At 43.0% G+C, this 71,113-nt stretch overlaps 2 protein-coding genes, 2 long non-coding RNA genes and 1 pseudogene across 9 annotated transcripts; 3 read left to right on the forward strand and 2 right to left on the reverse strand.

The window, feature by feature from the left end:
- The first annotated feature begins 2,483 nt into the window (after positions 1-2,483).
- LOC103723980 (helicase-like transcription factor CHR28) lies at positions 2,484-21,276 on the forward strand. 5 transcript variants are annotated; one of them, XM_039125737.3, is made up of 12 exons: positions 2,484-3,176; positions 6,528-6,606; positions 6,755-7,336; positions 7,421-8,361; positions 10,847-10,918; positions 11,017-11,094; positions 11,200-12,112; positions 14,624-14,754; positions 15,133-15,354; positions 19,295-19,909; positions 20,009-20,218; positions 20,627-21,276. In XM_039125737.3, exons 1-12 carry the CDS (start codon positions 2,994-2,996, stop codon positions 20,729-20,731), a joined length of 4,131 nt encoding a protein of 1,376 aa, XP_038981665.3. In that variant the 5' UTR covers positions 2,484-2,993; the 3' UTR covers positions 20,732-21,276. The 5 variants fall into 5 exon arrangements, with proteins under 5 accessions (XP_038981665.3, XP_088558187.2, XP_038981666.3 ...); XM_088702061.2 differs by having other exon boundaries at positions 2,656-3,176; positions 6,755-7,246; XM_039125738.3 differs by having other exon boundaries at positions 2,724-3,176; positions 6,519-6,606; positions 6,755-7,246.
- Positions 21,277-24,500: 3,224 nt separating this feature from the next.
- Positions 24,501-27,317, forward strand: LOC148715293 (uncharacterized). The gene is made up of 2 exons (XR_015967629.2): positions 24,501-26,343; positions 26,870-27,317. It is a non-coding gene; the product is annotated as an uncharacterized LOC148715293 (long non-coding RNA).
- Positions 27,318-27,584: 267 nt separating this feature from the next.
- On the forward strand, positions 27,585-31,782 carry LOC149768678 (uncharacterized). Its single transcript, XR_016395746.1, has 2 exons — positions 27,585-29,754; positions 29,834-31,782. It is a non-coding gene; the product is annotated as an uncharacterized LOC149768678 (long non-coding RNA).
- A 14,382-nt stretch (positions 31,783-46,164) lies between these two features.
- LOC103723981 (indole-3-acetic acid-amido synthetase GH3.10-like) lies at positions 46,165-50,639 on the reverse strand. Of its 2 annotated transcripts, none has more exons than XM_008815089.6 (4): positions 49,913-50,635; positions 49,434-49,535; positions 48,460-49,289; positions 46,165-46,769 (listed from the first exon to the last, which is right to left on the reverse strand). In XM_008815089.6, exons 1-4 carry the CDS (start codon positions 50,368-50,370, stop codon positions 46,234-46,236), a joined length of 1,926 nt encoding a protein of 641 aa, XP_008813311.5. In that variant the 5' UTR covers positions 50,371-50,635; the 3' UTR covers positions 46,165-46,233. The 2 variants fall into 2 exon arrangements, with proteins under 2 accessions (XP_008813311.5, XP_038981663.3); XM_039125735.3 differs by lacking the exon at positions 46,165-46,769 and adding an exon at positions 47,855-48,092 and having other exon boundaries at positions 49,913-50,639.
- A 9,999-nt stretch (positions 50,640-60,638) lies between these two features.
- Positions 60,639-61,715, reverse strand: LOC120110647 (S-linalool synthase-like; annotated as a pseudogene).
- Positions 61,716-71,113: the final 9,398 nt, after the last annotated feature.

Below are 71,113 nucleotides of genomic sequence, written 5' to 3' on the forward strand. Positions count from 1 at the left end.
TAGGACTGCGGGTAACAGAGCCAAAACTTCTCAAATCTAAAAGGAGAACGAACAATAATAAGTGTCTTGGTGCTCACCAGTAATGGACAATGGTCGAACGCAATCCTCGGCAAGTATTTGACATGATGATCTAGAAAGCATTGAACCCATCCGGCCGTAGCGCAAGCTCTGTCCAGTCTCTCCCATACTTGGGCCTGCCTCTGCTGATTATTGTACTAAGTGAACCTCGGACCTGAGTAATCCAAATCAACCAATCCATTCGAATCAAGAAAATTCCAGAACTCCTTAAATTTTCTTTTAAAAGTGAAGGGTTTTCCTCCCATCTTCTTCTGGGGATCGATAATGCAATTGAAGTTACCTGCTATTAATATTGGATGACCCTGATTAATAGTCGAGAAGCCTCCTCTCACAAGATTCTCCTAGGGTTTTAAGAGCAAGAAACCAGAGAAAAATAAATCGGAAAGAGGCGGGAGGAGAATACAAAGGAGGGAGTGGCGCTTAACGTGAATGTCTTGAAATTGGTGAGCGATGATGATTACAGGAGGGAGTTAAACGCTTCTCGGTAAAATACCTAAACAAGTACTCCCTGGTCCCCCAAGCGAGACTTTCCGCATCTAGTGTTTGAAATTGATTGCAAAACAAAGTGACGTAGGGTGTTCATGAATTTAGAACTCTATAGGCACATGAGTTTGATAGTACAGAAAAATGAATACATTTTGTTGTGCATTTACTTATAAATACGAACCAACCATGGACGCCAACAATTAAGATGATGCGGTCAGAATGCATACTAGTTTTGTATTTGATGATATCATCCGAAAACATAGTGCTTATGCACAGAGGGAAGGAAAAGATAGGCATATACTGCATCTAGGTGGAGCATGGTAAGTAAAGATATTGCCTTTCGAGCTAATTATGTTTATAAATAAGCCAATAGAACTGCAAATTAGATGGCTTATTTTATAGTTAATCATTCTGAGAGAGAGTTCTTTGAATTGATGAGAGAGAGCTGTCTAGAGCATGTTATATTTTAATTTTTTTTGATATATTTATATTAAAATTATATGAGTTATCCTTTATAGCAAAAAAAAATTATCGATGACCAATAAAAATCCAGAAAGTAAAAAATAAAATAATATTTTTTATTATTTAATATTTAATTGGACCTGAATGTGTATGTTCTTGAAAAGTGGGTGTGGTAGGAGCATGCTGGCCAAGCGCTAAGAGAGAAGGGGGAAAGCATGGTTGTCCCGGGACATTTCAAAATGGCATCGCAAGACTTTTGCCTTCCTTCTTCACTATTGGAGGCCCTCTTTGTGCGGCCAACTCCGAAAGTTTCCATTAGGCAGATACACGTTGTGGCATAATTTCCACAGTACTTTTGTCGGTTTGTGCAAAAGTAAATGGCACTAGCTTTGCAACTTAATTTAATGAGGCTCCTATGGATTAATTATTACAGCTAGAAGAGTATATTGCAATTAAAACATTAAATTGATTAAATATGCAACACATTATACTAAGGAAACTTAGTCATCATTTATTTCCTATATTCATATTAACAGATCAAGAAAGTTATTCCTTGAACAAATCTATCTGCAACTCTATTATAAAAAATATTTATCACAAATGATAATCAACAAAAGGTCCTAGCAAGTATTGCCCGACACAGCATGTTCCAACTATTGTAAAGTGTAAAATATTACATGCTACTGTATATAACATTAAAAGGTTTAAATCTAATCATGATGCCAGTGCCACAAAATCAATTTAATGGTTTACCAAAAAAACATGTGTATGCATTTTTGTGTCCATTATGACAACTTTAGCATACCCCTTTCATGTTATGCATGCACATGATGAGCATTTAAAACATAGCAAACATATAATTATGAACATGCCATTGGAATTATGTTACTTTGTCCTCCACCGCATCAACCCCCCAAGCTACCCACCGAAAGCAAAAAGCAACAACAAAAAAAAAAACATAACTTACAATAATTATTATGACATCGCTATTCTATCTTTTTGTTTATTTTTTTATTAATACTAAATCATGCATTTCATATTATTTTAGTGTGAATACATTCGCAAAAATTAGAAAACAGCAAATTCTAAAGAATCCTCGAAGCAAGCATCATATTAGAGCACTCCATTGGAGTGGTCAGCCCCACTCAATCCGCAACCTCCTATTTTTTTCTACTATGCATCAAAAATAAGTAAAAACATCATCCTATTATTATCATTACCTTTATTTTTATTTTTTTTGAAATCTAAGGATTCAAATGGGGAATGCCATTTGAATTGAGCATGCAACGGTCAGCACTTTCTTCGTAACTAAAGTCCGTAAAGTCAGTAATCACAAGAAGCTACATTTGTAACAAGGCAACGGCCACAATAAAATGCCGCTCAAATCCTCGGCTCTCTGGATTTCAGTTTCGGCGACCCTTTTTTTTTTTGGCCACCGGAATCATGGGTGCGAGAATGAGTAAAAGATGCGTGGCTTTCCGGTATAAACACGGCTCCTCCACGCCCCCGTACTCGTCCTCCGCCCCAGTCGAGATAACGACGACTTGGCTCTTGCGTCCACGCCCGCACTGGATGGAAGTCGATGGTTAATTCTACACAACATCGCACCTCCTCTGCTCTCAAGTGGCCACCCTTTCCTCTTTTGTTTTCCCACAACCTCCCCACTATTTATCCTCCGCCGAAGCCACCTCACTCCCATTCACCCACCTCATTTTCCCCTCTAACTTTCCCACCCCCTTCCATTTCAACCCCTTAATTCTCCTCTCTCTCTCTCTTCCTCTCTCCTCTTCTTGTATTCTTGACGGCCAACGAGAACCCCCTCGGACCCGTGCGGCTGCGCGGCGGACGAATTAGGGCTTGAAGGAAGGGACGGGGCTGGGGCTTCTGGACCCCCCGGTGGGGGGCGGGGCGGGGCGGAGGCCGGCGGAGTCTAGGGTTTCGCTTTCCCATGATCTTGTGCGACGCTGATGGGGGACGCGGTAGAGAATCCGATGGGCGCCTTCTTCTTCGATTCCGATGCCGTGGACGGCAGTTACTCCGATCATCTCTCCTGTACCATCGGCGAGCTGTTCGAGATCCTCGCGGAGCACCCTGGCCCATCGCACGGCTTAGACGAGGACCGCGGTACCTCCTCGAAGGGTCCTTCCTCGGTGAGTACGATCTCTCCTTGTTGATAGTCGATTTGTATGTCTCTGATTTGGAGTCCTTGGGAGTTCAATTCTGGGATTCAGTTTGAATTTTTGATCCAACTGGGGGAAACTGTTTTCTTGGTATCATCGGCTATGTTATCTCTTGCAAGAGAATCCATTTACCATCGTTCCATATTGGGGTTATCTTTATTTTCTCGAGTCTAGACCGGGATCGAGTACATGCTCAGTGTGAAGTAAAAAATAAAAAGAAAAATTCTTGCAAAGGGGTCACCTGCAAAAAGCGCGTGTGGACCTCCCTTTGGTAAGTTCATGCTCTATTCATGATATTGCCATATCTAGACTCAGGGAATTGTAAATCGGTGTTCGCTTCAATGATTTTGTTTCTAAATATCGAGAGGTTTTTTTTCCCTCGTCGAAAAGTATAACAATCTTCTTGATTGACGAACAAGAAAGGGGGTTTTCACATGACTCTTTTTTTAGGGGCTTTGACAATCCTACTTTTTCTTGTTTGATAATGGACTTTAGAAAATATCTTTTCCACTTTTATCCCTCAGAAGACTAAGCTGATGAAACCCTTGCTAGTTATCATGGTTGGATAACGGAGACAAGGCTTTAGATAGGGCTGCTTATGGGCCAACGAGTATGTTGCACATATCCTTTTTGGCATGCCATGATTGTATGACTGCTATGCAACACCTTCAGCACGTAGAAATAGATAGCTTAAGTTGTAAGCTAGTGTTTGCTACACTTTTACATCCTTTAGGGTCGGGGAATTACCTGTTTAAGCAAAGGTTGGCAAAAACTACCGGGTTCATCGAACTTTCTTATTTCTGTCTCCATAGCAGTTACATTTCTCTTGTTCAATATTAAGGGCATCTAGATGTGATTGCGTAAGCAGAGTATATTAAATCATAGAAAAGCTAAAAATACTAGTTGACACAAAGTCAGATAGTGCCGTAAATAAGTGGAAGAGGCAAGAAGGTTCTGAGAAATTGGTGATTAAGGCATACTGTAGGTTGTCTACTAGAATAGTACGTGGAAGATTGGCTCACCAAGAAGGTTTACATGTTATAAATTAAGGAAGATAATGGCGCCTCTAGAGATAAATAAGCTTCGAACACATTTAGAATTATCTAAATCAGAGTTTGAATGAGGAAATGATTGACAGTAATTTATATCCAATTAAAACCTCTTTCGTCGTGATATTCCACACATCAACTGCTGAAGCATTGCTTCAAAGACATGTAATTTGGAGCCGATGCAGTCATAGCACACAATTATGTTTCTTTTAAAGAAAATGTGAAATGTAACTATCTCTTTGATTAAATATTTTTAATTTGAAATTTTGGTTTTGTCCTTTTTCCTTTTCTATTTACACTTTTGAATTTTGAAAGTTGCGATCCTTTTAGTAATTTTTTGGTTGCTAAAAGAAGTTGAGCTTCAATAATGGAAAAAGCTTAGGTGATATTCAGAGAAAATGTGGATTTGGAACCTTCTACTCAAAGTTGCAATGTATGTAAAATCATGGTATTAATATCATACACAGTATAAATATCACAAGGTTGTCAAATTGCCTAGGTGAGGCCAGATGGTGGACTCCTTGTATGGCTTAGACGGACGCTTAGGTGGCTTGACTAATGAGGAAAGCTCTCTAAGCTTTTGTTATTCATACTTTAATCATATACGTAAATAAACATGTCTTCCTTATTCACTATTTTTTCAGGATATGTGCGATCATGAGCCTATTTTTCACACTTAAAAAGTCCAAAGATCAAAATCCACATTGAGGGTCTAGCAAGGTACAAAACATAGCCAAGCAGCTAGCACCTAGCAAGAGGTGGAAGGAGGAGGCAAACAAACTAGAGGCTAGCAAGTAGAACAAAAGGGAAAATTTAGGAAAAAAGAAGAAAAATGGCTGGATGAAGAAGAGATGTGCTGCTCATTGTAGCCATTGCTGCTACTTACGACTGTCAGCTTACCTATCAGCAGCCATTGGTTAGCCCACAGACAATGTTGGGTTGGTTTGGCAGCCTAAGCTACCATCCCTGTGTCCCGCGTGGGGTTTAAATAGAGAAAGAAAATGGAAAAAGAAATCCTTAAAGAGGTAGGACGCAAGTGGGGGCCCAGGCATCCTAGCTAAATTATGTGCCTAGGCTGTCTTTAGCAACACAGAAATATTGTAATCTTTAGTTCCAAATACCTGGAAACTCATGCTAATATCATGATTCTGTGGTACAGCAAAAATCTATGCATTGTTTTGGACCAAGAGCTAATGACTAGTTTTTACATATGGTACAAAAAAAGGGTGGTGATAGTCTTGATCCTGATTATGTGTGTTTGCGTGCAAAACTGGTTCTGGAAATTATTTGTATGATTTTGTTTCTAGTAGTACTTTGACATTGCGATTTTTCTTTTGGGGAAGTTTGTAAAATCAAATGCTGTAAGTTGTAGATTTAATATTTGAACATCCTTTGCAGTTCATATGTAGGGTTCTTTAGTTTTGCATGCTCTTCTCATCACCTTGCATTCCCAATATGATATGTAGGTATAAGTGGGTCAGTTAGGGGTTTATAACCGAAACTAGGTTTAGTATGGGAAACTGGAGCCAACCTTATCATATCAGAGGCTACAAGAAATGGTTCAAATATCAAGGTTTAACTTACAGAAGTTGGATTTTTCCTGAGATTTGATTACTTGGTTCATCTGACTTGTATTTTAGATAGGTCTTACTGGGTTAGGTCTAGACTTGAACTTGACCTGACCCACCTCTTGCCACCACCACCTCCTCTGCCTATCCATGGCAAAATTGTTTACTCTCCCCTACTCTGTTAACTCATTTTCTTGTTCAAAATCATCTGGATAACATTTCTAAATGTGCCAGTCAATATAGATCATTTCTCCTATTATGTTTTTTGTGCAGAAGCAAACGCATCGGGACTGTTGTATAGTGCATCATTTGAATATGCATGAATACGAACTCCAACATACGGAACCCATAAAATTGTAAAAATTTGCAACCAAGAACACCCTGGATTAAAATGCTATCCTAGTATTGTTGGAAGTAAACATTTTGATTCAGCAGATAAAGATTTGAGAGTAGAACCAGGGAAAGTCATCAACTTTATTTCAGTATTCTATTTTAGATAAACTTTTGTCTTTGGGAATTATGAAGTTCTAGTAACTGTTTTTTTGGGTGGGTTGCAGATACACAAGGCCTTTTCCCTAAAACAAAATTGAAATTTGAACTGTGCAATCTTTTTAGGTGTATTTTTACTATACTCTTTCTTGTTTTGGTTTGGCTTGTTTTCTTCACAAGTTTTCTCAGTTCTAAATGCTGAATAGTATCCTCAGGATACTCTAAAAGGTTTGGGTCAAGGCAAACCGTCTCCTGGCCTGCCCTATCCTGAGAAGGCCTTTCAGACTCAAGCAGGTAACTGTGTTGAATCTAACTATTCTTTCTGCCTGCGGTGGAATCTGGCATCTTTATGTTAAATTGTTATTCCTGCTAAAGGATAGGTCATATGCAACACTTAACTCCCGTTGCCACTTTCTCTCTATGTTTGACAAACGTTTTCCAGAATCCACAGCAGTTCTGGAAGACTTCAGTAGAGAACTGGGATCAGCTCAGTGGGATAATTCGAAGTGTATGGAGGCACCTGATTTTAAGCAAGAAACTGGCTCTGAGCTGCTTTTTAAGCCTGAAGGAAGCTTTAACAACTTACTTTCTAGCTGTCATCCACTGTCCGTGAATAATGAGATTAGTCATGCCATACAGCATGCTGACTCTGCCTCAGAGAACTATTGCTATTTTCCTACAAATCTTTCACCTAACCGGTTAAGTGTTTCAACTTCAGACTATAACACTAGTTTGATGGATTTAGATGAGAACTCTTTTGCTAGTTTGATGACAGGAAATTTTGACCACCAACAGTTGCAGAACAATTTATCAAATTGTAATGCCCCTTCTGGTAATGCCGAAGGAGAGGAACTACTTTACTCACCATATGCAGACTTTGGCAATGGTTTCTACTCAGATGATGACGAAGAGAAGGACTTTGAGCAAATGAGAGGTAAAATTTTGTTCCTAACGGGGGCCAAAGAGTCTGAATCTGATGCAGATAACATGCCATATCTTTATATGCTGCAAAATGGTGGAACTGGTGAAATCCTTGTTTCTCAATGAACTTCTTTTTGTGTTTGGAATATTTTGTTGTATCACCAAAATGTTTCTATTCCTATTTCAGATTCATCACGTGCAATGTTGATGGAAAAGCCTGGCTTAGGTGATGCAGTGCATAGTAATATAAATACAGTTGCTGTGCCAGATTCTTCTGTGCTGGAAGGAAGTCTCTGTCCATCATTCTCAATTTATTCGTTTATGGGTTCTGATGCAACTTTACCAGATGCGTTACATGTCGAGTTGCACACTAGTGACACAACTGGTATCATAGGCACTGGAAGAGGGAGCTGTCCACCATTATATCAAGAACAAGCAACAGGTGATGCTAAATATGGTTTAAGTCAGTTCTTTCCAGGTGAATTTTCTCAGCGATTTCCATCACATGAAAAAGAAATAATGGGGCATATAAAGGATAACATCGAAGATCAACTGTTTTCATCTCAGAATTCATGCAGAACTAGCGAGCCAAAGTTGGAACCCTCTGTCATAGAATTAGATGCATCATTGCAAGACACACTATTTGATGAGGACAATCATTTTGAGGATGTGAGTTTCAGGAGTGAATCTAGCACAGATTCTTCTCCACTACCCTCTAGCAGAAACTCAGCCTCTGATAATGTTGGTAGATCTGCTGTTGATACAACAAAGCAGTTGGTGCCTGATTCTAAGATAAATTTGCACAATAAAAAGCAAACAGCTTTCCCAAAGAATGAAAGAGAAGATCAGATGCTAGCATTTTATCACAAACAGCAGGATATTCCCCAAGAAAGTTATAATACTGTCCAAAAGAATCTCTCAAGAAGCAGCATAAGTGTGGATGATGATGCCGAAATATGTATTCTTGATGATATCAGTGATCCTGCCCATCCCCCTGTACAAGCAGTGCATGTAGAGCCTCATCCATTTTCACAGCGATCTGGATTTTCTGATCCTCATCTCCCTTGGTTTGGAGGGATGAGACTTAAGGCAGATGATGAGAGATTAACTTTCCAAATTGCATTACAGGTTTCCAAATATTCTTTTGTTTACTGATAGTGCTATCCTAAAAACTAGCCTGTGGCTTATTTTAAGATATTTAATCGACTTTATTTTAAAAGATGTTCTGTTTTCTTTCTTTTTTTTAAAAAAAATTAAATATCTAGGCACAAATTAATAACTTCATTGTTGCTTCCTTCGGAAAATTTAATCAAAATTATCTGCAAATTTTAGGTGATTTGGTATTATCAGAAATTTAACTGAGATCAAGAATATAATTCCAATTTTATTATAAAAAATATGAGGATATTGGAGGTCTTAAAACATGCTATATATGGAATAATGAAAATTTTAGAAAAGTTTTATGATGTATGTTTGTACAGATTGTGTATACTGACTTGCTTAGTTCTCTAAAGGGCAAATCAATGGATTTGTGAAGTAAAAAAACACAACTAAAGTGATGTGTAAAAATGATCGATTAATTAGAAAAAAAATGCTGGAACATGAACTTGTGTAGTAATTAAATGTCTTAGGTTTATTTTGGCTTTTTTGGTCTAAATCTGTGCACGTTTTTTTGGAAACTGATTTCATATGATGTAACTGTAAAAAAGATGAAGTAGATATTTACTTGTTTCAACCAGGCTTTTTTCAGCTTTACATGCTGAACAACCACAATATTTTTGGACAGAAAAATCATTTTTGATGGAATCTTAAAACTTTGCCGAATCTTGATTGTCCTCTTCACGGGGTCCTTATTTTTCACTTTGAATTGTCATAACCAAAAAAAATGTAGCTTTGCTCCAAGGCTTTGGATTGACTTTATGAATGTCTCCGCACCATTTATTAGTTCAATGCATGCTTTTCCAAATCCATTTTCACAACTTATTATGTCAGTTTATTGTTTTCCCGTCTTGTGTCCTGTATCTTCAACATAGAATCAATGACCTCTCCATTTTTGGGCCTTCTCAAAATTTTTTCTACACTTTCCAATACCATTTCTCTGTCTCTGTCATTTTGTCCTTAAGAGATGTAATATGAGTGCCTTTTTTCAATATGCTGATTCCTTACAGAGATCTCTAAGGTTTGCAACATATCTATCATATTTGTGCATTCTCATCCCTAAAATATTCTTTTGCTTGTGATGCATTTGTTGATCAGAAACAACCGAAAACAACTCTTCACCCAACTCTCTGTCAGATATGTCTCTTCACTTTATCCACCTAACTCTAATTCTCTCAGACCTGTTTTCATTTATCTCTTTGTTTTTACTATATTATACTCAATTTGGTTAAGTTAATTAGATTATGGTCTTCTTTTGCTGTCAATTATGAAGAGGACCTATTTTCAATTTTCAATCCTACTACAAGTGCACTTTGTATACATATGTTCATCTATTGATTTTTTGACCCTTATTCTTTGTGAATTCTATGTGCTTCAATTTGTAAATTTACTTTGCCCTCATCTCATTAATCATTAAATCATCTATTTATTAAAATTGACCAAGCTTTCCTTTTTGTAATCTTCCATTATTATTAATAGATATGTGGAAAATTGATCGAAATTTTTTGGTGTATTTCAAGGAAGACCAGAAAACCTATTTAATCGATAGGAATATGTCAGTGTAATCTGACCCTGTGCATGTGTCTTAATTTTTTGTGTTTATATTTTATTATGCTCTATAGCACAAGCTTGTGCCAAAAATGATTGATTATGTTAGTTGTATCTTCAGGAATCTTTATTATGGAACATGATATAATTTTCAGTGGCATCTCTTTTATAGTTGCTTGTTCTATGGTTATCTGGTCATTTACTTTCAAATAGCATACTATATATGAGCTGTTAATACCTTTCCCCTTGATGGCTTGATATGAAAATATCAGCCCATGGTGATACAAATTATTAATTGGACTCTCATTGAGGTTATCGTACTTGCAACAGACAATCAAGTACTTGTGGTTAATGCCATTTCTTCTTGCCAGATGACTTGGATTTTATATTTCTAGTACTTCAGGTCTCAGCTGGATCTCATTTTAATGGACTCAGAAAGAGAAGGATTTAGGAGCAATTTTTTAATTCCTACATTAAATGCTAAAATGCTCAATTTTTCAGTTACTAATGGTTGATGGAACATTCGCTTTTTCAAATTGAAGGGGAATGGATGTGGAACATACATGTGTCCTTATGACTGGAAAATGGAAAAACTTTGTTCAGTTGGTTGCTGCTGTTAGAAAAGAAATGATTAGATCAAATTTGGTGATACTTTGTTTGAGCCGTATCATCATCTTATATTTTTAAAACTGAGGGATTTTTTATTATCATCCTGCACCAATTTTCTCATTTTCCCATCTGTGCCATTTAATGGTACTTGTAATCCAGACCACTCTACTATTCTTCTTGTTTGTTGTGTTTAAGAATGCAGATTTTTATTTCTTTCTCATACCTTTGTTTTAGTCTCTACTATGGTATCTTTTGATTCATACAGTCATGATGAAACTGGAGTTTAGTTATCTGACAGGATCTTTCTCAGCCGAAATCTGAAGCTAGCCCACCTGAAGGAGTTTTAGCTGTTCCTCTCTTGAGGCACCAGGTCTGGGTTGGGTTGCTTTGTTAGTTCCATTAATTCTTAAGTTAACTTATTGGTGTTATCCTTTCCTTGTATTTGACTAAGGCAACATTCTTGGACAGCGTATAGCTTTGTCATGGATGGTTCAAAAGGAGACCACTAGTCTGCACTGCTCTGGGGGGATTCTTGCAGATGACCAGGTTTTGCTCAATAGTTTATTTTTTGGGAAGATTTGCTTCATTGTTTTGTATAATCATATTGGGGAACTTCATATAGACTTCATCGGCTTGCTGTCTATCTTACAGGGATTGGGTAAAACAATATCTGCTATAGCACTTATCTTGATGGAAAGATCTCCATCATCCAGATCTTGTTCCACAACAGATAAACAAAATGAATTTGAAGCTTTGAATCTGGATGATGATACTGGTGATGACGATGATGTCTCTGAGCATAATATTATCAAGCAGCCTCGCAGTTCAAGTTCTGTGGTGATTAGTAAGCCAGTGAAAATAGAGAACTCTGTGCTGGTGATGAAGAGCAGGCCATCAGCTGGAACTTTGATTGTTTGCCCTACAAGTGTTCTTCGACAATGGGCTGAAGAATTGCAAAACAAAGTCACCAGCAAAGCGAATTTATCATTTCTTGTATATCATGGAAGTAATCGTACAAAAGATCCCAATGAACTCACCAAGTATGATGTTGTTCTCACAACATATGCTATTGTAAGCATGGAGGTCCCAAAGCAGCCACTTGTTGATAAAGATGAGGAGGAGAAAGGAAAGCCTGACGCGTCAGCCGTGTCCACAGGTCCTACAACCAGTAAAAAGAGGAAAAGTTCTAGTTCCAATATGAAAAATCTGAAGGATGGTATCACAACGGACAGTCCGTTGCTTGAGTCTTGTGCCAGACCTCTTGCAAGAGTTGGGTGGTTCAGAGTTATACTGGATGAAGCTCAAAGCATCAAGAACCACAGAACTCAAGTTGCCGGGGCATGTTGGGGTCTGCGAGCCAAAAGAAGGTGGTGTTTGTCTGGGACGCCCATCCAGAATGCAGTGGATGATCTTTATAGCTATTTCAGATTTCTCAGATATGATCCATATGCTGTTTATAAGTCATTCTGCTCCACAATAAAGATGCCAATTAGTAAAAATCCAGCTAATGGGTACAAAAAGCTCCAAGCTGTTCTGAAGACAATAATGCTGCGCCGCACTAAAGGTGAACTCAGGAAAGCATATTTCCTGGTCTATATGGGCTGGTATTTTTCATGGATAATACATTCCTTTTGACCTTCAAATGAAATATCAAATCTTTGAGCAACTTCAATTCTATGATCTACTTAGAGCTTTCATCCCTGAATCTTAATAGCTTTATACTTATGAGGAAGAAGCTTCCTATCATCCTTCATTTCCCTGCTCCAGTCCCCACACTGTAATTGGTGGACTGGTACACGGGGCCTGCCTGTCACCCATGTGACTTTTTGTACTGCACCAATCCCTTACTGCCGCAGGGGACTGGTGCTGCAAGCAGGGAAATGAGTGGTGCTGTTAAACAGCTCAACTTATATTTCTTGCAATCTTGACTATTAGCACTTGCTCATTTATGGCCCACTTTGACGAACTCTTCTTATATCCATTTTCACATTCTTGAGAAACCATGGGATGTACCCCTTTCTAGTCTCTTCATGTTCGAATTTGAATTGGACTACTGCAGGATGTCGTGCATGGGGAAATCCTTGTAAATATCTTTATTATCAACCATACAACTTTTTATTTGTCCGCATTCATGGTGCTTTACTGTTTGATCTGAATCAAAAATGATATAATCAACTATTAAATTTCTACACAAGTCAAAAAGTGTATGAGATGAATATGCTGGTAACTTTCTTTTGTTTACCTGCTGGATGCTCACTTGCTTGGTGTAATAGTGTAAAACATTCAGGTTGACAGCTTTTGATGTGGATGATGATTAAAATATTGACGGGGAAGCCCAAAAGGGCGATTGATGAAGAGTTAGGCCTAGGAATGCATCTGGTTGCATGCGAATGACATGGCTCCTGTTCTCAATATTGCAAATTTATGCAAGTTTCTTTAATTATGGGATCATGTATTATATTGTTAAAAAGAAAAGATAACACTTTCCTTTCTCAAGCATCCTTCTATCTTTTCTTAATTTTGGTAAATCTGGTCATTGTTTAATTTTTTGTCAACTCACAAACTTCTTAGAACCAAGTGGTTTGAATTTCCAGAGTATCTCAGAGAAAGTGTGATATCCTTTCGAATCTCTGGAAGCAACTCAAAAGTTTGTCCTCCTTTTTCACAAATAATAAAATTTATTCAGTTGCTTCATGAGCCAACATGCCCTGACTAATTAATTCTGCTATATGAATGCTACCCTATTGTCGTTTTAAATCCATTTATGTTTGTTTAAAATCCCTTCCCACTACTTCCATTGAATTCTTTTCATATTCCTTCTTCTTTGCCAGCTTTAATCTTCATTTATAAACTTCACTTTGCTAGCAATACTTACTTCCAAACATAGTTATTGAAATCTATTGCTGTCTCATGCATCCAAGAATGGATGTAGCAACACACTCCCATAAACATGTATTACTCTGAGCTTCTAATAGATATAGAGTTACTCTGCTTTGGCTTCTTGTGAAGATTCCTTTTTCTAGTAAACGTCCATTAAGCCCCTCTTTGGCCTCAGGGTTTGTCTTACATTTTAAAAAGTTAACCCTAGGGATATAATATATTAGCACCAGTATTAAACTTTCTCCACTCGATATTTATTCTATCTTTCATAATTCCCCCATCTCTTCCTTACCCTAATTATGTTTTAATTTTTATTGTTTCTTCAATGCCTCGTGTTTTAATTTATACAACATAGTTATTCCTATGAATTCTTGTCACCATTTTGGTTGAGGTGTTTGTCTGTCACAAAGGTGCATCATTTTGTTTACCATGCAATAGTCCTATATGAGACATTCTTGTTTATGCCCATTTATCTATTTGCTGAGATTTCTTGTCTGTATCTTTCAATTGCATCTCCAAACGATTTTTGACCAATTTGGTTTTCATGAATTTTATTTTGGTATAAATTTTGATTTGATTGTTATACCGAAAAGCTACCTTTTGTAATCCCAATATAATACTCAACCTTGTATACTCTATCGGCCAACACTGCACTATCTGCGAATAGCATGTGCTGAAGATCAGTTCTAAGTCCTTGACTTTTTTTGAGCGTGCCACATGTTGATTTAGGTGTCTAATTGGTGCATTAGTATGACCTTCCATGTACTGCAAATTGTTGATTAGAGCTACTATATCTTTGTCATCGTTTACCAAAGTAGTGTATCAAATACATTTCGTGAAACGTGAGCGGTCATGTATATCCAAATATTTTTCATAAGAGCCTACATTTATTTAGTTCTGGTCTTTTTCTAAGGAGAAGCTCTTATATGGCTTTTTGATATCATTACAACTTAATGAATATATAGATAGCCGCCATCATACCCACAGAAAGATTAGGTGTATCTGTCCCATTTATAATATCCTTCTTGCTTCATAAAGTTGTTAACTTTCATATGAAGCTTACTCTCCATTCCTTTGTGTAAGTGGTTGAATCTTTTTTTTTTTTTATGTATTTGGTGTCAAAGGAGTATTTTTTGGATTTGCTTTTTGTTTCATATTCTGCAACTTCTTTTAACTTCAGTAAATTCTTTGATAGGCACACTTATTGATGGAAAACCAATTATTATCTTGCCTCCAAAGACGGTCAATTTAAAGAAGGTGGCTTTCTCAAAGGAGGAACGGGCCATTTATTCTGCTTTAGAAGCTGAATCTCGGGAACAATTCAAGGTGGCCAACGTTTTCTGAACATATATTGAACTGAGTTTTAATCTATGCCTGGTCATGGATGGTTACATATAATTGATCTAGGATTTGGATAGTCTTGACTACTGCTAATGTTGATTGTGCAAACAGAAAGCAAGGCTCTTGAACTCTAGGTTTATTTTATTCATATACTTTTATGCAATTTGTCATGAAGAGTTTTTATACTCTGCCTTGCGCATTTATTCTATGTCTTGGGTCAAATCTTTTATTTTCTGTGCCCAATTTCATTGTTATCAAAGTTTTGTAACTTTTAGCCTTCATGTACCAACGGTCTAGTTTATGTATAAATTTGTAATACTGAATTTGAATTTTCTCGAGACTTAAATATTTTTTGTTGCTTAGGTATATGCAGCAGCTGGGACTGTTAAGCAAAATTATGTGAATATTTTATTTATGCTCTTGCGGCTTCGGCAGGCTTGTGATCATCCTCTTTTGGTAAAAGGATATGATTTTGACTCTATCTGGAGGTCTTCTATGGAGATGGCAAAAAAACTTCCCCGAGAGAAAATAGAAAATCTCTTGAAATGTTTAGAAACTTGTTTGACAATCTGTACAATCTGCAATGTAAGTGTTAGTTAATCTCGCAAGATGCTTTTCTTTTGCTGAATGCTCTTTCCATGGTTTTTTTTAATTTTTAGTATTGATCCATGTAAGACATGCATTATTTTAAATTTCCTAATGGAAAAAGCATGTATGCATGTGCATAAATACATGCATGCGTGCGTTCTTTCTACTTATCTTTGACTTGATAATAGTTTCAAGGAAACTGTTCCATTGTTGCTTGGATTTTTTATCCAGCACAGGGATAGTACTGAACTTCAGTTATAGCTGATCAAGCTTTTTGTTAATTATTTTTTTGGTCCACTTATTTAAAACTAATCGATGAATGGAAATTTTGTGCTTGAAATGGGTGCAACTCTGGTTGAGTTATTTCAAATGTGATCTGACTCAGTTCTCCAATTCATTGCGCAGTCGAATCTATGAACTTGGACTGGGTTTAGACTAGCAAATCAAGGATATAATGAACTTCAATTGGGCTTGGGTAGCACACACCAACACAATAACAAGTTGTAAATTTTAGGTTGAGATGCCATGATTTAATTAGATTAAAAGCTTTATCATGGTCTCACACTCCCACTCTTTGTTTAGCTCTAGATATGGCTTCAGTTGGGTTAATCCAAACATCTGGCTGCACTTGGTATGTGGTTGAATTTGGCACATGAAGGACTCAAATTATATTGGAGCTTTTTGTGAATGCCAATCACATTAAGTTGGTTTTGGTTTAGGTCAAGTTGGATAACTTGATCCAACTAGGAAAAATCTCATGATGAGCTAACTAAGGGTGGCAGAATCGGTACCGACAAGCATGTTGGCTAGTGACCGGTACAGTATGGTACCGTTGCATGCCGTATCGAACCACGGCGTATTGGAACCATGGGGAGGGAGAGAGAGAGGGTCGGAGAGCAAAGGGAGGGGGGGGAGGAGAGAGAGAGGAGGGGCTCACCTGGAGGTGCGAATCGATTCGTAGAGAAGCCGGAGAGATGCCTGGAGGTGTGGGTCCACCGACCTACCACCATTGGTCGGTCTTAGGTTTGGCGGCCGTAGCTAGGGAACGATGGGGAGCAGGAGAAAGGTTGGAAGGAGATGAGCATTGACTGAGGCGAGTGGAGGCGGGAGAGAGGTGAGGTTTTGGAGGGGGGGGGAGAGGGGTCAGAGGAGGGGTTTCGAGGACCGCCAGGGGGGTGATCACGATCCGAGAGGCGATGGGGTGGCCTATTTAATCGAATAGGCTTGGGCTTCTCTTGGACCGAGAGGGGGTTTTTGGTGAGGGTTCAGCTTGTTTACTAAGCTGGCAGGGTGGAACCGCTTTGGTTCCTCGTCGGTTCGGTTCAGTACGCCCTAAATCGGGCGGTTCGATGTGGTATGGCCAACCTTGGAACTAACCTTAGTTAATATAAAATGACAAATATAAATAATCTTCTGACATCTGATAGCCTCAGCGATTCACTGTTAGTACTTTCAAAGTTTTGGAAACCTCTTTTATAGGTGTTTGGGTGAATGGTTTAAATCATTTACTCTCAAAGCTCTCAATTCATAATCTAAATCATGTAGCTCATAGATTGACTAGATTTAATCTAACTTAACCCAAACCATTATTGGGTTCAATAATAGAGTGCTGGTAAGGTGTGTATTAGGGGGATTAGCTTAGGTAGGGTTGGGTATGATATAAGTTGGTACTTCAGCTAATTTATGTGAGCCAACTTGGAGGTGCACTAGTTGTTCGTTCTAAGTGTTCATGATTCATAGAGGTTCTCTTTATATTCTTGTGTTTATATGTGTGTATGTGTGTGTGTGTGTGTGTGTGTGTATGTGTGTGTGTGTCTGGATACATGTACATATATGCGTGGCTTTGTTTTTGTGTACAAACATGGCACGCATGCGTGCGCGAGAGAGATTTTTTGCAAAGTCAAGATGTTTGAGAATACATGCTCTTACTTGGTTCCATAATGTGAGTCATGATGAGGAATATCTTTTTAATTTTATGTTAGGGTTGTATGTGTAGATAGCGAGAATGACATGCTTGTTCTCAAAGGAATTTAAAGGAAATGATGGGGAGAGAAAGCTAGTAGAAAGAACATTGAATGCAGTTGTTAAATTTCCTCCACTTGAGGTAGCATTGTATCAAGTTGAAGTCAACATGGTGAAAATGCATTCACAAGATATTTGCTCTTAGACTTGCAACAAAGTTTTTCCATCGCTATAAGTTTCTAATTCTTGATAAAGATAGTCCCTATTTAGTAGAGCTTTTGGTGGGCCCGAAAGCACTTTTTGGCTCTCCAAAAGTACTTTTGGATGGAATAGGGGTGTTTGGTAAAAAAATTGGAAAGCTGTTTTAGTTTTGCCAGAAAGCTTTCGGCAAAAAAATTGGTGGGTTGAAAACGTTTATTTGGAAAAAGTTCCAAAATGGAGCTTTTTCAGAAAAGTGCTTTTAGCACGCGTCGGAAAGTTGTTTTAGATTTATAATTTTTTTAGACCAAAATATTCACGATAAAATCATATAATTACAGAAAGTGCTCCTTTATATCATAATGCACGAAGAAAAAAATCTGCAGGAGCCCCAACAAACAAGGAATCCTAATCGGCCTGGGCTTTATCCCTTGCCACGTGATTAAGGTATTATTTTTTTTCTTTATTTATTTATCCATCATTTTGAACAAGAAAAGCTTTGGAAAGAAAAGAATTGTAAAATGTCACATTTGCAAGTATGATTGTGTGTCCATATTTTTTTCAAAAATTAGTTCCTAAAAATATTATATTAATAAAATATTAATAAATAATGATAGTAATTATAATATTTTATATCAAAATATTGTATTATACTATAAATATAATATTATATTACATTATGCCATAATACATTGATATGTTATGTTATATAATATCGAATTATGTTTTATTATTATGCTATAATATGCAATATTATATTAACTATATTAGAATAATATTATATTATATTACAATAATATTATACTATATCATATTTTTTATACATTAATACATATATTTTATTATGATCTATTGTATAATACTATGCTATGTCCTTTATGGTCATTTTGTCATACCAAAAGTACTTTCTCAGTTTGTTAGCTAAACACTTATTAAAGTTTCACAACACTTTATAAATGTAGTTACCAAATAATAAAAAGCTTTTTATAAAAGCTCCATTTTAAAAAGCTTTATTTCTAAAAGCTCTACTGCCAACAGCCTTGTTCGCTCATAAGGCGATTGGACACTTGAAAAATTTGTTGACCAGTAAAATTTTAGAAATTTTTAGGAAATACGGATCATGTGATTCTATGAATGATAGACATCAAAGCAAGTAAATTCTATATATTTGCTGAAGTTTTGCTTGAAGATGCGGGAGGAATGTAATATCCCTTGGAAAAAAAAATGACACTCTTTAGTATCTCCTAGCAATTGTTGTTTGGAACAAGGCTCGCCATACCAGTGCATATGGCCCTGTACTGGGCAATACAATATGATACTGGTGCTGAACGAAGGCTTGGTCACACCGAACTGACGTTTGTACTGGGCCTACTGACACTACACCAGCATGGTAGGGCTAAGGGGTCTGGTTTTGAGACAGTGAACCTTGGTTTTGAATGTGCTTATTTTGATATGTCTAAGACTAACAACAACATAATATTATCTTGGCCTGCTCCCCTCTCCCCACGTTCCCTTCTCTCTCTCTCACTCTGCTGATTAGAGTTTATTTTGTCATCTAAGCCTGTATGTTCTGCCTTTTGCAAGTGTTTCTTCCTTATCCAGCGATTTTGTTTCTGTGCTATTTTTTACTCGTCTCAAATTCTTTAAATTATTATCTTGTCACCACCTTTAAAAATCTGTTCTTGTTGATGTTTTGCTTGGAAGATTGATGGTCTTGGTAATGGAATGCAAATATATTCTTTGTCCATTTTTTTTTAAATGCTTCCAATATCTGCAGGATCCACCTGAAGATGCTGTTGTTACTATCTGTGGGCATGCTTTCTGCAAGCAGTGCATCTGTGAGCATCTTACGGGGGATGATAATATCTGCCCCTTGGCCCACTGCAATGTCCGACTTAATGTTGCTTCAGTATTTTCAAAAGGGACATTAAGAAGCTCTCTATGTGATCAACCTGGCGATACATGTTGCTCCAGTGATTCTGGTCCTGAATTGGTAGATGCAACTAAGCTGTGTGGGAATCGTTCACAGTCTGGTTCTTCTAAAATAAAAGCTGCTCTTGAGATTTTACAATCACTGCCGAAATCTGAGCATTCCTCCTCAAATAGTAATTTCAACAACTCTAGTCATGCAGCCACTGGTTCTGTACAAAATGCAGATAATACTGTTCCAATGAGTCTTATTGGTACAAATGATAGAAGACATTCTGACTCAATCGAAGGTTTGCTTGGTCAAATAACAGAAAAGGCCATTGTTTTCTCTCAGTGGACTAGAATGCTGGATTTGTTGGAAATTCCACTAAAAGATTCCTGTATACAGTACAGGAGACTTGATGGGACAATGTCTGTTGCTGCTAGGGAGAAAGCTGTGAAAGATTTTAACACTATCCCAGAGGTTTGCCTGTGAAATATGTCCACTTAATAGAATTTCTCTATCTGAATCTAAATTCTGATTTGTGCCATGCGCTTTTCCATCTAATTTATTACTTTACAGGTAACTGTGATGATCATGTCTTTGAAAGCGGCAAGTCTTGGACTGAACATGGTGGCAGCTTGCCATGTGCTACTCCTAGATCTATGGTGGAATCCTACAACTGAAGACCAGGCAATTGATAGAGCGCATCGAATTGGCCAGACACGTCCTGTTACCGTGTCTCGCTTAACGGTGAATGACACAGTTGAGGATCGCATCTTAGCTCTCCAGGTATCTCCTGCATGTTTCACATCTTTCTTTACCTTTTCTTTCCTATTCTGTTTTGTGGAATATGTGATGAGGCCAACCAGGTTGATGAAAATGCTTAATCACTAGCATGGAATACTGAAGGCAGTGCTCTATATTTGAGTGCAGCTAACATTGATTATCACTATCACAACCCAATCCATGTTGTCATACTAATGATACTAGCATTTTTTGGAGGTATGCCATTTGTTTTTTAGTTGTTTGTTGATATGGCTACCATTTTGAACGTACAATATTTGATCAGGCCAACAATATTTGATCAGGCCAACAGACCCAATTTCTGCAGGAATCTTCAAATATGGCCCTTAATAGCTTCTTTACTCCATTCTATTTTTATGGTGGTAATCACGTGTAAATCAATTTTTTTTCTAGGAAAAAAAGAGGGAAATGGTGGCTTCTGCATTTGGAGAAGATAAATCGGGTTCCCGCCAGACTCGTCTGACAGTAGAAGATCTGAATTATCTGTTCAATGTGTAGCCCTTCATTCTTTTCCATACAGTTTTGCTCCTTGCTGACTTATTAGGCCTTTAACAGTCAACCCTTTAGCGCTTGGAATCTGTGTGATTGGTACCGAGGTGGCATCTTAGAAGGTGCTTAGCTAATCATGGAGGGGTTTCGGCCTTAAATTTATTTGTTATATTTCTATTCAGAAGGTTTTCCAGAAGGCCATCTTATTTTCAGTTTCTCATTGGAGTTGAGGCGCTGTTGTTTGGCTGACACTGGGAATGCATCGAAGAGGAAGGGCATTCACCAGCAGCATCGGTGAATACCCGTTGTAGACTATGCACAGTTTTCCTTTTTCTTTTACTTGGTGGCTGAGAATACCATCTTGTCAGCATTTGGATTTCAGTAGGTTTACAGGAAAGGATAGAACAAAGGATGTCAAATTCAATTGAACCGGTCTTTGTTATTATTTGTAAATCTTTGAATGTGGTAACATCTGAGTATTGTTTGGTTGGCATGTTTTGTGTCATGTAAGTATCTAGAGATTTTATAATAAAGATTTTATTGTTTCTTTCGCATTTTATGTGTATCAATTGAGTCCTTTGAATTTACCTATTTGAATTTGGGTGAGGTTCTACGCTCCTCTCAAATTAGTACTTCGTATCTGTGCAATATGATGACCCTATTAAATTTTACTGTAGCATCCCAAGTCAAGTAAGTTAAATTTGGGTGAGGGACATATTTTGGGCAGTTGAGTTCTTTGGAGCTTAGCCCAAGCTCAGCCAAACCGAAGGCAGCCCCGGCAGGTGCAACCTCAACGCGCCCATCATCCTGCTGGATGGCTAGCATTTCAGCCCTTTTTATGCCCATGGAGATTCACCATTGGTCGCTATTCAAATTCAAATGCCCGTCATGTGCGCAAGCCATATCAGCCGACCGCGTGCATGGACCACTCCATTCAAGGGCGACAATCATGGGCATCATTCAAATTCAAATGCCCGCCACACGCACAAGTGCATGGACCACTCCATTTAAAGGTGATAATCATGGGCACCATTCAAATTCAAATGGCTGCCATGCGTACAAGCTACGTCATCAACCACGCACATGGACCACTCCATTCAAGGGCAACAATCATGGGCGCTCAAAATTGCAGCCTTGATGTGTGCCGGATGGAGCACTTCGGAGGGGCCAAGTGTCATCCAACAAGGACTCTTCATGAGGGCGTGATTCAAGGCTACATCATTTGAATTTATGCCCTTTCTGTTTAAATGTTTGAATTTGAATTTCGAATTAAGAGATAGAATAGGGCTAGTGAGGATATCTTTAAGCATTTATATTTCCACCTTAGAGTGTATCGGCTTTTTGGCTTGGGAGGCCTTTGTGCCTATGTATTTCAGCCTTAGATTGGTCTAAGGCTTGGGCTAGTGTGGGATAAACCAATCCTGGGCTAGTGTCGGAATAAATCAATCCCCCACTAGATTGTTCTTGTTTTATTTTGAATTGAATAATCTTTTCTCTCATTGTTCGTGCTTGTGTGTTGATTCAACTTGTACAATCATCGGGATAAGCTGCAACCAGTAATCTCGATCCTTAGACAAGGATTCCAAGGTTACCGATCTTTTTGTGCAAGCCTCGGGATAAGCTACAGTTAGTAATCCCAATCCTTGGACAAAGATCTCAAGGAGTTTCGATCAGCAAATCCATCGGCGTTGCCTAAGTTCGTTTGGGGCATCATCCAAACTCAAGAAGGACGCCAAGGTCAGCGGCCAAGGCGTGGAAAGGCTTGGTGTAGCAGCGGCCGACCGATGCGCCCCACCAATCTAGTGCTTTCGTTGAGATCTTCGAGAGAAAGATCTCTCAAGAGGTAACACCCTACCAAGAAGAAATTCAGTTTTAGATTTGCTAAGATAAGTCGGAGGCAGATCTTAGATCTATTGGTGCTTGCATTTGCAATTATTTGGATCTGCGTGGAGGAGTAGTTTGCATACTTTAGATCTGAATATTTGAAGTAGACTACTCGAAGTTGTTTAAATTTCTGCAAGTAGGTTGAGATTTAAAAATATCTGCATCATTATCAATTGCTTGTGAATGTTGGCTTGCCATTGAAATCAGTTGTATTGGGGTCCGATTGTGATTGCAAAGTGAAGGGCAGGTCAAATCTTTGACTTTGGTAAGTTCACACAGGGATAGCATAAAGGGAGGCTACTGGTAGTATCTTGTGCTATTTGACCCAACACTCTTGCTATACGAAATATTAGGAATAGCACAAAGGAAAGCTACTGGTAGTACCTTGTGCTATTTTTCCAACTACGCTGACTTAGGGAACTGGCATAGTCATCAAGGCAGGGTCGGTTCATCCTTTGGATGACGACCGCAGGAGGTGTGTGGTAGATTTGGGAGTTAGCCAAGGCAGGGTTGGCTCATCCGTTGGGTGATGACTAGGGGTGCAAATGAGTCGGGTCGGATCCTGAGCGACCCCGATCCGATTCGGTTTTTGTTCGGGTCCTAATTTTAGACCCAGCCTGACCCGGTTGAAGATCGGGTCGGGTGGGTCGGGTCCGGATCCGATCCGGGTCCGAGTCGGGTCGGGTTCGGGTCCTAATCGGGTCCCTTTTTTAATGCTTTTGGGAAAGAATTTGGGCAAATCTAATTTGGTCATATCATAATTATGAGGTGCTGGGTGACCCATGACTTGAAAGACTTGCAATTGGCCTCCAGTCGGAACAGATGACCCATGACTTACTAAGTCCGTCTACAAGCCAAATTTCATATCACACTATTTTTTATCTATATGACTGATTGGACGGAACTTGGTGTCTCCCAGCTCCCCTCTCACGAGGACAAAAAAAAATCCCAAACCTTCCAAAATCCAATTCCATTGCAGAAAACTGGCACATGAGCCATATTCTGTGCAGTGTTCCCTCACTTTCTCACTTCGAAAGTTAAAAGAAACAAAAACCAAAAAACAGAAGGAAAAAGAAAAAGCCAGCTACCGAGACACCAAAGGTATCAACAGTGTAATAGATCGAGAGAGAATCCTGACGGGCCGAGGTTCCTTTGGATTCTGTGAACCTATGCTTGTTGCTATCCTTCCACGCTTGAACCCTACTCCCCTTAGGGCTTTTCCTCCAATAGTACCACTACCCACACACACACATAAAAAAACTCTCTTTTACTCCCCCCCCCCCCTCTCTCTCTCTCTCTCTCTCTCTCTCTCTCTCTGGGTCTATTCGGGTCGGATCGGTCCGTTCGGTAACTCAGACCCGACCCAGAAAATGATTCGGATCCAATTTTAGGACCTGACTTGGACCCACGGGTCCTAAAATTTGGGTCGGGTTGGGTCTACGCGGGTCAGGTCGGGTCGGGTCGCGGGTCGACCTGATCCATTTGCAGCCTTAGTAATGACCGTAGGTCGGAAGGCTTGGTGAGCAGTGGATCTAAGTTTGAAAATTTAAATTTCAAAATCCATCAGATTAGTGGGTGTTTGAAATTTAAAATTTAAAATTTTGTTGGAGTTTGAAATTTTGCATTTATACCGGATCGGCACTTGGTGATCCAAATTTGGAAATTCCTCGGGTCGAAGGAAATTTGAATTTTGAATTTTGAAATTTGAAAATCTGTCGGGCTTTGAAAAATTCTGCAGCATAAGGGGATCCATTTGAATTTTGAAAATTCTGCATATTCTGGATTTGCGGCTGAAGATCCAGATTTTAAATCCTTCAAATCAGCGGGGGACTTGAAATTTGAAATTAAGTGGGATAGTTGGAGATTAACCTCCGCAAATCAAGGAACTGCTGGCCTTGGATTTCTACACATCATTTGTTTGAATTTTGAATTTGAATCTGTTGAGTCTATTGACTCCTAAAATTCTGCATGAGTTGGAGCCTGCGGTTATTTAAAATTCAGCACACTTGTGAGCCGGTTTGGGTTGGGTCCGGCTGGTGTTAACTTAGTGGCCTGCAAGAGGGGGCAGACCTACAACAGTCTAAAAGATCTTAATTAAGTTAGATTGGGTGGCAAATAGGGACTGATTTTAGCAAGGACAGAACCTTCTAGCAGTCTGAATTTTTCAGCAGTGCAGTTTGGAGATGGAGTACGGTGCAAGCTCCAACGCTCACCAACGAAGGTTTGACTTCATGAAGAAAAGTACAACCCGTCTGAATAGGGGAAGGGAAACTCTACCAATTTGAGGGATAATATAAGGAGAGATAGAGAAGAAAAGAGAAGAGAAGATGGAGAGTTGGTGGAGTAAAAGAGAGAGAGAGGGAGCTTAGGAGGACTCATGGTGAGAGACTCAGGTCGCACGCCTCACGGCAGGGCCAGGCAAGGGATGAGAGGAAAAAACATGAGAGAAAACACGAGGGAGAACATGAGGCGAGGAAGAATAGAAGGAAGAAGAGTGGCGTTAGAAAGATGGATAGAGGAGTTTGAGTCTGAGGAAGAGCCTTTCCATGCTCGAAGGCCTGATGGCTGAAAAGACCATATGGATAAGAGGAGGAGAGATAGAGGTTACTATGATGAGGAGACCGAGTCGTAGGAGGAGCCTCTCCATGCTCGAAGGCCTTATAGCCGAAGAGACTACATGGATAGGTGGAGGAGAGGGCGATGGCTAATGATAGTGAGGGTAATTTTAGGAGTTCACGGCTTCAGAAGAGGGGGCCAAGGAAATCCACACTTGACTTTCTAAGTTGCAACAGCAAGGACACCAAATTCTTGCAATCGCAAGCGACACAAGTGGCAAAGAAGGTATTGGACACATATGCAACCAACAGTCCATGGAGGTCGAGAAACTCTCTCGAAAAAAGCATCAAGCCACCAGCCAAGAAAACATGCCGGATGATTGCAGCAAAGAGGAGGATGCTACAATAGAATCTGCAACAACAAGCCATGAAGAAGCCCAAGAACATGGGGTGGCTGATGTAGAGGGCTTGAAATAGGAAATTACCAAGCAGAGCCGGCCCAACTCTTAGGAGACTGAGGCAGTTGCTTAAAGCCCCGGCCCAAAGAAAGGCCTCCGGTCGCTACGGACTAGAGGACCTGGGAGGGAAAGTGCTGTAGAAAAGAACTCAAGAAGACGTTCGGAGGGCTAAACCTACAAGACGTGGAAGGCTGAAAGCTAGCTCCTTGTCCTTCAGGCTTCAAGACGACGAGACGTGGGAATTGGGAAAGAAATCCCATCGCTGTAAAGCTAGTGAGCCGTAAGCCTGGTATAACCTAATAACCTATTCTATCACCTATGGCTATAAGCTGATAAAGTGTTGTCTTATCACTTTTTTACTTCATCAGCTTATCAGCACTGTTCTTGTTCTTCCTTCGCACTGAGTTCCCAGGCAGCAGCCCGCAGCCCGCAGCCGTTCCCACTTCCCAAAGCCGGTCCCAAACCCCGTCTTCCCCTGTTCCCCATTGCTTCTCTTCTCGGCGACAACTTCCTCGGCGAGGGCGCGGCGCGAGCGGCGAGTCCCCCCATAACCCCGTTCCGCGGCTTCCGCCTCCGAATTTTTTGTCGTTGTTTGAGCTGACTTCTTTGTGATTCTGGGTATTCTGGTGACTGGAGGTCTGATACTTTGATTGCATCATCTGGCTGTTATCTCTCTTGGGAAACAAAGCCCTGTTCCAAAAATCAAAATCCAATCTTCTTGAAGGTGGGTTTGGTTTCTTTCATTAATTCTTTCGGTTGGCAGAAAACCCTGCTCTTTCATTAGTTCTTTCGGTTGGAACCAGATGCTAAAATTCAATATGCATTACTAGAGGCATCCCATACTTTAAAAATGTATTTCATGTTTTTTTCTTGGGTTATCATTTCCGTTTTTTCAAATGAAAGAACAGGGTTTATATTTAATATTTGCCAATCTGTTTAATAGTTATGTTGTACAGAGAAGCATAACCGTGGAGTTCGATTTATCTGTTTGTGAATCTGTTTGATGCATAACTCTGGAATTCAAGTAATTTTTCTGTCATTTGTGTGATTTAAACTTGTTGATTGTGATTGTGTATCTGTTTATGCAAAAAATATATGATTTGCAAAATCATTGTGAAAACAGTTTGTGTTTATTGATGTAATTTCTATCCATCTAGAACATGATTTCTTTCTCTTCACTCTTCAGTTGAAATATGGGTTGGTTTTGATTTATTTTTCAGCTTTGTGATGCAATGCTTTCTTTGTTTCAGGTGACATTTGTTTTATTTTTTGTTGCTAGAAATTGGACCTGAGGGCGAGCGCGGACCAAGGAAGAGGAGCTCTGGTTGTGGTGCGGCGGCGGACGGCTGTCTCCGACAGACCTACAAGAAGCCTGTGGTCGGGGGTTCCGGCACAAGCTCTTCGATGCTTAATTCAGTGAGGAGCTTTTTTAGATAATGGAGATAGAGGAGATGTATTTTCTGGCCATGGAGCAGAAGAAGATCCCTCGCCTAGAGCTTCCCTTTCCTTTTTATAGGAAGGGGGTATAGCGGTTACCTGCAATCGGGTGTGATTGTGTGAATCAATGTGTTACCGTAAATGGCCCGAGATTTCGGGCTAGCTGGCGATCCGTTGAGATCGTGTGAATTCAAACGTTGAAAGCCGTTGAGGCGGAGATTGTGGAATTTGATTCCGGATATGGAGGACTTGATTTTTAGTGGAGTGGGGGTCAGTTTCTCCTTTTAACTGGATCTTTCTTGGCCTTGAGGTCGATTGGGCTTGACTCAACCGAGACCATACCTGCCAGGGTCATGCCGAGATTGAGGTCGTGAGCTCTGGGGTCGTCGGTGCCGAGATCGAGCGCGCTGAGGTGGGGCGCTCTAAGGTCGGGCGCTCTGAGGTCGTTGGTGCCGAGATCGAGCGCGCTGAGGTTGGGCGCTCTAAGGTCGGGTGCTTTAAGGTCATGGTTGCTGAGAGCATGTTTGTTATCGTCACGTTCGTCACTAGGCTTCGGTGATTTGATCATGTGCTCCGAGTGTTCCATTTTTTTCCTAACACTACCCTCCGACTTTCGAATTCGAGCCATTTTCGAGCTCGAACGAAGGAAGTAGTCATTTTTGTCATGTTGAAGAGATCAAGCGTCTTCAAATCATTTTGTCATTTCGAAAGGAGGGGAAAAAGCACTTTTGGGCGTCTTCAATGAGAGCGCGAGGCAGCGGCTTTTTGCTTTTTGAGATAATTTCAAGCCGCGGGTTCATGACGAGGCTTCAGTTTTTGAAAGGACGCCGCTTCGATTCTGCTTTTAAAGCAAAGATTCAGGTTGATACACTGGTCCGATTCCTAAGGCTGGCACGTGGTGTGATCTCGATGGGCGGCGCGGTCTGCTCTCGTTGATCTGGTCTGTCGAAGGAGTCTATATAAGCTTCGAGCTAGCCCTAAAGACCTTTATTTGGTCGCCGTAGCCTTTGTCTTCTTCCTTTTCCATTTTTCCTTTCTCCCGATCGTTATTTGGTCTTCCCCGGAGGTGCTTCGAGGTATTTTTTGGCGATTCCTTTTGGTTTTTCGCTTTTGACCGTTAGCCTCTCTAGCGAGGTCCATGGTAGGTTTTTCTTTTCATGTTGCTTGGAGGACTATCAGTCTTTCTTCTTTGCTCCTCCATTTTTTTTCTTTCTTCCTTTTCATACTATGAGAGAGACAATGTCGGGCAGCACTTCTCCCACTGCTGGGGTTTCTTCTTCTCGCGGGATGGAGCTCAGGCCAGAGGTGAGCCGTGGTCCAGAGGGGGGTGGGTCAAGCCTGACTAAAGAAGAATTGGGCGCAATTCGAACCCAATTCTTCTTTCCATTCGAGTTCGAGCTTGAATTCGCGGGGCCGTGGGACCGAGTTACTAGGCCCCCTCCAGGTTGGATCGGAGTGTATATGGAGACATTTCGGGCCGGCCTGAGATGCCCCTAGCATGGGTTTGTGAACGAGCTCTTGGAGAGGTATCGCCTCATCCCAGCACAGCTCGCCCTGAACTCGTGGAGGATAATCATTGGATTCCTGTCTCTTTGCCTCGCTCACGGGATACCGACCTCGGTGAATGTCTTCTACGGGTGTTATATGTTGAAGTCTAACCCTGCGGATAGAGGATGGTTATACTTCGCCTTTCGGAGAGGTAGGCCGTTGTTTCGAGGTGCTCCTACCTCCATCCGTGGATGGAAGGAGAAATTTTTCTTTCTTTCCTCCGAGCGTCCATGGGGGTTTAACCCATCGTGGGGCTTGCCCATAGTCAAGGCCAACAATAAGGCCCCCGAACTAATCATGAGCGAGCAGAAGATCCTTGCGGCTCTTCGCGGTCTAAAGAGGGACATCCTTTTGAACGACCTCCTGAGCGAGGAGGCTTTGATAAATGTCGGCCTGAGCTCGGCGCACCCTGTGGGTAAGAGCGGTTGTACTACTCCTCCCTTATTTCGTCATCCTTTGTTTTATTTATTCTTTCTTATTCTTTTTCCTTTTCCCCTTCTTTTTGGAGTCGGTCTGACACTTGAGTGCTTTTTTCTTTTCAGACATTGCAGGGATGGTGACCAGCAGCGAGGCCCTCCTTGCCAGAGACAATAAGAGGGCGGCCGAAGCAGGCGGAGCTCGCCCCGTGCCCAAGAAGAGGGCTAGGCCGGCCTCGAACTCTGCTCCTATAGAGGTTGAGAACCTTGAAGCTGAGACTTCCGAGCTCGTTCGGAAGAACAACAAGAAGAAGACCGGAGAGCGTAGACCGGAGGAAGCTCCTCTCGTCGAGCGCGTGACCCCCTCCGAGGTCGTAGAGGGACCGTCGGCCCGAGCTTGCCTGTCCGCGGGCCCTTCAAAAGTCCACAAAGTTGTTTGTCTGCGGCGCTCGGGACCCGAGCCGGGTAGCCACCTCGGGGTCCCGAGTTCTTCTCATGCCCCTTTGCCGTACTCTTTGAGGCTTGACATCCCGAGCTTGTCGGGAGCGGGGGATCACCCCGAAAGGAAACCCTTCTGTCCCGAGTGGTCGGTCTTTGAGAATGACTCGGCCCTCCATAATGGTGACGTCGCTCGCAAAGTCGTTCGCTACGCGTTGCTTCCAACTGATCGCACCGAGCTCGAAGCTGGTGGTGTCGGCAATTTTGTCGACCAGGCCTATTGCTCTGCTGTCCGAGTAAGTTATTTTCTTGCTTTCGTTTTCATATCCTTCTAAGTTTTCGATCTCGGCTCACTTTCATTTTCCTTCCCTACAGCACCTCAATGAAATTGATATGCTGGTCTCCATGGCCGCTGAGTGTCAAAACCAGACCCAAAGGAGCCAGAGGGGTAGGAGGATGCCGAGAAGAAGCTCACCAAGACCGATGCTAGATGCAGGGAGGCCACCGTGAGGGTGGAGGCCGCCGAATTCGAGCTCAAGTCTGCAGCCGAGCGTCTCGAGGAGGAGGAGGCCGTGCATGCCCTCGCTAGGTCGACACTTCGTGCCTCCGAGGCATGCCTGGCCGACACCCAGTCCGAGCTCGCGGGCCAGAAGTATGAGGCGGGAGTTCTCTGGCTAAAGATCGAACAACTCGAAGCTTGGGAGATGAAGGCGTTAGAGCAAGCCTCGAATGCCGTGCAAATCTTTCGTGAGTCGGCTGAGTTTCAGGAAGAGCTGGAAGAGGAGGCGGTTGAAGGACTCATCCACGGATTCGAAGATTTTCGGGCCTAGATGTGGAGGATTTACCCTAAGCTCGACCTCAACGGTCTTCAGCCTCGTTTAGGGGTCACTGTGGATGACAACGCACCCGAAAGCCCTGAGGATGACAACATGTTCGACAGTGCGCCCGAGAGCCCTGAAGCCAAGATAGAGCGTGCGGTCGTTGAGGCCGAGACTGGGGGGGCTGAGTAGGTTGCTCGCGAGGCCCCATCTGGAGAAGTTGCTGAGGGTGCTCCTGAAGAGGCTCTTGAGTCTGCTTCCGAGACCGCAACAGATGCTCGCGGGGCTGCTTTAGCAAAGAATTCCGGGGTTGCTCCTGCAGGAGATTTCGAGGTGGTTCTTGTGAAAGATCCCGAGGTCGACGTCGAGACCACCGGCAACCTAAAGATATCTTAGGACTTAGTTTTTCTTTTCTCTTTTTGTAAACGAGTTCGGCCACCGAGGCCATTGTGCAACCAAGTGGGTTGGCCTCAAAGCCGAAAGTTTGTACATAACCTTACGGTTTTTCATTAATGAAATACATGTTTTCTTCAATCTCATCGTGTCTTTGGACTTGTTTCCACTTGTGCTTTCAACGAACCCTTGTCTTTGACCGTTTGAGTTGAACTTCGTGTATCATTCGCATATGATTCCGACATTTTTTGGAGAATTCTACTGAGTCTTCGAGCTTAGATTTTTTAAGAATTTCACTAAGTCTTTAGGCTCGGATTTAGTTATAGTGCGAGTTGAGGCTGGGTTGCTGTTTAGTCGTTGGGACTTGAGTACTTTTCGATCCACAGTTTCTGCCTTAGGAGTTTCGGACTATAGCCCTGGTTTCCATTTTGTAGTACCCGAGGTCGATGAAGCTTTGGCTCGCGGTTGACATAGCGGGGCATCCCGAGCCTGGTCGGGACGTCATTAGATAGGACTCGAGGTCGTCACAGCGGGTCATCTCGAACTTGGTCGAGGCATCCCGGGCTTGGTCGGAGCATCCAAGCTTAGTCAGGGCATCTCGAGCTTAGTCGGGGCATCCTGCGCTTGGTCGGGGCATCGTTAGGTAGGACCCGAGGTTGAGGAAGGCTTGGCTTGCGGTCGACGTAACGGAGCATCCCGAGCTTGGTCGGAATGTCTTTAGATTGTACCCGAGGTTGTCATAGCGGGTCATCTCGAACTTGGTCGAGGCATCTCGGGCTTGGTCGGGGCATCCGAGCTTGGTCGGGGCATCGTTAGGTAGGACCCGAGGTCGAGGGAGGCTGGGCTCACGGTCGACGCAACGGAGCATCCCGAGCTTGGTCGGACGTCTTTAGGTTGTACCCGAGGTTATTGTATCAGGTCATCTCGAACTTGGTCGAGGCATCCCGATCTTGGTTGGGGCATCCGAATTTAGTCGAACATCCAAACTTAGTCGGGCATCCCAAGCTTGGTCGGGGCATCTCGAGCTTGGTCGGGCATCCGAACTTGGTCGGGCATCTCGAGCTTGGTTGGGGCATCCCGAGCTTGGTCGGGGCATCCCTAGGTTTTCCCTAAGGACTCGAGTCGTTTCAGGGTCACCCTGAGGTTCACAAGCAGATCATAATTAGAGGAAGCGTTGAATAATTAAGAGAAATTCCTGAGAAATGCTTTATTGGCTGTGTTTTCTAACATTGGAGACCCTTAGGAGGGCTTCACTGATAATACATCCGGAGGTTCTTGGAGTGCCAACTTCGGAGAATGGGGGTCCCATCAAAGGACTCCAACTTGTTTGCTCCAAGCAACTCGATACGGTCATTCCCAGTTTGGGGCGAGCTTTTCTTGCTCCGTAGGTCGAGATGCTTCAGTTTTCCTCAGGACGAGATCTCCTGCGCTGAAGAGCTTGACTTTTACCCTGGAATTGTAGTATTGTGGCGCTTTCCATTGGTACCTAGCCATGCGGATTCAAGCTGCTTCCCTCATCTCTTCAAGGAGATCTAGGTTGCTTCAGAGTCATGACGAGTTGGAGGCCGTGTCGTTGTTCTCCACTCTTGTCGATGGAAGCCCGATTTCCAAGGGGATGACTACTTCCATTCCATAAGCCAGGTTGAAGGAGGTTTCGCCGGTAGAAATTCGGAATGTAATTTTGTAGGCCCAGAGTACATTGTAGAGATCTTCGATCCATTGCCCTTTGAACCTGTCGAGTCTGGCTTTCAGCCCTTGAAGAATTGTCTGATTTGTCACCTCCGCCTCTCTATTAGTCAGGGGATGAGCGACTGAGGTGAAGCGATGGTCGATGCCGAGCTCGAAGCAAAATTTTTTGAAGCAGGCATTATCAAACTATCGGTCGTTGTCGGATATAAGGATAGAGAAAAGCCCAAACCTGTAGATTATCGATTTTCAAACGAAGTCTCGCATCTTTGGCTCAATGATTTGGGCCACTGGTTCAGCCTCGACCCACTTGGTGAAGTAATCGATGGAGACGATGAGAAATTTCTTTTGTCCGGTGGCTTGGAGAAAAGGTCCTAAGATGTCGATTCCCCATTAGGCAAACGACTAAGGGGCACTGATCGAGGTCAATGGGACTGAGGGTCGGCGTTGAATATTGGCATTCCGCTGGCATCGGTCACACTTTTGGACAAAGTCTACTGTGTCTTTCTGAAGTGTAGGCCAATAATATCCCCGACGTAGAATCTTATAGGCTAAGGCCCTACCTCCTAGGTGGTTTTCGCAAATTTTCTCATGCACCTCTCGCATGGCATAGTCCGCCTCCAAGGGACGGAGGCATTTGAGGAACGGAGTCGTGAAGGATCTGCGATAGAGCTTGCCTTCGTAGAGGTATCGGAAAGCTTGGCATTTAATTCAGCGGGCTTTGACCTGATCATTAGGGAGGATATTATTTTGCAGATAATTGACGAATGCGTTTATCCAGCTCGCCTCGGTTTCGACGCAGAGGACTGGTTCAGGCTCCTCGGTACTTGGTGTTTGGAGGTACTCGAGCGTTGAAGTCTTCAGGAGCTCGCTCATGCGGAAAGTTGCCAGCTTAGACAGTTGGTCAACCCTCATATTCTCTGCTGCTCTGAGGATTTGTTGGATATCAAAGGTGTTTAATGTGGAGGTGATATCTCACACCTTTTGGAGATATTTTTGCATTGACGAATTTCTTGCCTCAAAATCTTCCAAGATCTGGCTCACGATCAGTTGGAAGTCACTGAATACCTTCAGGCTTTTGACCTCGAGCTCTTTTGCTAATTTAAGCCCGGCAATGAGCGCCTCGTATTCTGCTTCGTTGTTTGAGGCAGGAAACTCAAAGCGTAAGGCTTGTTCCGTGACCACCCCATCTGGGCTGGTGAGAATAAGGCCTGCACCGCTACCCCCCGAGGTTGAGGAGCCGTCCATGTGTAGAATCCATGGTTGCTCCAGGGTATCCTTTTTTGGTGTGAGCTCGGTCTCGGGGTCGTCTGGCAAGGTGGACTTTACTATAAAATCAGCTAGCACTTGTGCCTTGATCGAAGGCTTCGGGCGGTACTCGAGGTCAAATTTTTCGAGTTCGACCGCCCACTTTGCGATTCTCCCCTCGCGATCTGACCGCTGCAGAACTTGCTTTATGGGTTGGTCGGTTAATATGACCACTGTATGAGCCTAAAAGTACGATCGGAGCCTTCGAACTGAGATGAGCAACGCATAGACCATCTTCTCTAGTTTGGAGTACCGAATCTCTGCGTCCCGCAGAACTCGGCTGGTGTAGTATATGGGCTTTTGAGATTTGTCTTCCTCTCAAAGTAGAATCGAGCTCATTGCTATCGGGGAGACAGCCAGGTACAGATGAAGGAGCTCGCCCTGCTGAGGTTTTGTAAGCAATGGAGGGGAGGCGAGATGGCATATGAGTTCTTCAAAAACTTGTTGGCATTCCTCGATCCACACGAAGTTTTTTGGTCATTTGAGAATCTTGAGAAACGAGAGGCATCATTCTGTTGACTTCAAAATAAATCTCCTTGAGGTCGTGACTCGTCCAGCAAGCTGTTGTACTTCTTTGACCGTCCTCGGTGGTGTCATCTCCTGTAGTGCTCGGATCTTTTTTGAATTCGCTTCAATTCCACGTTCCGTCACCATGAAATCGAGGAATTTGCCCGAGGTGACTTCGAAGGCACACTTTGTGGGATTGAGTTTCATCTGGTACCTTCTGAGGGTGGAGAATGCCTCATTGAGGTCGGTTATGTGGTGCTCGGCCGTCTGGCTTTTCACTAACATGTCATCTATATAGTCCTCCATGTTGATCTGATTCTTGAAGATTTTGCTGACCAGCCTCTGATAGGTAGCCCCGGTATTTTTCAAACTGAATGGCATCACCTTGTAACAGTAGAGGCCTTTGCCAGTGATGAAGGCTGTCTTCTCCTCGTCCTCAGGCGCTATCGGATCTGGTTGTATCCCGAGAAGGCATCCATGAAAGTCAGCATTTGGTGTCCCAAGGTGGAATCGACGAGCTAGTCGATCCTAAGGAGGGAAAAGCTGTCCTTTAGACAAGCTTTGTTTAGGTCGGTGTAGTCCACGCACATACGCCATTTTTCATTAGCTTTCTTTACGAGGACCACGCTGGCGAGACAGTCTGGGTAAGAAACTTCTTGGATGATGCCAGCCTCGAGGAGTTTATCGACCTCCTCGGCCGTTGCTTGCTGTCGTTCCGGCGCGAAGCTCCATTTTTTCTGCCTCACGGGCTTGTAGTTTGGCTTGACCTGAAGTCGGTGAACCATGACCTCGGAATCTATTCCAGGCATATCAATGGGCGACCAGGCTAATACATCTGTGTTGGACTGGAGAAACTCGATCAAGCGATCCTACTCATGAGGGCTCAGGCCAGAGCCGATATGTACGGTCTGCTCCGGGCGATCTTTTCTCAAGGAGATTTGAAGAAGAAGCTCGCCAGGCTTTGCCCGTTGCTTTTTAAGCTCGTCGCGTACCTCCAGGGTTTCGATGGACAATGCCTGGGCCGAGATTTGGGCTGATACTTTAGCTGATTGTTCTGCTCGGCTTGGCATTTCGATCGGTTGCTTTGCTTTAAGTGTCGCCATGTAGCACTGTTTGACTGTTGCCTGGTCTCCTCGAACCTCGTCGACTTTCTGTTTGGTGGGGAATCGCACGAGTAGACGATAAGTCGAGACTACAGCTCAGAGGGCATTGAGTCCGGGTCGACCGAGGATAGCGTTGTAGACCGAGGTCACGCAGACCACTAGAAAGTCCGTCCTTATAGTACTTTCTCTGAGGGCGAGCCCGGCCGTGACAGGTAAGTTAACTATGCCTTCGACCGGGACCGAATCCTTGGTAATTTCGACCAGCGGAGCATTCATTTTTTGGAGCTGATCCTCCGTCATCCCATTCTTTGGAAAGCATCATAAAATAATACGTTTGCTGAGCTTCCATTATCGACCAAAATGCGTTTTATATCAAATTTGTTGACAATCATAGAGATGACGACAGCGTCATCATGGGGAGTCTCAACTCCTTTCAGCTCTTCATCCGAGAACGAGATGGCCTCGGTCGTGCGTTGACGCTTCGGGGGGGCTTCTTTCTTTGCTGGTTCTTCGGCCGAGCTCCCTTCAGCAGGGCCTCCCCCTATGGTGTTGATGGTGCCGGCAATGGGTCTGTTGTCGTTTTGATTTTTAGATGGTGCGACATTCTCTGCTGGTGCTCCTTTATCTCGCCGGTTTCATACGAACCGGTTGAGTATTCCGCGGCGGATGAGCACTTCAATCTCGTCTCGGAGTCGAAAGCACTCCTCGATGTCGTGACCGTGATCTCGGTAGAAGCGGCAGTACTTCCTAGAACGTTGCTGAGCCTCTGACTCTCGCATTGGTGGTGGAGCTCGGAGATAGCCTCGGCCTTCTATCTCCATGAGTATCTCGGACCGAGTAGCAGTGAGGGGAGTATAGTTTCTATACCTTTCTGGTAGTGTTCTCTGCCGAGGTGGTGATCTCGATTGGAGTCGCGGTCTCAGGCAAAGTAGATTCCTCAACCGATGCAAGTTCTTCTCGCAGCGAGGTGACCGGCTCCTCGGGCGACCACGTTCTTCATGACGCCTCTTCTGCCCCTTCGTGGGTCATTCGGCGGCGTCTCGCCGAGAAACCATGGCCTCTTCAGCCTTTGCGTACTTTCGAGCTCGAGCCAGCATCTCTGTGAAGTCGGCAAAAAAATTCTTCTCAATGGAGAAGAGAAACTTGTATGAGTGAGCTCCTATCTTCAATGCCGACATGGCGATAGATTTATCGAGCTCACGGACCTCCCAAGTTGTAGCAGTGAAGCGATTGATGTAGTCCTTCAAGGATTCTCCTTCCTTCTGTTTGATGTCGAGAAGAGAATCCGATGTTTGCCGCTGGCGCTGGCTGGCGGCGAAATTGGCCGCAAACTGTCTGCCGTGCTACTCGAAGGAGAGCACGGTACTCGGCTTGAGCCTGGAGAACCAAAGTCGAACTGTTCCTCGGAGGGTTGCAGAGAAAGCCTTGCACAGCAGAGCCTCCGAGGATCCTTGCAGCGCCATAAGTGCTCGGTAGCTCTCCAGATGATCCATGGGATCGGTGGTCTCGTTGTAGGATTCTATTTGGGGCATCTTGAATCTTGGCGGGATCGACTCGTCCTTGATTAGATGGAAGAAAGATGACTTGGTAGTGAAGTCAGGGTCACCCTAATGCCTGATTCTTTGATCCCGAAGTGGCACGATTCGCCGCTCGAGTTCTTCGACCTTCTTGTCGAGTTCTCCGCCTTGGAAAGTTGCCATGGTGGTCTGTTCTGGTACTGACTGACCCGGAGTCGATCCGGCTTCTGATGGTTGTGGCCTTTTATCCTGGCAACTCCTTAGCGGCTCTCTCCAGGGAGATGCTCGGGTAGATCCTTGGTGACGGTGCCGTTCTCCATTGTTGACCCCTGAAGAGTCATGGGGATCTCAGCCTTGGGACATAGGTCCGTCTGGAAGGAGTGCTAATCGGATGTGAACCCGCGGAGGTGTCATAGGAGGGGCCTCCACGCGTTGTAGGCCTTGGACTGCTGCTGCTAGTGCCTGAACTTGCTGCACCAGCGTGTTGAATTGCTCCGGTTGGATCTGCGAAACTTGATTTGCTGGAGGCCTCGGTGGTAGGTTTTGGACTAAGCGGCCAGGACATGGCGCATGATACCGGGAGGCATTAGAGGCTCCTATGCTCCTTAGTTTCATGGTCATGACTCAGGCCCTTCCTCTAGCGCCAACTGTTGCTGAAAATTGGACCTAGGGGCGACCGCAGACCGAGGAAGTGGAGCTCTGGCTGTGGTACGACGGTGGACGGCTGTCTCCGGCAGACTTGCAAGAAGCCTGTGGCCGGGGATTCCGGCGCAGGCCCTCCAATGCTTAAGTCGGAGAGGGGCTTTTTTAGATAATGGAGATAGAGGAGATGTATTTTCTGGCTAGGGAGCAGAAGAAGATCCCTTGCCTAGAGCTTTTCTTCCCTTTTTATAGGAAGGGGGTGTAGTGGTTACCTGCAATCGGGTGTGATTATGTGAACCAATGTATTACCGTAAACGGCCTAAGATTTCAAGCTAGCTGGCGATTCGTTGAGATCGTGTGAATTCAAATGTTGACGGTCGTTGAGACGGAGATTGCGGAATTTGATCTCGGATATGAAGGATTTGATTTTTGGTGGAGTGGGGGTTGGTTTCTCCCTTTGACTGGGCCTTTCTTGGCCTTGAGGTCGATCGGGCTTGACTCAGTCGAGACCATGCCTGCCAGGGTCATGCCGAGATCGAGGTCGTGAGCTCTGGGGTCGTCGGTGCCGAGGTCGGGCGCTCTGAGGTCGGGCGCTCTGAGGTTATGGTTGCTGAGAGCATGCTCCCCGTCGTCACGTTCGTCACAGGCTTCGGCGATTTGACCATGTGCTCCGAGTGTTCCATTTTTTCCCAACATTTTCCATTGTATATATTGTAAAATATTTTTTACTTATCATAAAAGAGAGAGCTGATAAGCTGATGCAGTTCTGCCAGCTTCTGTTCTGTTTCATGGAGGATGTTTTAGATTATCTAAGACAGACAGGTGCCTTTCCGTATTTTATTGCAAGTTAGAAAAGAATTACAAACATTAGTTTGCACTATAGGTCAATTTCCATGCATTCATCTGTTCTCTTTAAATGAAGTTGCTAAGGTACAAGATTTTTTTTTTGTGATTCTTTAAGACTCTTTAGTTTAAAACCGGAAACAAAAATCCTAGATTTACTTAGAGTTGGCATAGAATTAGGAAATCATGTGTTAGGCTTGCCCTGATAAGTTAAATAAACAACTATTTTACTTAAATTTTTTTTTTTCAAAAAAAAAGCGTCTCTTATTAAGTTCCCCTTAGGCTTTCAAATGCATTGGGTTGCCCCAGTCACCAAGGAGTTGGAAGATCATGTTGGTGCAACACTTGACAACAACAACTTGCAGGCTTGTGACCATGACCAAGAGGCAATCAATCTTGATGTCCGGGCGCAAGAAATCTGCAAAAGAATTGAAGCAACTGCTGATGGGGTTGCACCATTCAGAATACAAGAAGGACTGATTTTTTACATGCGGTATGTCCATATCCCTATTATTCCTAACTTCAGCAGGTACATATTTGGGCACTTTCCTAACCGCGAAAAAGGTGGACATCCTGGACAGCTTCACTCCTACATCCAAGTGAAACAACTTTCCTACGAGAAAGGGAAGATCTATTGGGGCAGCATGCTGAAGGCAAAAGAATGGGAGAACCATGCTATATGGTACCTCAACCATATCCTTGAGGATAAGGATATTTTTCAAGGGAGAGGGAATGATGAGGACCCTATCAAATTTCACCATAGCGGCCCCAAGCCAAGCGAGATTCATTGCATGCACGAAGGCTTGGACGAGTATATCTTCGGCGGAGGGGCATATTTTGGAATGTTGAGTTCCTTGGAGGCTAGCCTAAGCTCAGCCGAACCGAAGGCAGCCCTGGCGGGTGCGACCTCAACGCACCCATCCGCGCGCCCATCATGCCCATCACCTCGCTGGACAATCAGCATTTTAGCCCCTTTCACGCCCATGGAGATTCACCCTTGGTCGCCATTCAAATTCAAATGCCCGCCATGTGCGCAAGCCACATCAGCCGACTACGCGCATGGACCACCCATTCAAGGGCGACAATCATGGGCGTCCCTCAAATTCAAATGCTCGCCACATGCATAAGTGCATGAGCCACTCCATTCAAGGGCAACAATCATGGGCGTCATTCAAACTCAAATGCCCGCCACGTGCATAAGTGGATGGGCCACTCCATTCAAAGGCGACAATCATGGACACCATTCAAATTCAAATGGCCGCCATGTACGCAAGCTACGTCATCAACCGCGCGCATGGACCACTTCATTCAAGGGCAACAATCATGGGCGCCCAAAATTGCAGCCTTGATGTGCGCCGGATGGAGCACTCCGGAGGGGCCAAGTGTCATCCAACGAGGACTCTTCATGAGGGTGTGATTCAATGCTACATCATTTGAATTTATGCCCTTTCTGTTTGAATGTTTGAATTTGAATTTCGAATTGCTTTTGTATTAGGTCTATATAAGAGATATGATAAGGCTAGTGAAGACATCTTTGAGCATTTGTATTTCCACCTTAGAGTGTGTCAGCCTTTTGGCTTAGGAGGCCTTTATGTCGTGAAGGATGAGGGCCCACCTGAATCAGAAGACCAACCAAGTCGAAGAAAGTAGGTTTGTCTCCACCGCTTGGGGAGAAATCTCGAGAGAGAATCTCCGACAGACGGCAAAAGCGTAGTAGGTGAAAGAGCAGGTGTAGCAACCTGCGAGCTACAAGAGCGAGCCTCATAGCTTAGCTGCTGCTGGTACAACATAAGCAAAGGCTTCTAAGTCAGTTGGCTCGGCATCGCCATCATCCATCGGTATCACAATCGGAATATTTTGAATCGGAAGCGTCTATGTATTTCAGCCTTAGATTGGTCTAAGACTTGGGCTAGTGTGGGATAAACCAATCCCCACTAGATTGGGCTAGTATCGGGATAAATCAATTCCCTACTAGATTGTTCTTGTTTTATTTTGAATCGAATCAACAATCTTTTCTTTCATTGTTCGTGCTTGTGTGTTGATTCAACTTGTGTAATCATCGGGATAAGCTGTAGCCAGTAATCTCAATCCTTAGACAAGGATTCCAAGGTTACCGATTTTCTTGTGCAAGCCTTAGGGTAAGCTGCAGCCAGTAATCCTGATTCTTGAACAAAGATATCAAGGAGTTTTGATCAGCAAATCTATCGGTGTTGCCTAAGTTCGGTCAGGATATCATCCAAACCTAAGGAAGACGCCAAGGTCAGCAGCCAAGGCGTAAAAAAGCTCGATGTGGGCAGCGGCCGACCGACATACCCCACCACAATGATGGTGGACCCTCTGTTAATCGTGCTCGCTGGTGCTCGTGTATTCGTGTTTCTGTGACTAGGAGTTGTTTACTTGTTTGCATAGGTAAAGCGGTTCTGGTGAAAATAAACTTTGATGCGCGTCAACTGTCTAGAACTGTGCAGGTGAATTCCGTATTTTCTAACTTCCACCGAACACCTTAAGGATCCTACAATTGTTAATGTTTGACAATCTATCAATTTCTCAAAATAATTTTTAGTGCATGGCTATTATTAAAATAATCTTTAGGTATAATGGGAGATGAGATAACATACTAAGATCATGTTTGGCATTGCTGCAGCCTTTGTTCTCGGTTTGTAAAAACTACGACACATATTGGTCGATGTCTTATGACAGGTATGGAAAACAAGAAATGGGAAGATCTTCTATGCTGCAGCTTTTGATTCAAGTTTTCTAAAAAAGATTAAAACATGATATCGGTCGATATCGTATGACAGATTTGTAATTCAAGAAATGGGAAAATATTTCGAGTGCAGTATAGTACCGCCAGCTCGAATAGCTAATCTTTCTCTTGGCTTGGCTAGTGAATTTTAAGTTTCAGTTGAATTTGCGTCCTCATCGGGTTCCTTGGTGTCCTTTTCCTTTTTCTTGGTTTCTTTCGGACCTCTCTTTAGTTTCTGGGCTCCCCCGTGACTCCACTTGCTCAAAATTGATTTTGATGGTTCACTGGAAGCTATTAGCGCTGGTGTCTGGTGGGGTGAGATGTATCATTCATGATAGCAATGGCAGCGCTATTATTGCTGAGCCTCTGAACTGGGGAAAATCTATGTCAATAAATGGTCGCATGGATTGGTGCCATGGAGGCTGTGGCCTTTCACCGGCCATTAGTAATGAGTGTTGAAGCTGGTTCTTGGATAATGGTTAGTTGGATGTCCCATTGGCAATCTCCTACTCCCCACCCTGTCCAAAAAAAAGAAAATTATATAAAATACTGTGATGTCAAAAAAGCAAAAAAGATAAAGTTTTAATTTTCATGTTCTGAAAAATATTTTTTTGAGTGAAAAGGAATGCAAAAGAGTCACCCTGCTTTTATTCAAAAGTTCAGAGCCTTGAGAAGTTTTAGTTGGTGCAGGAAAGTTCTGAAAATTAAAAACTGGCGGTGGTGTTAAAAACAACAGCATGAAATTGATACGGTTGCATAAGCCATGGCAACTTATTTGCTTATCCTTTTTACAAGATACCCATTTTTTGGGTTGATTTTGGGGTAACTTGGGCTAGGCTAGCCGAGTACTTGTTTTAGTGGCAACTGGGAATCAACAGATCCCGATCAGTAGGGATTATTGCAATGCTCAGGCCAATAACCCAAGCTCACTATAGCGTCACCTTTTTCCCCCCCATTTTTCAAGACTAATATAATAGTATCATAAATCCCTCTTCTTATCAACGATTTCAGCGAGGAAATGAAGCAGATCGCCACCAAGGTGGTAGCCTAGTGGTACTGGGCAGCAATTCTAACCACAAGGTCCCAAGTTCGAATCGCTGCGGCGACGATTAAATTGTGGACCGGAGCTCACTACTTTGGCCACTGCTTGGACTTGTGGTGTAGGACCGCTCTTGAACCGCTAGTAGCCGGGGTGGTGCCGGGTGTGACGTACTCATACGTGGGACTCGAGCCAGAGCTCAGAGGAGTAGCTGAGCCGAGCCCACGGGTGGGGAGGGTATGAGTAAAACCGGTCGGGGTGCCCAACACACGGCCATTTCTGCCCGCATCGAACATTCTCCTGGCGGGGCGGGGGCCCAGTGGGGGCTGCTACGCGGAGGTGGGCTTGTCCCTTCCTCCCCCCTATCCCTTCCCTTTAGCAAAAAAAAAAAAAAAAAAAAAAAAAAAATGAAGCAGATCCGGGTCACAGGAACCAGCAAGCGACAAGCTCTTCTGAAAAATGGTGTGAGTTGTGAGCTTCATGGCGGTGTTAAAAGTTCAGAAGAGCTACAAGAAAATATCACCTAGGCCATTGAGGCTGATGGTGACTCAGCTTTGTCTCCACCCTTTGGGGGTTCATGTAGTACTAGTTTTCCTGTTCAGTTATGCTGGTGGCATGTTATGGCTGGATTATTCAAATGTTCTTGTTTGGTTTTGTGGTATTTTATATTGATGTATTCATGCTAGTGTCGTATAAAGGTCCGACTTGGAGACATGTCTTATCTTGCATCCCCTTTCAATGACTTGAAATGTAGGCGATGTTAGTGCTGCGGGTGAGTTGCGGGGCGCTCGTGCCACCAAGATGATAGTCGGGTGGTAAAGAAGCTTGGACTCCATCCGAATTGTTCGGATTCAAAATGCGCGGATGTCGATTAAATCAGGAACCACATGCTCCACACCCGGATGGCTCTGTGTGGATATGCTTTTTTTTCATCAGTTACTGAGGTGGCGCTGGGATGACGCACTCATACGTGGATAGCTCAGTGGGGTTTCCCACGAGTTGGGAAGGACACGCGAAAATTTGCGATCCGCATCGAATATTTTCTAGTGAAAGGAGGTCCAGTGGAAGCTGCTACGTGGGTGGGGTTCTCCCCCTCCCCGTCCCCCTCCCCTTCTATTTTTGACACACAAAAAAAAAAAAAACCCGCCCACTGAGCTTTATTAGATTACGAAACCTCATCGAATGTAATTTCTCACCGTCGAATAAATCATAAACTCGATGAGACATTGGCCTTGAATCTCTGAATGGTTCTGTTTGCTTGTTCGCACTTATGGAAAAGGGTGGGGGCCACATGCTCGGTAATATTTTTAATTGCCTCAACCTTGATCTTTTTCAGTGTTGCCTTTCCCTTTTTTTTTTTTTCTTTTTCGTTCAAACAAGCTTGTCAAATGACCATCAAATGTATCCGAAACCGACATATCACATTGATCTCTGCTATTCAAATAGAAGAACCTTCAAGGTTTACCTGATATTGTTGGAACTTCATTCCTTATCCTACTTATACTAATTTTTTTTTCTAATTTATTTTTATTTTATATTCTAATACTAGTTAGAATAAGTTGTCTTTTTGTGCAAGTTCATTGAGTGTCATATATTTGAGTTTATTTTTTAGTAAGAATAAGATAGTGGGAAAGAAACTATAGTTTTATAAATATAGAGAGAGAGTTGTTTGGACATTTTTTGTGGTAGAGGAGAGCACCCTTTTTTTTGTGTGAAGCTTTTTTAGTGAAGGGTCTTTGCGAGAGAATGCTAAAATTATTGTTTTGGTCTTTATTGTTTTAAATAAATTTATTTTTTCTTCCAAATTTTTTTTCTCTATAATTAATTTTTTCAAGCAATTCTCTGCAAAATTTTTTGTGTTTGGTGTTGGTTTTGGATTTTAGGCTGGTACACAGTTTTATAAATTATTACCATCTTCGTAGGACAATTTTTCTTGGCATTTTTTTATCGCTAAATTTCTAGTGTACTAGAGATTTCAAACGTGGACCACCCTAGTGGGAGAAGGGTGCCCACCCCCCCAAATTATCCTTTGGCTCTGCACACCAAATTTGCATATACCAGAGACAACATTTAGACACGATCCGCCGAAGCCGGCTGTAAAAATTTCAAATGAGCAGTGGGAGGAGAGACTTGAGACGCGTTGGAGTCTCCTCGAGGGCATGCAGAGATGAACAAAAATTATATGAGATGGGCACTATAGAATATTTTATAAGACGCGACTCTTATTTTGCCATATGTTTTCTAATGCCCATCTTAAAGAGAAAGTTCAAAAGTTAAATAAGAACATAACTTCTGTTACTAATGGAGTGCATCTCGTAGCTTTAAACAAATAAATACAAGATGATTAATTGCAGGTTGTATATTATCTGGCCATATAGTATACATTGATAAAAAGTATATTTGAAAAACTATGTATCGATTTATCTATAAGTATGTATTGGATCACTGCTAGGTGTATATCAGATAAGCTTGCAGTATATATCAACAAGTCGATGAGTGTGGATCACTGATCATGTAGTATGTATTGGTGAATATGATATTTTAAAACTGTGTATTAATTTGCTTAGGAATGTGTATTGGGTTACTAGATGACTAATTTGCTAAGGGTGTATTATTTACTATATACTGGTGAACACCATAATCTAGAAATTGGGTTTCGATCAATCTAGATATATGTATTGACTTGCTAACTAACTAATTTGTTCGATGTATATTCCTCGACCATATAATATGTACTGCAATTTTTTTTTGATTTCTTTTAATTACAGATCTGACGACTCCATTAGTGGAAAAAGATTTATGATTTATGAATTTATTCTTTAAGATACGCACTAAAAAATATGTGGCAAAATAAAAAAATTTGTCAAATATTTTTTTTTTTCTGGTGCTTGCCTCATATGATTTTTGTTCTGCTGAGATACCTCCAAAGGCTCTCCGGCCCACTCTCACTTTCTCCGTCCAAAGAGAGATTTGGGATAGGCTGAAGGCTCCTGGACCACGCTCCCCTGTAGTCCCCCAAAACGCTCTCTGGCCTGTCAGTATCGTATATGCGTCGGTCGACGGAAGGAAGGGGACCAAGGGGTGTGTTACCATTGAGCTATGCGGCAGGATCCACGTCGCCCTTTCGTCAAAATCCTAAGAATGAATCATCGTACGAGTATGGGTTGCCGCTGGCTTCATGTATGTGGGTTGGACCCTGGTGGCCTGCGAATCTTGGCCGTTGATCCTATTCCTGGACTACCACATTGATTGAGGGGATCGGAGCTGTGCACTGGCCCTAAACATTATGAAATTATTAGTTGGGCCAAATCCATCAACTCAGTGGTGGACGAGTCCAACCATAAAAGGACGCCTATATTCTCTTTCGTATATTCCTTTATGGTTGCATGCATAGGTCCACCACTGAGCTGGTGGACCCGGTCTAACCAATAATTTCTCCCCCGGGCGGTGATAACTACATCAGGGTGGCTGGTCCCTAGTCTATGGGTCTGAGGGCTCATCTGATGCCGGTTTAAAAAGAACAACTGAGACGTAACGGATGTAGAAAATTTAACTTGTCATGCTGTGGAGCTTTCAAGGTGGTCTCGTGAAATGGAAAAGGACTCGGTATGCTTGTATCTCAAGTTAAGGTTCAATGTTTGATCTGAAGTGCTTTTGAACTTACCAATGGATAGTCGAAATTATTAGTAGAATCAACTGGAAGGTCACGTACTTCTGTATTTGTGTTAGTTGCTTGATGTTCGAGATAAAAAGGATATGGTTGGTTGCCTGACTACCAGATTCGACTGATTAATTTGCTCCACATATGGGGGATAGGATGAGAGAGAGAAGGGAAAGAGAAGGAGAAATGGTGCATGGTAAGACGGGTTCTGACCACTTGTTCCACGTACTTGATAATTCCCATTTCAAAACTCATCTTTCCGAATGGATTCCGACGTCTTTAAAGATCTGTACATTGCACACTAATAAAGGTCCTCATATATACATATACATATGCATACATACATACTATATATATATATATATATATATATATATATATATATATATATATATATATATATATATATAATATTATATTATATTATACACACACACAAATCATCTAGCAACTGAGTTAAGCATGCTAAGTAGTGATTCAAAAGCTACACTAGGAGGGATGACAATGATCAGTCACCCATAGGCAGTGCTCCGGAAGCGCCTGACGGTGCACCGGTCCAGGATCCCCAGCAGCACCTGGTTGGTGGTGCACCTGGGGGTCTTGAACTGGCTCATGGCAGCACCATGGTCAATGTAGTACTCCAGTATCCTCCGGAACGTCCCGCTCTCCACAATTCGGAGCTCCAAGGGCCCGATCGACCCAGTTTTCCTCGAGACCACGTAGCCACGGTCTGCGAAAGCCGCATCCATTTCCCGGCTGCATGCGTTGAGGACGCTGTCCTCGGCCTCGCCTTTGACCTCCCAGAAGATCACGTAGTGGCCTGGATGCACTGCAAGGTCTGCATGGCTGGTGAAGTCGACCAGCTCGGCCCTGGTCTGTCTCAGGAGCCTGGACCCTTTCTCCACCACTATCTGCAGGTCCCTCTCGGTGTTCTTGTCGATGTTCACGGTCAATATTAGCTTCCGCCTGCAAATAAACGTTAATTTGGGTGCCCCTTTGTAAAATCCCGCTACCTCCACCACGTCTCCAAGCCTATACCTGTAGAGGCCTGAAAGGGGTCTTCTTAGCGTCAGTGTGTACCTTGTTTAAGGATGGGATGAATCTTAATTACTACCGTGAAAAAAGATGAGATATCCTGTCATTAGCTTGCAAACGTAGAAAACCCTCAGTACAAAGGAGGATGGAAGACAGTACAATCTAGCTAGATAGGGGGTCACCAATTAGGGAGTACATAAGATTCTGTGGATTGGAAGTTACCTTATATAAGTAACTAACGACAAATGAAGGTGGGCCGGCGGCAGGAACGAGTACAAATAATGCAGGAACACGGTTGCCTCACCAAATTTGTTATTGACCTATCCCAATAATACGTCATTTTTTTAATTTTGAAGGGTGAGAGACAAGTATAGCTAGCTAGATATATGGGAAGAGGAGAACCACAAAACATGCATGATGGCCTTGGTATAGATAAACAGAGTACATCCTGGTTGGTCGAATGGAAGAGGCTTGGGCGCTATCGTCACTATCTCAATTATTAATCATCTTTTTTGAGACAGGCAGGTCTCAACTCAAGGAACCATGAGTCTCAAGTCTCTAGACTGGATTTAATGTTTTCAACACCAATATCAATGCAGAGAAGTTGTTTAAGATACCAAACTTAAGAACTTGAGAATATGAAATTAACGAAAACAGTAATCTTGATATACCTAATATAAATATCTTTTTTTTTTTTTTATTTTGAGAAATCTCTCCTATTGTTATAATGACAAAATGATATATATGTTACTAAACAAAATTCGGATTCAGCAGCCCAAGCTTTTTTCTATTGTCCCTATTGATATAATAGTATGATGCAGAAGAAGGCCTATTTGATTGGGCAGTTAATACATACTGCATGTATTAACTTTATTGCGTGGAGACATAGCCTTTTGAGAGCACGAGTCACGGGATGGGAGCCGCACAAGCCTACAACGGAATCAAAAGAGATAAAACATGACATGGAAGATTCATCAAACTAGACGCAAGAACACATGCCTCACGATATCTCATTCCCAAGGTACAAAGCTCATGGTAACCTCAGAAGGACAAAAATAAAAGAAGAAAAACCATGCATGGATCGTCTACGGTGCGAGAGTGAGACACCGTAGATAGACAACGATCGATCAAACAAGGAAGTCCATGAGCATGTGCTGTGTCATACATGACATGCATTGTTTGATGGCCATCTGATGATGGCGGCTATCCAAAGATGCACACAGCATGGTGTGCGGGCCGCAGCAGAGGATTCTGGTTGGAAAAACAGATCCCACTCTCCTCTGAGCTCCGGCAGGAAACTTTGATCTCATGCATGCGCCTGGAGTACACCAATGCACTGCACACGTACTCAAAAGTCTAATATTATGTTACATTGTGAGACAGAAAGTATTAATTCTTCCTAGGCCATGGCACTCAACCTCCTCCCTTTCTAAGCCAGACATAACATGTTGGTGTTCGCAACACGGCATTCTAGAGAGCTCCTATGGACGTCCACAGTAGAGCTTCGGCTGCCATTGTACTTTTTATTTTCTTCAGATTTGGCGGGATGTGTTTATGTTAGAGCTATATGAATTGCCGTTTTTACCAAGAAAAAAAAAAAGAAAAAGAAAAAAAAGCAAGTCAGACAAGTTACTAATGTGATACTTCTCTTTTTATTGTGGGCTTGTGTGGGATAGAGAAAAGGGCGAGAGGGAGAGGGGTACCCGTGAAAGTGGTGAGGACAACCTCATACTGCTGCCCAACCTTAACTTGGGACAGCGGCAATGGCTCACGCTCCGCAAAGTCATCAGTGACCGCCGAAGTGCTGTGGTCTCGCTCCTTCCGTGTGTAGAGAGGGATAAACTCAAAATAAGAGAAAGTGGGAATCACCGTAAAAGTCACCCTCTCCGGGGCATCAGATGGTTCCAAATTCACCCCAATCCAGCTCTCAGTGGACCCATAGTCCGCACAAACCAATGCCAAGTCCCCAGCATAGTGCCTTAACTTCTTCAGGTAAGGCTGCATCGACCCTGTCATAATGGAGTAGATGTACTTGGCGTTTGGCCACAGATTAGGTATCAGGTTGCTCCAGTTCGATTCTTCGAGCTGTCTGCACTTCTTCTCGATCTTGGAAGCCAGAGAAGCATTGGGGGTGAGGCAGTCCATCACCGCCCTCCTCATCTCGGGCGAAGTGAGCTTGGTGCTGAGGGTCCCTTCCCTGAGGTCCTCGCACAGCTCCTCCCACAGCTCTTCAAAGGCGATGAAGGCCTGGACGATGCTGTAGGCGAAGGTGGAGGCAATGATCTCGACCTGGTCGCTGAAGGCGAGGCCGAGGAGGAGGTGACAGTAGGTGGATTGCTTGTAGTCTTCCCCCGCGATCACCTCGTAGGGACTGCAGGTGAAGGACTTGGTGCTCTTTTGCTTGGTCTTGAACTCCTCGCTCGCGAAGTAGTGGGTGGTTGCCGTGCCAACCGTGAGGCCTCCCTTTGTCTGGAACTGCTTGCTGCTGTAGATGAACTCCAGAATCCTTCCTCCAGCCCTTACGGGAAACACCCTGTGGAGTTCGTCCGGTGGGGAATAACAAACAAGGTTTTTCAGCGTGCTATTATAAGATGTCACAGGTTCAGGAAAAAAAACAAGCAATAGATATTCTGTTCTTTAGAAAGAAAGACAATGCTTTCTTGTTGAAGTTGCATGCCTTGATCTATAGGCAGCTCCCAATCTAAAGATTTGAAGAGTTGACTGAGAGGAGAAGCGCGTGAAGGGCACCTGCTTGGGCCTCCCATCGGTGGTTCCTGAACTGCATGCAATGTCATTTATAGCATTACCACATGCGAGACCAGAACAATATAATGGTTTGATAAACAAACATAAGAAACAACAGAGAAAAAATAGGACGAGCATTATAAACAACAGAGAAAAAATAGGACGAACATTATAAGGGAGAGTAAAACCCAAGTCATGGACAACGAAGGCAAACTTATATGGGTTGGTATTTAATTGATTGAAGAGGAGTAGGGAGCTTATATCATTGCTTTCATTCTTGTAAAGAAATTAAAAAACAAAAAACTGAGTTGACTTGAAAGAGATCCAACAGAATACTAATATACAAAAACAGAAGATGGAACATTAATAAAGACAGAGGGTGGAAGAGAGGGAAGGATGATTGGTGCAAACCTGAGGGAGAGCATGGTGATGGGCTCCTGGGTGAGGAGGGGAGATGTATCCCCATCGGCGATCCTCTGGATGTAGGGCTCGTGGTCGGCATGGGAGGCGAGAGGGACGGAGGAGCTGAAGAGGGACTCCAGCGCGGCGGGGTCCAGGTCTTGGACCCGGAGGTCGCGGCCGAGCCACTTCTGGAGGTACTCGGTGCGGTGGTTGAGCTCGATGATGCGGCGGAGCGTCTGCGTCTGGACCATCCCCGCGTTCTCGGCCAACCCTTCGAACCACGATATGATCTCCTGATCCGCTGCCGCCCCCTCGACGGTCATGGTGGGCTGGCGGTCCGGTAACTTCGGCGTTGTTATCATTGCTGCAACTATTGCACCACCACCACCACCATCCTCACCAAAGATTGGTTTGGGTGCTTGGTCACTCTCTCTCTTTCTTTCCCTTCCCTCAAACCCTACCTTCATCCTCTACTTTATCAATGTATAATATTAGGAGAAATTAGTTTCCCCAATATTATGGCCAGGTTCTGCAGAAAAGCCAAAATAGCCCAGACTTCTCTCTCCTCTCTCCCTCCCTCCCTCCAACCCAAGAAAACGACATCCCAGAAAATCTCCCTTCCCTCGCTCTCACGTTGTTTCTTTCTTGGAAGATAGAATACAGCAGCGGAAGAGCCAAAAGTCCCGTCGATGGAACCTCTGGTTGTCCAGAAAGAGAGAGAGTCTCTCCATTTTCCAGCAAGCGGGTGGAGTCTAAGGGGCTATATTTTGCGTGCGTGGTCCTTCTCTCTATCCGGACGGTACGATGGAAGGCAGACCACGAGGTGACGTTTCGTTTGCAGAGAGATATTGAGAGAGTGAGGTAGAGAAGGGAAGGGGACCAAATCGACAGACTTTTCTTGATGTCAGCTGGGCAGGATCCGCCATTTCAATTCCAATGACCTCTCTCTCTCTCTCTCTCTCTCTCTCTCTCTCTCTCTCTCTCTCGCATATTCAGCATACCTATCTTTCTTTTTTTTTCTTTCTTCCTTTTTTTTTTTCTTTCTTTTTTTTTTTTTAACGAGTTTTTCAAACAACACGTATCCGAATACATCCAAAAAAATCAAAATACACAATTTCACATAATATCAGCTCTTTCTGTCAATGTGTACCCTCTGTCAATTATATTTAGCATACCTATCTCTTTCAATATGAAAGCTCTCTCCTCTCTTTTTTCGAAGTTAGATTCGTCTATATATGATTGTTGGCTTGCACTTCATCAACTGACGAGGAATCGTTCCTTATCCTGGAGGTATCTTATATTACCGAGAGAGAGAGAGAGAGCGAGAGAGAGAGAGCGCAAGGGTGTCCTCCTCCTCGTTGGAATTTATTCATGGAAAGTTAACCGGTTTTTTTATGAGACAAAAATGAAAGAAAAGGAAAGCTTCTAATTCTTTCTCCTCGTCTCTGAAAATTCTTTCTCCTCGTCTCTGAAAATTAGTTTTAGAAAGCAATACCTGATATGTCTATTGACAAATATCTATTCCAAAACAGATATTTTTGGCCTTGAAGAATATTCTATTCTAATTCAATCTATCCTTTTCTTTCCAAAAATATCTTTTACCTTCTTTATTACTGCAAAACTAATTTCTATTTAAATAAATTTAGCTATTTCTAAAACTCAAATAATCAAAACCTTCTTTTTTTTTTTGGTGAAAACAGCAATTCATATATCAAAACCTTAACTTGAGAGAGAGAGAGAGAGCGAGCGAGCTAGACTAGTATAAATTGAATTCTAATTTCTCTTTTAAGACTGAAAATACGAAAAGGATATAATTAAAATTTCATTAATTGTCCATAGTATTCTTAAAAGCAAACGGTAGATGTTTTGGTCATTGCCATGTATGTCATACTCCAAACTTGCTACTTGGGTTGAGATTGTGATATGGCCATCACTCTCTAGGGTAAATCCCTAGAATATATGCCATATCTCCATGGGAATTTTAAAATTCAAGAACAGATTGATCACGTAATCAAACTTTTTTCAGAATAAATACTTGATCAAACATGGATACCAAACTAAGTCCTAATTCTCCAACACACATCCTGTAACCTAGTTCGTGTTACTTCTTGGCATATGAAAAAGGCAAAGGAAAGGAAGAATGAGCTAGCATCGTCGTACCTCTACACTAGAGCTGATCATGGACTGATCCTTAGGCCTAAACTCTATTAATTTTTAATCAGGCTTTGGGCCGGGCCTATTTAAAATTTGATCTTTTCTTTGCCTAAGCCCGACTAGAGTTGAAAGCGGGTCGAATTATATCTGACCGTATTCATTTTCATATTTGATTTGGATTAGATTTGGAAACTATTTTATTGGTCCGATCGAATCCGGATACGGATTTTGATAGTCAGTTTAAAAATTTTTTAAATACGAATACAGATGTGGATACACTTATTTTTTTGGGATTCGGATTCGGATCTGAATCCAGATTTGGATATCTATATAATAAAGGTAAGTGAAAAGAAAAAGTTTAAGCTAAGTTAAATTAGAAAATCAATTAAGTGATTAACTAAACCTAAACTTGAATAGATTCAGATATTAGATAATCGTTACTTAAGATAGTAACCCAAATACGGAATACCTGATTCGAATAAAATTTTTTGAATCACCCACACGCTTGAAAGGCTCAAACCTCTCGTTCATCCCTCTTTTCTCTTCGTCATCTTCAAGTAACTAGAATTTTGAAGGTTTGTGCAATTTCTAGTTTTCATCCAGTGATTGCAACCAGTGATAGCCATAAGATGCCTTGGAGGCACCATAAATTTCGTCTACTTTGGTGAGGAGCAACCTTGAGTGGTATATCTTTTATAAAATTATTAATTTCATTGTTTATAAATGCTTGTTAAAATTACATTTTTTTATTTAAATTTTTCTTTATGATCATGTCTTTATTGTTAGTTTTTATCATTGAATTTTGATCAAATTTAATTAATATCCGAAAAGGTATTCGATTTATATCCATGTTCAGATATGAAATATGGATATGTTTAATATCCAATTTATATCCATATCCATTTATAACAAATATGGATATGCTTAGTATCCTATTCGTATCCGTATACGTTTAGAAAAAAATATGGATATTAATTTTAATATCCGTTTAATATTCATATCCATATCCATATCTATTTAAAAATATGCATATACATATTGATATATCAATATCCAATCTGTATCTGATTCCTTTGTTTGCCCTAAGTCTAGCCCATGATTAGCTCTACTCTACACCTCTAGTTGGATCAAGCATGTTTATATATAATGAAAAAAATACTTAGAAAAGTGATGAATACTACTAAATTGTGAAGAAACTTAATTTAGAAACTTTTCAGAAAAAAATTTCATGACCCATAATAGATGTTTAATAATTTAAAAATTCAACTTTCAAAATATTAGTATAAAAACTAGTCTCAAATGCATCTTATGGAGATGACATTTTTATGAAATTTTTAATAAGAGGAGTTATATATTTTTTTTGCCCTCTCATAGTCTTTATTATTATGGGCACGATCAGTCTCTTGACAGGTCTTGAAAGAGACTAGCTCGTAATTATAAGATACGTGTGCTAGTGATCAATCCTGATTGGCGACACACAAAAAGAGATAAGCTTTAAACTTGACATGTGGATTAGCTTCGACTAGGTGGATCCGAGAGAAACTAGTTCCAGAACACGTGTGGTCAATAATCTGCCTCGTCAGACCAGAGCTTAAACATGACATTCGTTTCAAATCAGTTTCTCAGCCACAAAAAGAACACGAAGTTTACAAACAAGGTTTGATCGATCCGTGCTCCCTCTAGCTCTCCCGTCCGACCACCCCTACCGCCACTAGTAGTCCTGCCTCTTCCCTTAGAGCTTCCTTCACTGCTCCTACCGTTAATTGATACAACTCCCTCCTCCCCTCCACCTTCTTCATCCTTGTTTAGGCTGCTGACCTCCTTGCCTCTGTGCCATTCGTCCCCTCAACCACCAAACCATCCAATACATCCCAATCCCCTTCAGCAAAACATACTTTGTCGTCCCAAAACTGCACAGCTTCGTAATCCCTAAATACAACCCTCGACCGCCAGAAACTATATAAACATATGCAATCATAGCAACAACAGTCAGCCCTAGTCAGCCCAAGGTCCCTAGTCAGCCCTATATATAGGATGGGATCGGAGTCCGTTATCTTAATCATTGGAAGGTGCAATAACTGTGCATTAATGGTTGATTTGTGCATCAACTGCATAGTTATGGCTCCTTGCAATGTGCATACGGCGATAATTGTGTCGATCATGTATTTATGATTGACCTGGCATAATTGTTGTTGAGATCATATTTGCAGCTTCTTTAGTGATCTTTGGCATTGCTCCAGAATTGATCCGATCAGAATAACACGTTCACCTCAGACAAAACCAAGTTCACAGACTTCGGAACAACCTGAGGTTAGGATGACCAATATTCTTCCCATCAGTTTCCACTAATTCTGTGAGATCTCGGATAGGGGTGTCAATGGGGATGGATACTTGAATATTTTATCCATTCCTAAATTGAACGGGACGATTTTAAGAAAAGTCAAATGGGGATGATTTTGGTGATGGATTTAAAATTTTAAAATCATTCGATTTCAGTTTTGGTTACGATTTTGGCAATTTTTTGACCCAAAACTGAATTTGACATCGAATCTAAAACTTAACCCGTAATCGAACATACCGGATATTTAACATCCTTTATATTTAGTGTAAATCAAAATTACTAACTTCATAAGAATGGCCACTCTAGTCTCCTATCCCACTCAGTCCGAATTGTCCATAGCCACATTGCCACAAACTCTAGCATGAAGAGAGGCAGTTTTGGGTTTTTCTAGTTTCAGTTTCAATTTTGTAGTTTTTTCGATGATGGTTATGCTTTTTTATTTCAAAAACCATTCGATTTTGACTTCAATTTTGGGAGGTGGTAGTGAATTTTGGTTTTTCACTAGCTGCAGTGGATTTACCCTGCTGACATCCCTAGCCTCGGAGAAATATATCAGTGTTATAATAACAAAGTTCACGACGAGACAAACAACAAAACATTTGCTTGATTCCATAGGCAGGAAATGACACATGTGGGCGCGGCCATATATCAGGACTTAGGTTAATATGTGTTCATTGTTAGATGTGTACCCTAGAAGCCAATCTGGCTGACATATTATTAATTTCGGGGCATAATTTTATACTTGATTTTATTATTATTGAATAATAAATGGGCATCTTTTTCATTCATATTGTTTATGTATCTATGAATCATCCAAGAAATTAATAAGATGATGATACATATTCTCAAGAGTTGAGAATTTGAGCCATGTATCATTGGTGATTAATTTCTAAATGCTGCTGATCAATGGATCATCACAAGGATGGTGATCGGTCCGATGAGATCAGTGCACAGATCGCTTTCCAAGACTCGAGTCCACAGTGTGGAGACACTGAAGTGATAGTGCAGGTGCTTGTTAGAGAACAAGGGTACTGAGCGTGACCAAGACAAGAAGTCACTTGGATATTTATCCACTCGTCAGTGACTTGCTTAATGTTGCAGTAGTGTGACTGGTCCTTTGACCTGCAGTGCTTCGGCTACTCACAGTAAGATTATTGTAGTTTGACTACACATATACATGGTCTTTAATCATATGGGTCCTTGTAATATAGATTGGCTGTAGTAGGTTCACTGTAGGAGTAGGGTATGCACCTATATGGAATCTATCGACCTTGATAGATAAGGAGTGATCCTATGTGATTTATAAGACTGAGTTCGTAAGATCTTAGCCAGAGCAATACGTACAGTGGAGAAAGAGTTTTTCACTCTCGAACTCAAGTCGAATAAATCTAGACATATAACAGACGACGGGGTTTGACGAGTTATCCATGACCTCCGTTCTGTAGGGATTCAAGATAGAAGGACTATATCATACGATAACTGCACCTAGAGGTTCATCATTTCATTCTGCTGGATAGCCACTACATGCTGCTAGGTGTCACTGGTAGATGGTGAGACTCACGGGGATCAACTTGATGGTCGATGATCCCTGGTGAGTTGAGTTGGAATTGTTTCAACCCATTGAAAGAAGTTTTCAATGATATTGTGATAGAGATCGCAATATATCTCACTACCAGACAGAATAGAACCTATGGGGTCACACATATTAGAGGTATTGACCGATCCGATGGTTGAATGTGATTAGGAATCACAAATAATCAATTTGACTAATAATTAGTTAACTCGTTAAAGATTAGTGAGTTGAAGAAAAAATAATTGCAATCGGATTGCAATTTAATTTAATTAATTAGACTTGATCACGAGTCCTACTTGGAGTAGGATTCTTGGATTCTTAATTGGATTAGGATTTCAAATTAAATTAGAGTCCTACTTGGAGTAGGATTTCTAAAGTCTTAATTGGTTTAGGGCTGAAATTTGAGAAGTCCTAATTAGATTAGGAGTTCTTAAGTTCTAATTAATTTTAATCTAATTAATCCAATGACTCCTAATTGGATTAGGATTGAAGAGTTCAATAGAATCATGGTTGAATTAAATCCTAATTAGATTAGGATTTGAAAGGAAAGAAAAAGGGTGCACTCAATCCTATTTTGAATAGGATTGGAACCATGCATTGGACTCAAACCTCCCCACTTAATTTGATTAAGTCGGGGCTGATGATATGGGATAAGAGGGAGGGGCGTATGCCCCTCCCTTGGTGCTGTGCGTGGAGAAAAAAAGGAGGGGCGTACGGCCCTCCTAGCTAGCCAATTGAAGAGATAAAGATGAGTTCCTAGAAAATAGGAACTCATCCTTATCTCTTAAGGGATTAAAAGAGGAGGTGTGTGACCCCTCCTCTTCATGAGTTTTTCCTAGAGCATCACGGCAGCAAACCCCTCATCCCATTCCTCCTTTCAGCCGCAAGAGAGAAGGGAAGAAAAGAAGTGTGGCGTGGCCCTCCTTCATCCCCCTCTTTAGTTTCAACGCGAAGGAAAAAGAAAAGGCTGCGGGCTTTTGTTCTCCTTCCATTGAACCAACCTTCTTCTTCCTCCTCCCTAAGGCATTCAAGAGTTGATTCAAAGGGAGGATATCAGCCATCAAAAGACATCTCTGCAAGGAAGCTAGCACCTTGGGGAGATATGAGAGCTTCGATCGATTCATTACTTCGTGTGGATACCCATAGAGGCCGGACGCGTATGCGGCTTCCATCGAACCTCCCTCAAATCCACGAATATCAGATTTGCGGTGATCATTTACCCACACAAGATGAAGATCTGATCTTTCTAATGATATAAAATGGTTTAAAAGATTTAATCCTAATCTATCTACAAACGAAGTTTAAAATAAGTTCATACGATGAACGAGATCTTGCATGCCTTTCCGCTGCGATCTGAAAATTTTTTGAAATTTTTCTACGACATGCATGGGATCCTAACATTCATAGCTCTCCATCGAGTCTGAACATGCTTCGAGAAAAAGCGGTGGGCCTTTTTGTTGCTGGCCCATGGACGTAGATGAACTCCGCAACTGACTCGAAAGGCCTCTACCTAGTAACTGCTATGATATATAACTGGATTGCATGTTCGGAGGGCGAGTTGAGAGCAAGCGTCTCAATTGAACAAAAATCATATCGGGTGGGCACTATAAAATATCATATGGGGCAGAATTCTTATTTTGCCATATATTCTTTAACACCTATCTTAAAGAGGAAATCTAAAAGTCAAATAAGAATATGACTCCTACTAATGGAGTCCATCAATCTCGTAACTTAAAAAAAATTACACACACCAAGAAAGATCGTCCATGGAGAAAGATCGTCCACACCCTCTTTCTTCCTCGTCCAGCCTCTCCATCTATCTTCTTCCTCATCGAGTCGTCTATCTCATCCGTAGTTCTTTCTTCTCCTTCCGAGTCCATTTCTCTTCCTACAAATTTCTCTCTCTTTTCTATAATCGTAGCACCTAAGAATTCATGGATTCTAAGGAATGATATGTATATAACTCTTTATGTTAAACAAAGCTAGAAAAATGTGTATCGGTATTGATGAGTACTATGTTCTGAAAACTATATATCAATTTACTTAAAGGTCTATATTAGCTTGCAAGATGATTAATTTACTTGGTATGTATTACCTTATCATATAGTGTGCACTAGTAAAAGTATATTTTAAAAACTGTGTCAATTTACTTGAAGGTATATTTTGGATCACTGCTAAGTGTGTATCAAATAAGCTTGCAATATGTATCAAGAAGTCGACAAGTGTGTATCATAAACTGTATATCGGTACTTATGAGCATTATATTATGAAAATAATATATTAATTTATTTAGAGATGTGTATGAGCTTGCAAGATGATTAATTTGTTTGATGTGTTTTATTTTTTTTTCTTCCCTGACTAAACTCCTCGTGATACACAATTAAACCACCCGAAAGGGTGTTCTCCATGTCAAGGGCCACAAACTAGCTGACATACAGTTGCTTCTTAAGAATATCTGTGCCTCCCTGGCTCCAATCATTCCTTTTTCTATGGTTGAACACTGTTTATTTTCTCGAGCAACCCATCCTGGCTTATGTGGATATTATTCACTCATATAGTACTTGAAAGATCCACTACATCGTGGACAGTATCGCACCCAACGAAGAGAAAACAGTGCATAGAAACAATAATGTTTTCAGCTGCAGGTCTAGTCAGGAAATATAACTCGCAGATTCACCCTTTCAACGGCCAAAATCTTTCAATATGAATTATCTTTTTCCTTCTACGGATGACCAACCTCTAGGCACTGTCACTGTGAGGCAGTCTCTTTTTGTTAGGATGCACCACTATATATTGGTCCTGCACTAGTGTTCTAGACTAAACTGTGGGCTCTTTTCTTTGTGCAATAAATTACTATTTTTTGATAGGACAAGCTTGCTCAGCAAAACAACCTTCCTAGTATTAGATACAACAATACAGATTTAAGTACCTCACAGTTGCTTCAACACCCATACATGAATAAGTATTAGATACAACAAAACAGATTTAAATACCTCACAGTTGCTTCAAACACCCACGCCTGAATAAATAGAAAGGCACTGGAATCAAGGAACGCCGGGAAAGAACCATGTAAGAACAGGGGCACCCTAATTTATGCAAACTTTTGAGCCGCATAGTTGTTTGATTTCAGAAGGCTTCTTTTTGTGAGGCATTTGATTGTAGAAGGCATTGCTCTTGGATAAAAAGCTATGTTGCAGTTCAGTCCTTGAAACCAATCAGCCTCCATTTTTCACCAACAATTCTTTCTCATGGGCATTATCCGAATCTGTCCACTGCTCTCCTTCCACGATTTGCAGCCATGTGGCAGAAAATGTGGCACAGATGTTCTCTAAACATACCACCAAAGGTGCATAAATCATCATGCTAATGTTCTTGAGTAATGCCATAGGTGAGTCAAGTGCATTCGAATTGTTATATAACATCCCCGAAGTCCCGTCAAACCTGACAAAAAGGAGTTCCTTCCATTCTTTTGGCATTTTACTATGTCCATTGGTTACATTTATTTCAAGAACTCCTTTCCTTTCTATCCAATTTTTTTGTGAGGGTTTTAACTCAGACAAGTTGATTTGATCTAAGGTCAAATGCTAACTCGACTCTATCTTTTAACTTCTTAACCCTGATCCAATTCAAACTAGTCTCGCGTCGGGATTTCTCTAACTCAACCCAACCATATCCTGCCTTAGCCTAAGCTTGATTAGAGTTGGGCTAGTCAAGTTAGGTTGGATTGAGACACATTAATTGGATTAGATCAGGTTGAAAAAGAAATTTAAGATAGAAATAATGTTTGAGATGCTTTGTTAGATCAATAGTTCTTGCATTGAGGCCTCAATTGTTCACCAGTTTTAATAACATACTTATACATACTTTAACGAGGCTAAGGATATAATTATATAGGATATAAAAGTAATCTAAATGAAAGAAGATCTTGGATTTTTATACAATGTCAAAAAATCTAAATAACTTTTGGGTAACTTTTTTGGATAAGATCACGAGATATTACAAATGGTACCAAAACGGACATGGCCAATAGCCTATATATGACTAGAGGATGATGCAGCTTGGGCCCTCTGAAAGATCATGGATACTCAGGAAAGGCCAAAGAACCCAAATATACAAGTATAATTTGTGTACGTATAAACGTGAATAAGAGTACGTATAAACATGAATAAGTGTGCAGATAAAAGAACCATAAATTCTTATTGTGCTTCCATTTGCTTTATTATCATCAATATGTTGTGCATAAAAGACTATCCTATGCACTCTTTCGATAAAGATGTAACAACATAGAAGATACAATAGCATAGATATAAAAATTTCTTCAACACACACACCTGAATGTTGCCACCTACATTTTCAACAAAGGACTTGAGAAATGGGAGGCATAGCTAAAAACATGTAGGAAGATGGGCACCATAATGTAAGAAAACTTTTGGGCCTCACATAGTATAGTGATTGCTTGATTTTGGAAGGCATTGCTATTGAATTAAAAACTATTTTACGGTTCACTCCTTGAAGCCGACCTTGAAACTTCACCGATAGTTCTTTCTCAGGAGTATCATCCATAGATTGTACTTTATTCTTCTTAATTGACTTATGAGCATTAAGCACAAATGGTGGCAAAAGCATTCTCTAGGCATCCATGGCTTATAGATGGCCATGGTAACGACCTAAAGTAGCACGGTAGGTGAGTCGAATGAATTACAAGTGTTATAAAGCATCTGAAACCCCTTTAAAGTACAAAGATGGAGTTGTTTCCATTCTTTTGGTACTTCAATATTGCTATTAGTCATAGTAATTTCAACCAGCTGCTTCTTTAGCCTATCCAAGTTGTTCTGTATGTATGCAATTGATCTTCAATATTTGCCTCTAGATTCTCTTTCAAGTACAGTGGCACCATGTTCAATTTTTCGTGTTTCATCTCTTTCTGAAATGATTTTGCATCAATTTGAAACAATAATAATAAGACAAATAGACATGAAAATTATGGTGGAGTAGTATAACCTCATAGGTTTGAATGTCATTCAGTAAGCGAGTTGAGAGCATTAACAATTTGGTAGGTTTGCTATAACGGATTCTTGGAGCGTTCTGTGGATACTTTGGACTTGCAAGATAATATACAGGGAGAAGCATTGCTTGTATAGCTATAGAGATCATGCCAACTTGAAGGTATTCATCAATTGATGGTGCATGTCTTCTTCTACTCCACTCGGACTCATTCAACCACACATTGAACACGTCTCGCCACTTCATATGTAACAATATATTCGAACTTGCTCAAACTGCAGTTACTAATATGAAAGTAGTGTACACATCTATTTTGAAAAGATAGACATGAGAAACTTACGATATCTTGAAGATGTGTTTTTATATCATAACCATGTTGGTTGAAAATCTTCAATATAATATCACATACAAGGTCATCAAGGGCATCAAAAATAACTGTACTATGCCCAGATAAGCCTTCACCTTCCCACCTATTACCATCAAACTAATTAGCAATATTAAATAGTAACAATGTGCAAATTCCTCAACCTTCATATAGTAACTAACCAATACCTTTGGACTGCTTCAGTGAGGCATTGTAGTTCTTCCAATGAACCATGCTCATCAAAAAAATCATCTGCAATTGTAACCAAGATTGCACACTTTGCCACAATTTTCCTCACCTCAGAATCTAAAGGAAAGGAAATGGGAGTGGAAGCAAGGAAGTAACAGTATATTGTTTTCTCTCATCCGAGGCCCATATCTTTGAACCACCTAGTATGATGTATTGATATTATATAGTAGAGAATCAATTTAATAACAAAACAAAGAAAAAGAGAAAAAAATGTGATAGCATTCTGTCCATAAGCATGAATACTTTTCTTCTCAAAAAAAAGAAAGGAAAAAGAGCATTTATTACTTCGCTTAAAAAAGAGGAGAACTATTTAATTTGCTTTAATCTTGAGGCCTACCTCTTTAGTTCCTTGAGTTCAGTCCTGTAGACTGATTGGCAAGTCGTGAAATTTTTTTGTGGCAAGCTGGATAATGTCGTCAAGGTATATCAGCCTGCAGTTTTGCATAAAGCGTTTGATGTCACCAACCATAATGTGCACATATAATGAGTACTTAGTTGGTATGTGTGCTACCTGCAAGAGGAGGACTTTCCAATCCATAGATTGTAGCCTTTACTTCTTTCTATGTACATCCGGTGCTCTACATTATCCATTCGTGCTAACCATAGATTCTTCAACTCATGCTCAATCTGATTTAGCATACAGACATTAAAATTACCAAATTGAAATAGTAGTTGTTGAAACCACCAACGTACGATATGATGTCTAGTTGACAAATATTTACTTCAGCAATTTACATGAACTAGATTGTGGGCCAAGCACGTACTTTGACATCTTAGGATATTTAACACTTCTTGCCTTTTTCAACTCTCGATAGACCATGTAAATTTGTTAAAAAAGTAACATCACTTTCAACAACTAATAAAAAAATTTTCTTGATGTTGATGTGGCATGACAGACTCGGCATGCATGATGCACGAGGGCACTTGAGCCATGTAATGCCAAGTGATTCATTGGTGCAAGAAACTTCGGTGTGGCCAAAGGAGGACTAGTAGTGCAAGCTATCTAGCTACCTCAATTTTTGAAAAAAAAGAAGTCGTTTTAGTTACCTCTTCTTGAAGATCAGAAAGAGCTAGTCCAAAGGCTGTCTTTCAAATCTTCGCCTGGCAATCCCTTTTCCAATATTTTTTTGGAAAAAGTTTTGGCATTTTCAAGTTTCGGTTCCTCTAGAAACATCAAATGTGTGGCTCTGTAGACAACATACATGGCTCCCAAGAAGTCTTGGTAGTTCTCTTCCATGTGCAACAGTATTTGTGGGTCACGCATAAAACAGCAAAACCTCTCTATGACATAAAAAAGCAATCAACCACTTTCATTTCCATGGAAGAGCAATGATGTATATATTTATCTAGATGTTTGTGTATGCATATATATTATATAGATACATATGTAGAATCCTTACCTGGAGATATTTGATGGCTGTGCCTCCTCAGGAGTTGAAAGGCTAAAAAATCTCTGAATATTTCGAGCGGCAGATTGTGCATCTTAGACAGTTGTAGCTCCTTAGTACCCCAATTCCTACATGAGGAGTACCACTTATAGGCTCATGAATAGCCTGGCTTGAGGGGATCCGGCAGGCGGTAGCTTGAGGGGAAGGCCCTTCTTCTGGTGAGAGGGCACTGATCTTCATGGCTTGTGGGCGGTCAGTCACGGTGGTGGCTGGCAACGGTTTCCGATGGTGGAGGCGGAAACGTGCACGGTGGTGAGGGGTCACAGCAGGTCGGTGGCACCGGAGTGGTCTAAGGCAGGTGCGGGCGAAGATGGCCGGTGGCTTGTTGGTAGAGAGGGAGGAAACGCCAAGGGGTTTTTTCACTTTCTTTGGTGAAACCGGGAGGGAGGAAATGCCAAAGGGGTTTTCCCCTTTCTCCGGGGAAACCGGGAGGGAGGAACCCTTTTCTTCTGGTAAAAATCGAGGGAGAGAGGGGCCTCATGAAATCGAGAGAGAAAAAAGAAAAGAAACTAGATCGTGGCTTTGGCAGCAGAGGCAAAGCCGGCCCGCTCTGATACCAAGCTGATGGAGGACCACTGCAGGGGAAAGAGGGAAGGAGGAGGAGGAAGAGAAAGAGAGACGATAGAAGAGAAGAAGATGAAGAAGAAGGACGAGGCTAGGGTTTTTTTTATTCAATCATTCAATGCCCTAATTCATGAGGGGGGTGGCCCTTATATAGGCCTTACATCATGAGTTGACCAAGTCAATCAATTAACGACTAACTAAACTTGGATCCTTCAATTAATGGACTAAGTCAATTAATTGATTACATACCACAATCGATCCAATTACTTGACCCAATTACATGACTCAATAGCTAACTTAATTGACTTGTCTAATCAAAACAATTGAACAAATTGACTTGATTTAAGCAAAAGCAAAATGCAAAAAATAAAAAAATAAAGCAGACTCAAATAGACCCAATTTGGAGGCCATGATGTCAAACTCTGGTGCAACGTGAGTAAATGGCTGTGATGGCTCCATTATCTGAAGAAATGGTTCTGATGTCCCCATCAATCACTTGTCCCGATTCTTTTAGATGTGCCGCATCACTTAATTGTCATGCAATAGGCACGTACAACTTAAGCGGATATGGATACCCCTCACACGATTGGTGAAAAATAGAATATTTAGATAAACAAAATTCCTATCAACCCCAAAAAAATGTGTCAGAAAGCTGAAACCAAATTGAATCTAGTAAAACATTATGCCAACATTGGAGTGGCTCCATGTAATGTGAATGTAGATAGGACTGATGTTAGCTACACTACAACACTTCTTCTCTTCAAATTCCTGTTAAATTGGAAGTGTGCACCTCACATTTTACTTCTTTATGAAGCATTCAGAAGGCCAAATTTGGTCTAACAGGTTGGTGTCACTAACTCACTCTCTGTATTCGCAGCTATCCAGTCATATTATCCATTTCTTTTCTATTGGTTCACATTACAATGCCTGACCAAATATGACCAACGTTTTCATGATACAATAATAGCCAGTTGTTTTCTCTAGCTAAATGATTATTATGGTTTGCTGGAATTTTGTGGACATTAGGTTTGAGGGCGATTCTATCAAGCAGTTTTGGTTCAAGGGTCTTTCTACTTCAGAAGATGGCTCTTGTTGTGATCATTAAGAATCTAGGATGTAGATTGTTTTAGAATGGATGCGAAACAGATTCAAGAAAATCTGTTTGATAAGAATTTTAATTACAATATGAAATGATAACTAGATGGGCATATCACCATTTACCAAAAGAACGTATAAATTTGAACCTGAGATTTGAACATGCTATTACTTCATGAGTTAAACCTTTGAGAGAAGGGGAGAAAGTGTTGTAAAATTTTGTGGATATTTGTATTCAATGCTGCTCCCATTAGAAGTGCATGTGAAGAAGTTGGAACCAAATCAAGACCCCAATCCTGATGAAACTAGAACTTTTCTGATTTATCATAATATTAAATTACGACATCTTCAGATGCCAATAGAAATAGTGTTGAGAAAATGTGCCTCGAAACTCGAAACGACTGCAAATTGAATTCGGCTCAAGTTTGCTTGAAAAATTCTGTACCAACTGAATGGAGTCGACCCCTAGCATCTAGGAGTCGACTCATGTGAAGCTTGAGTCGACCCCAGGGATGAGAGGGTCGACTCGCATCTGCCACAGTGAAGAAACAGAGAGCAGTTTTTTGGGTTGCTTGCAGGAGTCGACTCCAGTCCTGCAGGAGTCGACTCTAGCCCTGCAGGAGTCGACTCCAGCCCTGCAGGAGTCGACTCTCTCAGGAAGACAGAGCGTGCCAGTTTCGGTGCTGATACTTGGAGTCGACCCGAGGATGTCCGAGTCGACTCGAACTTATCAGGAGTCGACCTCTGAAAGTGAAGAGTCGACTCCTGATCACGGGATTGATTGAAACGATGGCAAGATGGGTTTTTTGACTTAGGGTTTTTCGTAGGAAAGTTTCCTTATGTGTTGAAAACCTATAAATAGGGTTTTTTGGTGAACCCTAGGTGAGATGAGAGCGGCTGTAGTGAGTTTCTTTTGGAGTCCTATCTCTCTTGTAAGTCCTAGGTGTGCAATCTCCAACAGAAAGAGAGATCATTGTAACCCTTGCTGAATATATTGAATCTGTGCGTGTGGCCTCCGTGGACGTAACCCGTATTGGGGTGAACCACATAAAATTGTTGTCTTTGTGATGGTTTGATTTTATTCTCTACTTCTTCTTCTTCTCGATTCGTCTTTCCGCAGTTTGGATCCAGAAAGGGAATAGTACGATTGAAGGGTGAGTGCTTTCATCTCCCAATAACTGGTATCAGAGCAACGTTCCCTGTGTTCCAATGGCTGACGAAGGAAGATTGAGGATAGAGAAATTCAACGGACAGAACTTTGGTGTGTGGAAGATGCAGATGGAAGATTACTTGCTCTCAAAGGATCTGGATCTACCACTGGGCGGAGAAGAAGCGAAGCCGACAGACATGCCGTCGGAGAAGTGGGAGCGTCTTGATAAGAAGGCGCTCGCCGCTATCCGTTTGTCCTTGGCATCGGAGATCCTCGCCAATATATCCAAAGTAAAGACTGCAAAAGATTTGATGGACACACTGGCTTCCATGTATGATGAGCCAACAGGAGCGAACAAGGTATTCCTGATTCGACGATTATTCACTTTGAAGATGAGAGACAGTGGGAGTGTTCATTCACATCTGAGTGAATTCAATACCCTATGTGCCCAATTGGAATCTGTGAAGATCACGTTCACTGATGAGGTGAAGGCCTGGGCTCTTCTAGGTCAGATGCCTGAAAGTTGGGAAGGCTTTATCACGGCTGTTAGTAATTCTTCGGGAAAGACTACAGCGAGGTTTGATGAAGTGGTAGCTCTTATTCTGAGTGAAGAGGCTCGAAGGAAAACCCTGGATCCATCAGCAAGTTCATCTGGGAACGCGCTGGCTTTTGAAGAACGTGGAAGGACTTCAAAGAAGGGAGACAGAAATAGGGGTGGACGATCCAAGTCTAGAAACAAGTCTAGACCTCTTGGAAAGTGCTGGAATTGTGGGCAGAAGGGTCACTTGAGAAAAGACTGCAAAGTGTCGAAGAACAATGGTGGTTCTGACACTAAAGCAAGTGCTAATTTAGCCGAAACTGCAAGTGAAGATGATGCCCTGATACTTTCCTGTGATATTCATCCGGAGTCGTGGATAGTCGACTCAGGTGCCTCGTTCCATGCTACAGGGAACAAGGCAATCATCTCAAACTATGTTGCAGGTGATCATGGCAAGGTGTATCTTGGTGATGGAAATAGTTGCAACATCGTAGGTGTTACGGGGGAACTCAGCCACCATGCCCCACGTGACCGACACGCGCGCCCAAGAAGACTACAGCTGCCCCTTGATCCAGTAACCCGACCCCGAGTCGGATATCTTCGGCTTCGCAGCCCGACCCCGAGTCGGCTGCCCCTTGATCCAGCAATCCGACCCCGAGTCGGATATCTCCGGCTTCGCAGCCCGACCCCGAGTCGGCTGCCCCTTGGTCCAGCAATCCGACCCCGAGTCGGATATCTCCGGCTTCGCAGCCCGACCCCGAGTCGGCCGCCCCTTGATCCAGCAATCCGATCCCGAGTCGGCAACCTCTCGACAACGACAGGCTGTTCCCCTGAAGCACGCCATGACCCTCTGTCCCTGCAACGGTCGTATCCGGCGCTGCTCCACGATCTCCTGTAACAGCCGTACAAGGCGGAGCTCCACTACACCCTGTCACGGCCGTACCCAGCGCTGCCCCACGACGCCCTGTAACGGCCATGTCAGTGGCAACTCCATCGTGCCACACGATGACCAACCCCCCCCGAAGGACCCCCCAGCCTGGTATATATGCGACTGGGGGGAGAAGGGGGGGTAAGCAAAAACTTCCAGAGCATTCTCCTACTACCTTTAATTATCTCTCCTTCTCCTCCAATCTCCTCTGACTTGATCGTCGGAGGGCCCCCACTACCCCAGTGGTGGTGCGAGGCTTGCTTGCAGGTTTCCCGGTGGAAGGTGGAGCACACTCAACATCAACCAAGGCAGCTCAGACGGAATCCCGTTCACACCGCTGTGCCAATCGTTCTCGGTTTGGACCACCAGCAACAGTTGGCGCTAGAGGAAGGGCCCGAATCTTAGAGCGATCGTAATGGCACGGCGAGGTGGTCGTGGAGCTTCCAATGCCTCCGGTCGCGGGGCCTCTCGCGCCTCCGGCCGGGAGGCCGCTGCGTCTCCAACACATTCTCAGCAACACTCCACCGTTCCACCCCCGATTCAGATGGTCGAAACCGCTCAGTTCGACCAGTTAGCCCAGCAGGTCCGCACCCTCGCGGAGGCGGTGCAGAACCTACAGGGTGTGATGTCTCGGGCGCCGCAGCGGGCCCAGGAGCCGCTGCTCCCTGAGCGCTCACCTGTCCTCCTTAACCCGCGCTCCTTCCTCTCCCATGGGGAGGAGCGCCGGCGCGAGGAAGGTTCTCGAGCACGGTCCATTCTGCCAGGACCTTCTCATCGAAGCTGCGCGGGGTACGAGAGGCGGACCCGGACGCGTTCTCCGACCCCCCAGTCCTCGAGGGGCCCGCACTCCAGTCGGTCCCCCTCGCGCCGCTCCTTGTCTCCCACCCACCGGTCGCGCTCCCTGGACCGGCGGGTGGACGATCTCCACAGACAACTCCAGGTCCTGAAGGGCCACTCCAAAGATCTCTTCGCCGACTTGGAGATCTCCTCCCAACCGGCGCTTGCCTCGAGGATCCTGCGGACCCCAAATCCGCCGGGATTCAAAATGCCGGCGATCGAGCCCTATGACGGGGCGGCGGACCCGCAGGATCACGTGGAGAGTTTCAGGACTCTTATGCTCCTCCATGGAGCATCAGATCCTCTCCTCTGCAAGGCCTTCCCGGCGACCCTCCGTGGCCCAGCCAGGGCGTGGTTCGCCGGCCTGGAGGCTGACTCTATCCAGTCCTTTGACCAGTTCACTCGCCTCTTCATCAGCCATTTTGCCGTCAGTAGCCGGCGGCGACTGGTCTCCGACTCCCTCTTTGATGTCCGGCAAAATGAGGGAGAAAGCTTGGGGAATTATCTTACCCGCTTCAACAAGGCTACGTTGGAAGTCCGGAACCTGAGCCAGGAGGTGGCTCTTTCAGCCCTGAAGCGTGGCTTCCGAAAGGGCAGACTCACCTTCTCCCTGGACAAACGCCTGCCGCGGAGCTTCCCGGAGCTGTTGTCCCGGGCGAACCAGTATGCGGACGCCGAGGAGGCGGCCGCCCACCGGAGCAAGGAGGCCGCCGAGATCCCTCCAAAGCTCGGGAAGAAAAGGCGAAAAGAGGCACGCCAGGGGAGGAGCCCGACGCCTCAACGTCGGCGCAGAAGCCCGTCGCCGGCGAGGAACCACGGCGCCCTACGCCCTCGTTCTCCGCCCCGACGTTTCAACCGGTACACTCCTCTCCTGACTCCCCGGGCCCAGATCCTCATGGAAATCAAGGGGCGAGAGGACCTCCCGGTCCCGAGACAGATGAAGAAGATCCCTGGGAGGAGGCCCTCTCGGGCGTACTGTGAGTACCACCGGGACCACGGCCACGACACCGAAGACTGCTTCCAGCTTCGGGACGAGATCGAGGCTCTCATCCGCCGAGGGCGTCTCGGTCGATACGTGAACGACCGACGTCCCCCCGCAGACTCGCGTCCGGCCGACCCGGCCCCTCCGGAGCCTCGGGAGTAGAATCGACCCGTCGCGGGCGTGATCCATACAATCACTGGGGGCTGCCCCCGGCCCGAGAGGAACGCGGGAGGCTCGACTGAAGCATCAAGGGCAGCCGTCGCAAAGAGGCAGAGGGTCGGTAATGTAATCACTTTTTGTGATGAAGATGTAAAGGGGGTTCAGACCCCCCACGACGACGCCATGGTGATCTCCCTCACTATGGCAAACTATGATGTAAGGCGTGTTCTTGCGGAAGGTGGGAAGCTAGCGCCAAATTGGGAAGGCCCATATAAGGTTCGCTGGGTAAACCGACCTGGCTCCTACCAGTTGGAGGCCCTAGATGGTCGAGAAATTCTAAGGAGCTGGAATTCCGCTAACCTGCGGATGTATTACCAGTAGAACGACGATGCCAGAAAGACAGTTCAAACATGTATAACACTTTGCATTTCAATAATTTCTGGTTACAACGGCGTGCTCGTGTGATTACGAGGAATTCCCAGAGGGGAATTAGGGTGTAAAGAAAGTAAAGAAGAGGTGGAGACTCCGAGGAGCTGAAGATCTGGGATCCCGAAACCTCCATCTGAAGCGGTTGCAATCCCGTCGGAAGTGGGTGCTTCCAACCGGAGGCGCCATCGGCGTCTCACAAAAGAGATGAAGAGCCGGCGCGGATGAAGAAAAAGTGGATGAAGGAGAAGTCCACACTGCCTCCAACCGGAGGCGCCATCCACGCCCCACGAAGAGGATGAGGAGTCGCCGCAGACGAAGCTCCCGCTGCCTCCAGGGGAACGCCACCTCCAAGGGATATTCCGGTCCTCCCCAGTGTTAGGGGAGAGAAGGAATACAAGGGGGAAGAGCATATGGAGGCGCGGTCCCAGATCAGGCACCTGGTGCGGAGCTCAATCGGGAGGCCGAACTTCAAGGAGGGGAGACGTGATCCCGGATGAAACGCCTAGAGCGGAGTTCCGCCGGGGAGAACCTCCTTATTGATCCCAGATGAAACGGCTAGTTGGCGGAAGTCGCGAAGGGCGCGCCTCCCGTTCCTTCGGCAGGGGTCTCTCAGCCATGCGCCAGAGAGAAGGTCCACGATCCATGGCAACATGAACAGCTCCGGCTTGGCAAACTCCATCGCACCTGCACCTGTATTTATAGCCAAACTGCAGCCCCCCGGTCGTTCCGATGCGGGTGGCTCCCATAAATGCGGACGCATTGAATCCGGAGCCGTTCTGGCTCTCGAGGCGTATCTTCCCGCGATTTCCTAAGCGTCATTCTCCTTAATCGCATTCTTTGTGCAGGACACTCCGGGTGGCACGTACCCCTAGGTCCACATATCTCCGCTCGCGCCCAGGCCGCATCCGCCTCGAAGAACGCGCGCATCGCGGCCGCTTAACTGACACTCCTCGCAAGCAGCAACTGGCGATCCGATTTCCCAGGTAACGCATCAATTAGCGTTTAATGCCCTTCTGGTGTTCCCCAGGCAACGCTTGGAGAAGAGGAGAAACACGATCGCAGCTGGCCACGGAGAAACCCCGTCGGGCTGCAAGCGACAGGCGCATGGCCAACGAGCGGAATTTCCCGAGGCACGGCCCTCGGATGCCAGGCTAACCCGATGATCATCCCGGGAGCAGACTAGCCTGAAGCCCCGACCGGTCGCCTCGGCTTGCGCCAGCCTTGGCCGACCAACGAGCGGAATCTCCCGAGGCCCGGCCCTCGGATGCCAGGCTAACCCGATGGTCATCCCGGGAGCAGACTAGCCTGAAGCCCCGACCGGTCGCCTTGGCTTGCGCCAGCCTTGGCCGACCAACGAGCGGAATCTCCCGAGGCTCGGCCCTCGGATGCCAGGCT

The sequence above is a fragment of the Phoenix dactylifera genome, chromosome 1 (assembly GCF_051530095.1).
Source record: "Phoenix dactylifera cultivar Ajwa chromosome 1, Ajwa_hap1_PhDact_Kaust_v1.1, whole genome shotgun sequence".
Taxonomy (NCBI): domain Eukaryota; kingdom Viridiplantae; phylum Streptophyta; class Magnoliopsida; order Arecales; family Arecaceae; genus Phoenix; species Phoenix dactylifera.

Coding starts and splice junctions, on each gene's coding strand:
- LOC103723980 (XM_039125736.3), top strand. CDS start 2,994: ATGGGGGACGCGGTAGAGAATCCGATGGGCGCCTTCTTCTTCGATTCC. Junction 7,337..7,420: donor GCTGCAAAATGGTGGAACTG/GTGAAATCCTTG, acceptor TTCCTATTTCAG/ATTCATCACGTGCAATGTTG. Junction 14,755..15,132: donor AATCTCGGGAACAATTCAAG/GTGGCCAACGTT, acceptor TTTGTTGCTTAG/GTATATGCAGCAGCTGGGAC.
- LOC103723981 (XM_008815089.6), bottom strand. CDS start 50,370: ATGAAGGTAGGGTTTGAGGGAAGGGAAAGAAAGAGAGAGAGTGACCAA. Junction 49,290..49,433: donor GGAGCTGCCTATAGATCAAG/GCATGCAACTTC, acceptor CGAACTCCACAG/GGTGTTTCCCGTAAGGGCTG. Junction 46,770..48,459: donor TGTCCTCACCACTTTCACGG/GTACCCCTCTCC, acceptor GACCCCTTTCAG/GCCTCTACAGGTATAGGCTT.